This window comes from Bactrocera oleae, chromosome 2, assembly GCF_042242935.1.
Source record: "Bactrocera oleae isolate idBacOlea1 chromosome 2, idBacOlea1, whole genome shotgun sequence".
NCBI lineage: Eukaryota > Metazoa > Arthropoda > Insecta > Diptera > Tephritidae > Bactrocera > Bactrocera oleae.
Genome location: NC_091536.1, coordinates 49,694,526 through 49,755,473, shown reverse-complemented (window position 1 = coordinate 49,755,473; position 60,948 = coordinate 49,694,526). Strand labels below are relative to the sequence as shown.

The following is a 60,948-nucleotide window of genomic DNA, read 5'->3' as shown; positions in this document are numbered from 1 at the left end:
AGCTTTCGAAAATATAGGGTTTTATAAAGGTACATAGTTGTACATATATTCACCATAAGGTAGTCCTAACACTGTTTAACTTAAAAAATCGTTTTGCAGAAGGCCGCGCGAAAACAAATGAAATAATTGCGTGCATTTTAATCTTCATCAGTTAGGACATGAGACCCTTTCATATCGTAGAAGGAGAAGGTTTTCTAATACTGAAGAAATATACATACAGTGCCATTTAATAGTTTAGAAAAAAAACTGTGGGAAAAATATTGCACGTTGGCGGAAATGTTTCAACAGAGGATTCAAAAGGTATCTACACTGTGCTTACCTTTCGATATTTGGGCCGAAACAATGGCAGAACGGTCCTTTCTTGGTGTAACCGTTCATTTTTTAGAAAGAACTACATTCGTAAATTGTGCTATTGGCACCAGACAGTTATCTTAACGTCATACGGCCGATAATGTAGCAGAAACGTTGAAAACAATTCTTAAAGAGTAAAGCTTCCGAAAATTAGATGCATTGTAACAGATAGAGCTGGAAAACAATCAATGGGGCTATCGATATTTTTTTTCGTCTCACTATCGATAGTTTATTTTGACTATCGATGGTTTATGCCTTAACTAGGCTTATCAACAATTTTCATAAAACTGCAAAATTTCACTTTATATAGCTACATAACAATTTAGTTTGGTAGTTCCAGATGTGAAGTTTAATTTTGGATAACAAGTTAGGCTTAAAACCATCTTTTCATTCTTGGCTTGACTGGTTGCATATTCTTAAAATATTATACAAATTATTAAATTTAACTATTTTTTACACTTTAATTAAGTGTTGGATGCGTTAGAAAGAATGATAAAAATTTAAAGTTTTATTTTCGTCTTACTATCGGTAGTTTATTTTGACTATCGATGGTTTATGCCTTAACTAGACTTACCAAAAATTTTCATAAAATTATAAAATTTCAATTTATATAGCTACATAATGATATAGTCTGCCAATACCAAATGTGAATTCTAATTTTTGGCATGGTAGCCTTAACATCATCTTTTCATTCTAGGCTTGGATCTGCGCAAGTGGTTTCAAATTATTTTTTACACTTTATTGAGGTGTTGAAAGCGTTAGAAGGAATGTTGCGGAAATATTTACATTAGGTAGGAATTTATAATGTTCTGAAATGCCGGTTGCACATAACCTCACTTATTAATACGTGCAAATGGAATTCAGAATATTTAACGCCACAGTTTTCCAGTATTTTAATACGAATAAAAAACCGTGGACAAAAAATTATTGTAAAAAAACCTCCATTTTATTTCGTTTTAATGATTGAGGGGAATCAAATTATGAAACTGAAACATATTACATATTTAAGCATTCTGCTGTGATTGAATTTCACAATATATGTATGTACATATGTACATACTCATACATACACCCAGACACTAATGCATATAAACGAATATCATTTTAATTAATTTTTGTTTTTTGCGTTATTCTTCATGTTTTGTTTTATAAATAAATGCAAACATTATTTCATAAAAATAACATGAGATTTCATGGGGAAAAACTACCGATACTATCGATAGTATCTTTTGAAACTATCGAGTGGTCTGACTATCGATAGTTTTGTTTGACTGATTTAGGGGTGATTTTTAATAAATTCTGTAAAAATAATATTCTTGTAATCTTTTGTTATATTTTCTAGACATATATGCTACTTATCAAAAGTAGTATACCTTTTTTTAATAAGATTCGAAAATTTTTTTTTCTTATAAAATTGCCCTACTCGAATTCTGTTTAGTTTGGTCAGCATCAAAGATATTTTTTTTTTAATTTTTATAAGTATTTTGTTCAATATTTAAGGAATATATAGAAACATTTTTATAATATCTTTAATGAATCGGAGAACTGTATGATTTTAAAATAAACATCTAAAATCTTTTTTGGCCTTGCAAATACTGCATGTAAAAGGAATGGTCGATATAGCATACATTTATTTATAACTTACAAATAAAAATTACTTTTCCTGAAAAATTAATTATATTATTGATAAATAGATGTTGCAACACCGGGGTGTACCAAAGTTTTTTCGCGCAGAACTTCTTTATGCGTTGGCGGCATTCGGCCGCGCTTCAAAAAAATAACCCTGGTCGGTCCAACACATGAGTTTATCAAATGAAGAGAAATAAAAGATTTATTAGTGTCCATCAACAATTATGGTTACTGTATCTAGGGTATAATCTCTCTTTTTATTTTAGTTTTCTTCGTTTTCAAAATATATTAGTATGGCAACACTGGTTTTTTTACATTTGTAACCCTTTTGTTAGTGTTAAAATTAATAAAGTTGAAGAATGATTTAAATATTGAAATAAAGCTATTTTTGCAGCATATAATATAAACACATTTTTTAAAAACGAATTAGTGAAGTGTTAGTGGAGTGAAAAATATAAGTGTATAATTCACTTTATATCGAAAAAATACGTACGTAAATAGTTGAAATTTTCAACTTTAAACGTAAATATCTCGAAAACTTTAAGTTCCCTGCGGCTAAATCTATATATTATATATTCTTGATCTGGAGGATCTCCTCGACCTGCTCATACCCATTATATCCACGAAAGCCTGGGACGGTATACTAAAGCCGACCCTTTGTATTGTTTTTAATATATATTGTACTGGGTGGGCTTTAGTTTAGCATCCCACGATTTCAGGGTTAAGAGGGGTATGGTTGGATAGAGGAGATTCTCCAGATCACGAATATATATAAATATTGTCGCCGGAAACTTATAGTTTTCGAGATATTTGCATTTTAAGTTGAAAATTTCACAAATTTTATTTTAAAATTTCTCGATTTATGGTTAACTTTTTTTTCATATTATGCACTTTTTATACACTAACACTTCACTACAATGTTTCTACATATTTATTTGATGTTAATTATTTAAATATTTGCTTTAATTAAGCATTTTATTTTTACACAATTTTGGTTATATGCACAATAACAAATGGGTTCCATGTTGACAGTTAACAAGTGTTGCCATATCTATTATATATATATAGAGATATATTTATATTTTGAAAGCGAATAAAAATGAATAATAAAAGAGGATTATACCCCAAATACATGAACAATTTATAATTTTGTTAATTCTCTTCTATTGATAAATTATGGTGTTGGACCGACCAGGGTTATTTTTTTGAAGCGCGGCCGAAGGCCGCCAATGCGGAAAGAAGTTTCACGCGATTGAATTTTGAACACCCCGGTGTTGGACCGACCAGGGTAATTTTTTTGAAGCGCGGCCGAAGGCCGCCAATGCGGAAAGAAGTTTCACGCGATTGAATTTTGAACACCCCGGTGTTGGACCGACCAGGGTAATTTTTTTGAAGCGCGGCCGAAGGCCGCCAATGCGGAAAGAAGTTTCACGCGATTGAATTTTGAACACCCCGGTGTTGGACCGACCAGGGTTATTTTTTTGAAGCGCGGCCGAAGGCCGCCAGTGCAAACAGGAAATCTAAATACAAAAAATTAATGTTAAAGAGGGTATATCACTCTCTTTAAACTTCAATTTCTATAACGGAATTTTCTACAACTAAACAAGGTACCGTTTCTTTTTTTGTCCGTTTTGCCATTATTTTCATATTCAAATTTAATTGGTGAATATTGTGCATATAAATCATTCCGCAAGTGTTTATATTTTTTACAAAATTTTTTAAATTGTGATAATTTTTGAGAAAATGAGTGGAAATACATCAGGTATGTTATTAGAAATTTAAAATTATAACAAATATTACTTAAGACTTTTAAATAGATTGTAATGAACCGTCAACCAGCCGTGGTGCGGTAAAAAAACAAACGTTCTCAAAGTGTCCGAAATTAAGGAAATGTGGAATTTCCCTAAAATAATTCAAAATTTCGACACAACGGAGAAATGTATATCGTTTGCAGAGGAGGAGGGTTTAATTTTAAAAAGCAAACTATGTCGTACGCATAGGATACCTATGTTGGTATCCTTATCAGATAGGAGCACGGTTGGCATATTCCGATGCCGGAAAGGTGCCTGCCGTAAACGGACTGCGGTGTCGAGGTCGAGTGGGACATGGTTTGAAAACGCAAAAATACCACTGCCTCAGATTTTTTATATAATGTTTGCATTTGCATCGCACTGGTCCCATTCGCAAGTTCGAAAGAACAGTTTTATTAAGGAGCCAATTTTATCCAGCGCTACCATATGTGATTGGTACAATTACTGCCGCGAAGCTGTAGTTTTATACCAGGTTGATCACCAGGTAGCGGTAGGTAAAATTGGCGGCCCTGGTAAAATTGTTCAAATAGACGAGAGCAAATTCGGGAAACGAAAATATAACAAAGGTAATAATAAATACATTATTATTTATTATTAATTATTTAATTATTTAATTTTTTCTTTTTTAGGACGGAGAGTGGAAGGCCACTGGGGTTTAGGGATGGTAGAGGATGGGAGTGACGACCTTCGGCTTGAAGTGTGTCCCGATAATGTGAGGTCTGCTGAAGTGCTCATACCCTTAATTCAGAGACACGTTTTACAAGGTAGCATCATATGTACTGATTGTTGGAAGGCGTACGACTGCCTGTCCAGTCACGGGTATGAGCACCGACGCGTTAACCATAGCGATCCAGAAAATCCGTTTGTTGCCGAAGATGGAACACACACGCAGAGGATAGAATCCCAGTGGCGCGTCATCAAACGGTTTTTTTTAAAAGACAATTATAATAACAGTGAAGATTTCTCGAATTTGATTTATGAATACGTATGGCGTAAAAATGTTGCAAATCAGCATCACGATCCATTCGTAAAACTATTAGATGCAATAAAACATACCTTTAAGCCATAAAACCTTTTTCTTTTATTAAAATGGAAAATTTAGTTCATATTATTTTGTAGAGGGTAATTGGGTTTTCTATTTATTTTGATTGCTGTCATTCGTTTGAATATGGCAACACTTATTATCTGACAACATGGAACCCATTTGTTATAGTGCATATAACCAAAATTGTGTAAAAATAAAATGCCTAATTAAAGCAAATATTTAAATAATTAACATAAAATAAATATGTAGAAACATTGTAGTGAAGTGTCAGTGTATAAAAAGTGCATAATATAAAAGAAAAGTTAACCATAAATCGAGAAATTTTAAAATAAAATTTGTGAAAGTTTCAACTTAAAATGCAAATATCTCGAAAACTATAAGTTTCCGGCGGCAATAATTATATATATTCGTGATCTGGAGAATCTCCTCTATCCAACCATACCCCTCTTACCCTGAAATCGTGGGATGCTAAACTAAAGTTTTCCCATTGTACTTTTTTTATATTGTTTTGCATCATTCGTGGGCTTTTAGTTATATGTGTACTTGTATATGAACAGCACTGCACTTATTTTGCATTTATATATGTACATATGTAATTTTACTTTTTAACAGCACTTTGTTGGATTACACATGTACATACGTGTAAGTTAAAGTGTTTTTTGACTTCAAAAAAATAACCCTGGTCGGTCCTTTGTATTGTTTTATGTGTTTTTAATATTTATTGTACTTTTTTTATATTGTTTTACATCTATCGTGGGCTTTTAGTTATATGTGTACTTGTATATGAACTGCACTGCACTTATTTTGCATTTATATATGTACGTATATAATTTTACCTTTTAACAGCACTTTGTTGGTTTACACATGTACATACGTGCAAGTTAAAGGGTTTTTTTTTGTTTCCGTAACTGCAATACACTGTTACGTTACTGATCTTTTGTTCCTTGTTTTTGCTTTATTCAATTTACTTTTTATTTCGAACCCACATTTATATCCTACTTCTTTTTGGTAAAGACTTCCCTCCTTGCATTCGGCAGGTGAGCATGATACGACCTTTCAACGCATTTAGCTGCTGACCAAGCTCTATCCTCCAGCTCTTCTATCTGCTTCGTCGTTGCCCGCAATAATTCTAAAAATGTAACATGTAATTATATACAAGTAAAAGAAATTAACTGAAAATATTTAATTTGTAACGCTTTCGTACCTTTGTTTTCCATTTTGAATATACTGTGACGAACACGGATGATAGAACAAAATCGAATCAACGATAACCTGCCAGAAGCAACTAGTTAGCGAATTCGTAGTTGCCAGAATGTTCTAGAAGCAATGTTTTGTTACAGATTTACTATATAAGGGCTGCCGGATTGTGCAGCAAGGACAGTTCTAGTTAGAGTGTTGTCGTGATAAGAACAATTGAGACATAAGCAAGAAGTTGTAAGCTCGAATAACGAGCAATAAGTGTTAAGTCGTTGGAATTAGAAATAAAGATAAGTGTGTAGCCATTAAATTGGGACTTTTATTTAACAATCCAGTGATCGAACTCAAGAGTGAGTTACAGGTAGACGATTTATCGAGAAATCCGTTACAATATTTTTATTTCGAAATAAACATGTAATAAAGACATCAAAGCAATGACTGTGTCTTTATACACCGACATGTTTCCTTGCTGAAAATTTTCTACAAATGATGTTCGCAGGCCATGTGAATGGTTTAATTAAACAAACTACATTATGAAAAATTAATATAATTCCAATACGTCATAATTAAAATAAAAATAAAATGTTGTTCTTGAATCACAACAGTTACGAAATTTAGTTGAATTTGTTTTTATTTTTTTTACTTTCACCTGATTGAGTTTTTACAAAACATAAAAACCGACAATCGATTACTATCTATAATGATCTCTATAAGTAAATTGTCAGTATTGTAACGGATTTCTCGATAAATCGTCTACCTGTAACTCACTCTTGAGTTCAATCACTGGATTGTTAAATAAAAGTCCCAATTTAATGGCTACACACTTATCTTTATTTCTAATTCCAACAACTTAACACTTATTGCTCGTTATTCGAGCTTACAACTTCTTGCTTATCTCTCAATTGTTCTTATCACGACAACACTCTAACTAGAACTGTGTTTGCTGCACAATCCGGCAACCCTTATATAGTAAATCTGTAACAAAACATTGCTTCTAGAACAATCTGGCAACTACGAATTCGGTAACTAGTTGTTTCTGGCAGTTTATCGTTCATTCGATTTTGTTCTATCATCTATATTCGTCACAATATTTTTTAAAATATTTGCTTAGACATCTTGACATATGCGCACACTAGAAACATTTTTCACAAATTATGTTCGTGCAAACATTGCCATCCACTGTCGAACGTATTCGCACGAACACAGAAACGTTTCTATCTTTAGCGAACAAAACGCCGAACATGAAATGTGGACATGAACACCTCCGCCAACGACGAAAACTTTGTCGAACAAATTCGTCTAGCCTTCTTTTCCAAGTATATTTGTAATCGACACTTTTTACTGCGATTCAAGTAGGTATCGAAAAACAAGTACTTGCATCGGAATACCAGAACTTATTTCTGTGAGCAACACGAAATGAACGGCCCGCCCACCCTGCAATTGTCGTCGTTTCAAATTCTTAAAAAAAGCTGGTAGACGTTAAGAACATACTAATAAACTTTCTAAGTAAGTATTACAGTGTTGTTTTGTGATCTACTTATGTACACATAGCCAATAAAGTCTGCGTTCACCCGACATATTTTTTTAAGTGAAGTAAAAACACAATGTAAATAGGTAATGCATGTATTTCTTCTTTATATTCTTAAGTTCAAAATACAAAAACAACAATAAAAACAAAAATGTACATTACTATTTTCATTTTTGTGATAACAGGATTTTAGTGTAAGAACAAGTAAACAATTGCACCATTAAGTATATGTATATTTATTGTAAGCTTATGAAACGTTTACATGGTCACATTTTTTCCGCAAGCAAAGCAAATGAAATTTTGTTTTTTAATTGATTTTGTAAAGTAATTACAGACGCAAATTAAAGGGAATAGATTATGATATAGAAATAGAAGCGACGGTAATGCTATAACAGCAGCTTTCGAAAATATAGGGTTTTATAAAGGTACATAGTTGTACATATATTCACCATAAGGTAGTCCTAACACTGTTTAACTTAAAAAATCGTTTTGCAGAAGGCCGCGCGAAAACAAATGAAATAATTGCGTGCATTTTAATCTTCATCAGTTAGGACATGAGACCCTTTCATATCGTAGAAGGAGAAGGTTTTCTAATACTGAAGAAAGAGGTAGCCCCTCTATATACAGTGCTATTTAATAGTTTAGAAAAAAAACTGTGGGAAAAATATTGCACGTTGGCGGAAATGTTTCAACAGAGGATTCAAAAGGTATCTACACTGTGCTTACCTTTCGATATTTGGGCCGAAACAATGGCAGAACGGTCCTTTCTTGGTGTAACCGTTAATTTTTTAGAAAGAACTACATTCGTAAATTGTGCTATTGGCACCAGACAGTTATCTTAACGTCATACGGCCGATAATGTAGCAGAAACGTTGAAAACAATTCTTAAAGAGTAAAGCTTCCGAAAATTAGATGCATTGTAACAGATAGAGCTGGAAAACAATCAATGGGGCTATCGATATTTTTTTTCGTCTCACTATCGATAGTTTATTTTGACTATCGATGGTTTATGCCTTAACTAGGCTTATCAACAATTTTCATAAAACTGCAAAATTTCACTTTATATAGCTACATAACAATTTAGTTTGGTAGTTCCAGATGTGAAGTTTAATTTTGGATAACAAGTTAGGCTTAAAACCATCTTTTCATTCTTGGCTTGACTGGTTGCATATTCTTAAAATATTATACAAATTATTAAATTTAACTATTTTTTACACTTTAATTAAGTGTTGGATGCGTTAGAAAGAATGATAAGAATTTATAGTTTTATTTTCGTCTTACTATCGGTAGTTTATTTTGACTATCGATGGTTTATGCCTTAACTAGACTTACCAAAAATTTTCATAAAATTATAAAATTTCAATTTATATAGCTACATAATGATATAGTCTGCGAATACCAAATGTGAGTCTAATTTTTGGCATGGTAGCCTTAACATCATCTTTTCATTCTAGGCTTGGATCTGCGCACGTGGTTTCAAATTATTTTTTACACTTTATTGAGGTGTTGAAAGCGTTAGAAGGAATGTTGCGGAAATATTTACATTAGGTAGGAATTTATAATGTTCTGAAATGCCGGTTGCACATAACCTCACTTATTAATACGTGCAAATGGAATTCAGAATATTTAACGCCACAGTTTTCCAGTATTTTAATACGAATAAAAAACCGTGGACAAAAAATTATTGTAAAAAAACCTCCATTTTATTTCGTACTAATGTTCGAGGGGAATCAAATTATGAAACTGAAACATATTACATATTTAAGCATTCTGCTGTGATTGAATTTCACAATATATGTATGTACATATGTACATACTCATACATACACCCAGACACTAATGCATATAAACGAATATCATTTTAATTAATTTTTGTTTTTTGCGTTATTCTTCATGTTTTGTTTTATAAATAAATGCAAACATTATTTCATAAAAATAACATGAGATTTCATGGGGAAAAACTACCGATACTATCGATAGTATCTTTTGAAACTATCGAGTGGTCTGACTATCGATAGTTTTGTTTGACTGATTTAGGGGTGATTTTTAATAAATTCTGTAAAAATAATATTCTTGTAATCTTTTGTTATATTTTCTAGACATATATGCTACTTATCAAAAGTAGTATACCTTTTTTTAATAAGATTCGAAAATTTTTTTTTCTTATAAAATTGCCCTACTCGAATTCTGTTTAGTTTGGTCAGCATCAAAGATATTTTTTTTTTAATTTTTATAATTATTTTGTTCAATATTTAAGGAATATATAGAAACATTTTTATAATATCTTTAATGAATCGGATAACTGTATGATTTTAAAATAAACATCTAAAATCTTTTTTGGCCTTGCAAATACTGCATGTAAAAGGAATGGTCGATATAGCATACATTTATTTATAACTTACAAATAAAAATTACTTTTCCTGAAAAATTAATTATATTATATTTGATAAATAGATGTTGCAACACCGGGGTGTACCAAAGTTTTTTCGCGCAGAACTTCTTTATGCGTTGGCGGCATTCGGCCGCGCTTAAAAAAAATAACCCTGGTCGGTCCAACACATGAGTTTATCAAATGAAGAGAAATAAAAGATTTATTAGTGTCCATCAACAATTATGGTTACTGTATCTAGGGTATAATCTCTCTTTTTATTTTAGTTTTCTTCGTTTTCAAAATATATTAGTATGGCAACACTGGTTTTTTTACATTTGTAACCCTTTTGTTAGTGTTAAAATTAATAAAGTTGAAGAATGATTTAAATATTGAAATAAAGCTATTTTTGCAGCATATAATATAAACAAATTTTTTAAAAACGAATTAGTGGAGTGAAAAATATAAGTGTATAATTCACTTTATATCGAAAAAATACGTACGTAAATAGTTGAAATTTTCAACTTTAAACGTAAATATCTCGAAAACTTTAAGTTCCCTGCGGCTGAATCTATATATTATATATTCTTGATCTGGAGGATCTCCTCGACCTGCTCATACCCATTATATCCACGAAAGCCTGGGACGGTATACTAAAGCCGACCCTTTGTATTGTTTTTAATATATATTGTACTGGGTGGGCTTTAGTTTAGCATCCCACGATTTCAGGGTTAAGAGGGGTATGGTTGGATACTTATAGTTTTCGAGATATTTGCATTTTAAGTTGAAAATTTCACACATTTTATTTTAAAATTTCTCGATTTATGGTTAACTTTTCTTTCATATTATGCACTTTTTATACACTAACACTTCACTACAATGTTTCTACATATTTATTTTATGTTAATTATTTAAATATTGGCTTTAATTAAGCATTTTATTTTTACACAATTTTGGTTATATGCACAATAACAAATGGGTTCCATGTTGACAGTTAACAAGTGTTGCCATATCTATTATATATATATAGAGATATATTTATATTTTGAAAGCGAATAAAAATGAATAATAAAAGAGGATTATACCCCAAATACATGAACAATTTATAATTTTGTTAATTCTCTTCTATTGATAAATTATGGTGTTGGACCGACCAGGGTAATTTTTTTGAAGCGCGGCCGAAGGCCGCCAATGCGGAAAGAAGTTTCACGCGATTGAATTTTGAACACCCCGGTGTTGGACCGACCAGGGTAATTTTTTTGAAGCGCGGCCGAAGGCCGCCAATGCGGAAAGAAGTTTCACGCGATTGAATTTTGAACACCCCGGTGTTGGACCGACCAGGGTTATTTTTTTGAAGCGCGGCCGAAGGCCGCCAGTGCAAACAGGAAATCTAAATACAAAAAATTAATGTTAAAGAGGGTATATCACTCTCTTTAAACTTCAATTTCTATAACGGAATTTTCTACAACTAACAAGGTACCGTTTCTTTTTTTGTCCGTTTTGCCATTATTTTCATATTCAAATTTAATTGGTGAATATTGTGCATATAAATCATTCCGCAAGTGTTTATATTTTTTACATAATTTTTTAAATTGTGATAATTTTTGAGAAAATGAGTGGAAATACATCAGGTATGTTATTAGAAATTTAAAATTATAACAAATATTACTTAAGACTTTTAAATAGATTGTAATGAACCGTCAACCAGCCGTGGTGCGGTAAAAAAAACAAACGTTCTCAAAGTGTCCGAAATTAAGGAAATGTGGAATTTCCCTAAAATAATTCAAAATTTCGACACAACGGAGAAATGTATATCGTTTGCAGAGGAGGAGGGTTTAATTTTAAAAAGCAAACTATGTCGTACGCATAGGATACCTATGTTGGTATCCTTATCAGATAGGAGCACGGTTGGCATATTCCGATGCCGGAAAGGTGCCTGCCGTAAACGGACTGCGGTATCGAGGTCGAGTGGGACATGGTTTGAAAACGCAAAAATACCACTGCCTCAGATTTTTTATATAATGTTTGCATTTGCATTGCACTGGTCCCATTCGAAAGTTCGAAAGAACAGTTTTATTAAGGAGCCAATTTTATCCAGCGCTACCATATGTGATTGGTACAATTACTGCCGCGAAGCTGTAGTTTTATACCAGGTTGATCACCAGGTAGCGGTAGGTAAAATTGGCGGCCCTGGTAAAATTGTTCAAATAGACGAGAGCAAATTCGGGAAACGAAAATATAACAAAGGTAATAATAAATACATTATTATTTATTATTAATTATTTAATTATTTAATTTTTTCTTTTTTAGGACGGAGAGTGGAAGGCCACTGGGTTTTAGGGATGGTAGAGGATGGGAGTGACGACCTTCGGCTGGAAGTGTGTCTGCTGAAGTCTGCTGAAGTGCTCATACCCTTAATTCAGAGACACGTTTTACAAGGTAGCATCATATGTACTGATTGTTGGAAGGCGTACGACTGCCTGTCCAGTCACGGGTATGAGCACCGACGCGTTAACCATAGCGATCCAGAAAATCCGTTTGTTGCCGAAGATGGAACACACACGCAGAGGATAGAATCCCAGTGGCGCGTCATCAAACGGTTTTTTTTAAAAGACAATTATAATAACAGTGAAGATTTCTCGAATTTGATTTATGAATACGTATGGCGTAAAAATGTTGCAAATCAGCATCACGATCCATTCGTAAAACTATTAGATGCAATAAAACATACCTTTAAGCCATAAAACCTTTTTCTTTTATTAAAATGGAAAATTTAGTTCATATTATTTTGTAGAGGGTAATTGGGTTTTTTATTTATTTTGATTGCTGTCATTCGTTTGAATATGGCAACACTTATTATCTGACAACATGGAACCCATTTGTTATTGTGCATATAACCAAAATTGTGTAAAAATAAAATGCCTAATTAAAGCAAATATTTAAATAATTAACATAAAATAAATATGTAGAAACATTGTAGTGAAGTGTCAGTGTATAAAAAGTGCATAATATAAAAGAAAAGTTAACCATAAATCGAGAAATTTTAAAATAAAATTTGTGAAAGTTTCAACTTAAAATGCAAATATCTCGAAAACTATAAGTTTCCGGCGGCAGTAATTATATATATTCGTGATCTGGAGAACTCCTCTATCCAACCATACCCCTCTTACCCTGAAATCGTGGGATGCTAAACTAAAGTTTTCCCATTGTACTTTTTTTATATTGTTTTGCATCATTCGTGGGCTTTTAGTTATATGTGTACTTGTATATGAACAGCACTGCACTTATTTTGCATTTATATATGTACATATGTAATTTTACTTTTTAACAGCACTTTGTTGGATTACACATGTACATACGTGTAAGTTAAAGTGTTTTTTGACTTCAAAAAAATAACCCTGGTCGGTCCTTTGTATTGTTTTATGTGTTTTTAATATTTATTGTACTTTTTTTATATTGTTTTACATCTATCGTGGGCTTTTAGTTATATGTGTACTTGTATATGAACTGCACTGCACTTATTTTGCATTTATATATGTACGTATATAATTTTACCTTTTAACAGCACTTTGTTGGTTTACACATGTACATACGTGCAAGTTAAAGGGTTTTTTTTTGTTTCCGTAACTGCAATACACTGTTACGTTACTGTTCTTTTGTTCTTTGTTTTTGCTTTATTCAATTTACTTTTTATTTCGAACCCACATTTATATCCTACTTCTTTTTGGTAAAGACTTCCCTCCTTGCATTCGGCAGGTGAGCATGATACGACCTTTCAACGCATTTAGCTGCTGACCAAGCTCTATCCTCCAGCTCTTCTATCTGCTTCGTCGTTGCCCGCAATAATTCTAAAAATGTAACATGTAATTATATACAAGTAAAAGAAATTAACTGAAAATATTTAATTTGTAACGCTTTCGTACCTTTGTTTTCCATTTTGAATATACTGTGACGAACACGGATGATAGAACAAAATCGAATCAACGATAACCTGCCAGAAGCAACTAGTTAGCGAATTCGTAGTTGCCAGAATGTTCTAGAAGCAATGTTTTGTTACAGATTTACTATATAAGGGCTGCCGGATTGTGCAGCAAGGACAGTTCTAGTTAGAGTGTTGTCGTGATAAGAACAATTGAGACATAAGCAAAAAGTTGTAAGCTCGAATAACGAGCAATAAGTGTTAAGTCGTTGGAATTAGAAATAAAGATAAGTGTGTAGCCATTAAATTGGGACTTTTATTTAACAATCCAGTGATCGAACTCAAGAGTGAGTTACAGGTAGACGATTTATCGAGAAATCCGTTACAATATTTTTATTTCGAAATAAACATGTAATAAAGACATCAAAGCAATGACTGTGTCTTTATACACCGACATGTTTCCTTGCTGAAAATTTTCTACAAATGATGTTCGCAGGCCATGTGAATGGTTTAATTAAACAAACTACATTATGAAAAATTAATATAATTCCAATACGTCATAATTAAAATAAAAATAAAATGTTGTTCTTGAATCACAATAGTTACGAAATTTAGTTGAATTTGTTTTTATTTTTTTTACTTTCACCTGATTGAGTTTTTACAAAACATAAAAACCGACAATCGATTACTATCTATAATGATCTCTATAAGTAAATTGTCAGTATTGTAACGGATTTCTCGATAAATCGTCTACCTGTAACTCACTCTTGAGTTCAATCACTGGATTGTTAAATAAAAGTCCCAATTTAATGGCTACACACTTATCTTTATTTCTAATTCCAACAACTTAACACTTATTGCTCGTTATTCGAGCTTACAACTTCTTGCTTATGTCTCAATTGTTCTTATCACGACAACACTCTAACTAGAACTGTGTTTGCTGCACAATCCGGCAGCCCTTATATAGTAAATCTGTAACAAAACATTGCTTCTAGAACAATCTGGCAACTACGAATTCGGTAACTAGTTGTTTCTGGCAGTTTATCGTTCATTCGATTTTGTTCTATCATCTATATTCGTCACAATATTTTTTAAAATATTTGCTTAGACATCTTGACATATGCGCACACTAGAAACATTTTTCACAAATTATGTTCGTGCAAACATTGCCATCCACTGTCGAACGTATTCGCACGAACACAGAAACGTTTCTATCTTTAGCGAACAAAACGCCGAACATGAAATGTGGACATGAACACCTCCGCCAACGACGAAAACTTTGTCGAACAAATTCGTCTAGCCTTCTTTTCCAAGTATATTTGTAATCGACACTTTTTACTGCGATTCAAGTAGGTATCGAAAAACAAGTACTTGCATCGGAATACCAGAACTTATTTCTGTGAGCAACACGGAATGAACGGCCCGCCCACCCTGCAATTGTCGTCGTTTCAAATTCTTAAAAAAAGCTGGTAGACGTTAAGAACATACTAATAAACTTTCTAAGTAAGTATTACAGTGTTGTTTTCTGATCTACTTATGTACACATAGCCAATAAAGTCTGCGTTCACCCGACATATTTTTTTAAGTGAAGTAAAAACACAATGTAAATAGGTAATGCATGTATTTCTTCTTTATATTCTTAAGTTCTAAATACAAAAACAACAATAAAAACAAAAATGTACATTACTATTTTCATTTTTGTGATAACAGGATTTTAGTGTAAGAACAAGTAAACAATTGCACCATTAAGTATATGTATATTTATTGTAAGCTTATGAAACGTTTACATGGTCACATTTTTTCCGCAAGCAAAGCAAATGAAATTTTGTTTTTTGATTGATTTTGTAAAGTAATTACAGACGCAAATTAAAGGGAATAGATTATGATATAGAAATAGAAGCGACGGTAATGCTATAACAGCAGCTTTCGAAAATATAGGGTTTTATAAAGGTACATAGTTGTACATATATTCACCATAAGGTAGTCCTAACACTGTTTAACTTAAAAAATCGTTTTGCAGAAGGCCGCGCGAAAACAAATGAAATAATTGCGTGCATTTTAATCTTCATCAGTTAGGACATGAGACCCTTTCATATCGTAGAAGGAGAAGGTTTTCTAATACTGAAGAAAGAGGTAGCCCCTCTATATACAGTGCCATTTAATAGTTTAGAAAAAAAACTGTGGGAAAAATATTGCACGTTGGCGGAAATGTTTCAACAGAGGATTCAAAAGGTATCTACACTGTGCTTACCTTTCGATATTTGGGCCGAAACAATGGCAGAACGGTCCTTTCTTGGTGTAACCGTTCATTTTTTAGAAAGAACTACATTCGTAAATTGTGCTATTGGCACCAGACAGTTATCTTAACGTCATACGGCCGATAATGTAGCAGAAACGTTGAAAACAATTCTTAAAGAGTAAAGCTTCCGAAAATTAGATGCATTGTAACAGATAGAGCTGGAAAACAATCAATGGGGCTATCGATATTTTTTTTCGTCTCACTATCGATAGTTTATTTTGACTATCGATGGTTTATGCCTTAACTAGGCTTATCAACAATTTTCATAAAACTGCAAAATTTCACTTTATATAGCTACATAACAATTTAGTTTGGTAGTTCCAGATGTGAAGTTTAATTTTGGATAACAAGTTAGGCTTAAAACCATCTTTTCATTCTTGGCTTGACTGGTTGCATATTCTTAAAATATTATACAAATTATTAAATTTAACTATTTTTTACACTTTAATTAAGTGTTGGATGCGTTAGAAAGAATGATAAGAATTTATAGTTTTATTTTCGTCTTACTATCGGTAGTTTATTTTGACTATCGATGGTTTATGCCTTAACTAGACTTACCAAAAATTTTCATAAAATTATAAAATTTCAATTTATATAGCTACATAATGATATAGTCTGCGAATACCAAATGTCAGTCTAATTTTTGGCATGGTAGCCTTAACATCATCTTTTCATTCTAGGCTTGGATCTGCGCACGTGGTTTCAAATTATTTTTTACACTTTATTGAGGTGTTGAAAGCGTTAGAAGGAATGTTGCGGAAATATTTACATTAGGTAGGAATTTATAATGTTCTGAAATGCCGGTTGCACATAACCTCACTTATTAATACGTGCAAATGGAATTCAGAATATTTAACGCCACAGTTTTCCAGTATTTTAATACGAATAAAAAACCGTGGACAAAAAATTATTGTAAAAAAACCTCCATTTTATTTCGTACTAATGATTGAGGGGAATCAAATTATGAAACTGAAACATATTACATATTTAAGCATTCTGCTGTGATTGAATTTCACAATATATGTATGTACATATGTACATACTCATACATACACCCAGACACTAATGCATATAAACGAATATCATTTTAATTAATTTTTGTTTTTTGCGTTATTCTTCATGTTTTGTTTTATAAATAAATGCAAACATTATTTCATAAAAATAACATGAGATTTCATGGGGAAAAACTACCGATACTATCGATAGTATCTTTTGAAACTATCGAGTGGTCTGACTATCGATAGTTTTGTTTGACTGATTTAGGGGTGATTTTTAATAAATTCTGTAAAAATAATATTCTTGTAATCTTTTGTTATATTTTCTAGACATATATGCTACTTATCAAAAGTAGTATACCTTTTTTTAATAAGATTCGAAAATTTTTTTTTCTTATAAAATTGCCCTACTCGAATTCTGTTTAGTTTGGTCAGCATCAAAGATATTTTTTTTTTAATTTTTATAAGTATTTTGTTCAATATTTAAGGAATATATAGAAACATTTTTATAATATCTTTAATGAATCGGAGAACTGTATGATTTTAAAATAAACATCTAAAATCTTTTTTGGCCTTGCAAATACTGCATGTAAAAGGAATGGTCGATATAGCATACATTTATTTATAACTTACAAATAAAAATTACTTTTCCTGAAAAATTAATTATATTATATTTGATAAATAGATGTTGCAACACCGGGGTGTACCAAAGTTTTTTCGCGCAGAACTTCTTTATGCGTTGGCGGCATTCGGCCGCGCTTCAAAAAAATAACCCTGGTCGGTCCAACACATGAGTTTATCAAATGAAGAGAAATAAAAGATTTATTAGTGTCCATCAACAATTATGGTTACTGTATCTAGGGTATAATCTCTCTTTTTATTTTAGTTTTCTTCGTTTTCAAAATATATTAGTATGGCAACACTGGTTTTTTTACATTTGTAACCCTTTTGTTAGTGTTAAAATTAATAAAGTTGAAGAATGATTTAAATATTGAAATAAAGCTATTTTTGCAGCATATAATATAAACAAATTTTTTAAAAACGAATTAGTGAAGTGTTAGTGGAGTGAAAAATATAAGTGTATAATTCACTTTATATCGAAAAAATACGTACGTAAATAGTTGAAATTTTCAACTTTAAACGTAAATATCTCGAAAACTTTAAGTTCCCTGCGGCTAAATCTATATATTATATATTCTTGATCTGGAGGATCTCCTCGACCTGCTCATACCCATTATATCCACGAAAGCCTGGGACGGTATACTAAAGCCGACCCTTTGTATTGTTTTTAATATATATTGTACTGGGTGGGCTTTAGTTTAGCATCCCACGATTTCAGGGTTAAGAGGGGTATGGTTGGATACTTATAGTTTTCGAGATATTTGCATTTTAAGTTGAAAATTTCACAAATTTTATTTTAAAATTTCTCGATTTATGGTTAACTTTTCTTTCATATTATGCACTTTTTATACACTAACACTTCACTACAATGTTTCTACATATTTATTTGATGTTAATTATTTAAATATTTGCTTTAATTAAGCATTTTATTTTTACACAATTTTGGTTATATGCACAATAACAAATGGGTTCCATGTTGACAGTTAACAAGTGTTGCCATATCTATTATATATATATAGAGATATATTTATATTTTGAAAGCGAATAAAAATGAATAATAAAAGAGGATTATACCCCAAATACATGAACAATTTATAATTTTGTTAATTCTCGGAAAGAAGTTTCACGCGATTGAATTTTGAACACCCCGGTGTTGGACCGACCAGGGTAATTTTTTTGAAGCGCGGCCGAAGGCCGCCAATACACAAAGAAGTTTCACGCGATTGAATTTTGAACACCCCGGTGTTGGACCGACCAGGGTAATTTTTTTGAAGCGCGGCCGAAGGCCGCCAATGCGGAAAGAAGTTTCACGCGATTGAATTTTGAACACCCCGGTGTTGGACCGACCAGGGTTATTTTTTTGAAGCGCGGCCGAAGGCCGCCAGTGCAAACAGGAAATCTAAATACAAAAAATTAATGTTAAAGATGGTATATCACTCTCTTTAAACTTCAATTTCTATAACGGAATTTTCTACAACTAAACAAGGTACCGTTTCTTTTTTTGTCCGTTTTGCCATTATTTTCATATTCAAATTTAATTGGTGAATATTGTGCATATAAATCATTCCGCAAGTGTTTATATTTTTTACATAATTTTTTAAATTGTGATAATTTTTGAGAAAATGAGTGGAAATACATCAGGTATGTTATTAGAAATTTAAAATTATAACAAATATTACTTAAGACTTTTAAATAGATTGTAATGAACCGTCAACCAGCCGTGGTGCGGTAAAAAAAACAAACGTTCTCAAAGTGTCCGAAATTAAGGGAATGTGGAATTTCCCTAAAATAATTCAAAATTTCGACACAACGGAGAAATGTATATCGTTTGCAGAGGAGGAGGGTTTAATTTTAAAAAGCAAACTATGTCGTACGCATAGGATACCTATGTTGGTATCCTTATCAGATAGGAGCACGGTTGGCATATTCCGATGCCGGAAAGGTGCCTGCCGTAAACGGACTGCGGTATCGAGGTCGAGTGGGACATGGTTTGAAAACGCAAAAATACCACTGCCTCAGATTTTTTATATAATGTTTGCATTTGCATTGCACTGGTCCCATTCGAAAGTTCGAAAGAACAGTTTTATTAAGGAGCCAATTTTATCCAGCGCTACCATATGTGATTGGTACAATTACTGCCGCGAAGCTGTAGTTTTATACCAGGTTGATCACCAGGTAGCGGTAGGTAAAATTGGCGGCCCTGGTAAAATTGTTCAAATAGACGAGAGCAAATTCGGGAAACGAAAATATAACAAAGGTAATAATAAATACATTATTATTTATTATTAATTATTTAATTATTTAATTTTTTCTTTTTTAGGACGGAGAGTGAAAGGCCACTGGGTTTTAGGGATGGTAGAGGATGGGAGTGACGACCTTCGGCTGGAAGTGTGTCCCGATAATGTGAGGTCTGCTGAAGTGCTCATACCCTTAATTCAGAGACACGTTTTACAAGGTAGCATCATATGTACTGATTGTTGGAAGGCGTACGACTGCCTGTCCAGTCACGGGTATGAGCACCGACGCGTTAACCATAGCGATCCAGAAAATCCGTTTGTTGCCGAAGATGGAACACACACGCAGAGGATAGAATCCCAGTGGCGCGTCATCAAACGGTTTTTTTTAAAAGACAATTATAATAACAGTGAAGATTTCTCGAATTTGATTTATGAATACGTATGGCGTAAAAATGTTGCAAATCAGCATCACGATCCATTCGTAAAACTATTAGATGCAATAAAACATACCTTTAAGCCATAAAACCTTTTTCTTTTATTAAAATGGAAAATTTAGTTCATATTATTTTGTAGAGGGTAATTGGGTTTTTTATTTATTTTGATTGCTGTCATTCGTTTGAATATGGCAACACTTATTATCTGACAACATGGAACCCATTTGTTATTGTGCATATAACCAAAATTGTGTAAAAATAAAATGCCTAATTAAAGCAAATATTTAAATAATTAACATAAAATAAATATGTAGAAACATTGTAGTGAAGTGTCAGTGTATAAAAAGTGCATAATATAAAAGAAAAGTTAACCATAAATCGAGAAATTTTAAAATAATTTGTGAAAGTTTCAACTTAAAATGCAAATATCTCGAAAACTATAAGTTTCCGGCGGCAATAATTATATATATTCGTGATCTGGAGAATCTCCTCTATCCAACCATACCCCTCTTACCCTGAAATCGTGGGATGCTAAACTAAAGTTTTCCCATTGTACTTTTTTTATATTGTTTTGCATCATTCGTGGGCTTTTAGTTATATGTGTACTTGTATATGAACAGCACTGCACTTATTTTGCATTTATATATGTACATATGTAATTTTACTTTTTAACAGCACTTTGTTGGATTACACATGTACATACGTGTAAGTTAAAGTGTTTTTTGACTTCAAAAAAATAACCCTGGTCGGTCCTTTGTATTGTTTTATGTGTTTTTAATATTTATTGTACTTTTTTTATATTGTTTTACATCTATCGTGGGCTTTTAGTTATATGTGTACTTGTATATGAACTGCACTGCACTTATTTTGCATTTATATATGTACGTATATAATTTTACCTTTTAACAGCACTTTGTTGGTTTACACATGTACATACGTGCAAGTTAAAGGGTTTTTTTTTGTTTCCGTAACTGCAATACACTGTTACGTTACTGTTCTTTTGTTCTTTGTTTTTGCTTTATTCAATTTACTTTTTATTTCGAACCCACATTTATATCCTACTTCTTTTTGGTAAAGACTTCCCTCCTTGCATTCGGCAGGTGAGCATGATACGACCTTTCAACGCATTTAGCTGCTGACCAAGCTCTATCCTCCAGCTCTTCTATCTGCTTCGTCGTTGCCCGCGATAATTCTAAAAATGTAACATGTAATTATATACAAGTAAAAGAAATTAACTGAAAATATTTAATTTGTAACGCTTTCGTACCTTTGTTTTCCATTTTGAATATACTGTGACGAACACGGATGATAGAACAAAATCGAATCAACGATAACCTGCCAGAAGCAACTAGTTAGCGAATTCGTAGTTGCCAGAATGTTCTAGAAGCAATGTTTTGTTACAGATTTACTATATAAGGGCTGCCGGATTGTGCAGCAAGGACAGTTCTAGTTAGAGTGTTGTCGTGATAAGAACAATTGAGACATAAGCAAGAAGTTGTAAGCTCGAATAACGAGCAATAAGTGTTAAGTTGTTGGAATTAGAAATAAAGATAAGTGTGTAGCCATTAAATTGGGACTTTTATTTAACAATCCAGTGATCGAACTCAAGAGTGAGTTACAGGTAGACGATTTATCGAGAAATCCGTTACAATATTTTTATTTCGAAATAAACATGTAATAAAGACATCAAAGCAATGACTGTGTCTTTATACACCGACATGTTTCCTTGCTGAAAATTTTCTACAAATGATGTTCGCAGGCCATGTGAATGGTTTAATTAAACAAACTACATTATGAAAAATTAATATAATTCCAATACGTCATAATTAAAATAAAAATAAAATGTTGTTCTTGAATCACAATAGTTACGAAATTTAGTTGAATTTGTTTTTATTTTTTTTACTTTCACCTGATTGAGTTTTTACAAAACATAAAAACCGACAATCGATTACTATCTATTATGATCTCTATAAGTAAATTGTCAGTATTGTAACGGATTTCTCGATAAATCGTCTACCTGTAACTCACTCTTGAGTTCAATCACTGGATTGTTAAATAAAAGTCCCAATTTAATGGCTACACACTTATCTTTATTTCTAATTCCAACAACTTAACACTTATTGCTCGTTATTCGAGCTTACAACTTCTTGCTTATGTCTCAATTGTTCTTATCACGACAACACTCTAACTAGAACTGTGTTTGCTGCACAATCCGTCAGCCCTTATATAGTAAATCTGTAACAAAACATTGCTTCTAGAACAATCTGGCAACTACGAATTCGGTAACTAGTTGTTTCTGGCAGTTTATCGTTCATTCGATTTTGTTCTATCATCTATATTCGTCACAATATTTTTTAAAATATTTGCTTAGACATCTTGACATATGCGCACACTAGAAACATTTTTCACAAATTATGTTCGTGCAAACATTGCCATCCACTGTCGAACGTATTCGCACGAACACAGAAACGTTTCTATCTTTAGCGAACAAAACGCCGAACATGAAATGTGGACATGAACACCTCCGCCAACGACGAAAACTTTGTCGAACAAATTCGTCTAGCCTTCTTTTCCAAGTATATTTGTAATCGACACTTTTTACTGCGATTCAAGTAGGTATCGAAAAACAAGTACTTGCATCGGAATACCAGAACTTATTTCTGTGAGCAACACGGAATGAACGGCTTGCCCACCCTGCAATTGTCGTCGTTTCAAATTCTTAAAAAAGCTGGTAGACGTTAAGAACATACTAATAAACTTTCTAAGTAAGTATTACAGTGTTGTTTTCTGATCTACTTATGTACACATAGCCAATAAAGTCTGCGTTCACCCGACATATTTTTTTAAGTGAAGTAAAAACACAATGTAAATAGGTAATGCATGTATTTCTTCTTTATATTCTTAAGTTCAAAATACAAAAACAAAAACAAAAACAAAAATGTACATTACTATTTTCATTTTTGTGATAACAGGATTTTAGTGTAAGAACAAGTAAACAATTGCACCATTAAGTATATGTATATTTATTGTAAGCTTATGAAACGTTTACATGGTCACATTTTTTCCGCAAGCAAAGCAAATGAAATTTTGTTTTTTGATTGATTTTGTAAAGTAATTACAGACGCAAATTAAAGGGAATAGATTATGATATAGAAATAGAAGCGACGGTAATGCTATAACAGCAGCTTTCGAAAATATAGGGTTTTATAAAGGTACATAGTTGTACATATATTCACCATAAGGTAGTCCTAACACTGTTTAACTTAAAAAATCGTTTTGCAGAAGGCCGCGCGAAAACAAATGAAATAATTGCGTGCATTTTAATCTTCATCAGTTAGGACATGAGACCCTTTCATATGGTAGAAGGAGAAGGTTTTCTAATACTGAAGAAAGAGGTAGCCCCTCTATATACAGTGCCATTTAATAGTTTAGAAAAAAAACTGTGGGAAAAATATTGCACGTTGGCGGAAATGTTTCAACAGAGGATTCAAAAGGTATCTACACTGTGCTTACCTTTCGATATTTGGGCCGAAACAATGGCAGAACGGTCCTTTCTTGGTGTAACCGTTCATTTTTTAGAAAGAACTACATTCGTAAATTGTGCTATTGGCACCAGACAGTTATCTTAACGTCATACGGCCGATAATGTAGCAGAAACGTTGAAAACAATTCTTAAAAAGTAAAGCTTCCGAAAATTAGATGCATTGTAACAGATAGAGCTGGAAAACAATCAATGGGGCTATCGATATTTTTTTTCGTCTCACTATCGATAGTTTATTTTGACTATCGATGGTTTATGCCTTAACTAGGCTTATCAACAATTTTCATAAAACTGCAAAATTTCACTTTATATAGCTACATAACAATTTAGTTTGGTAGGTTCCAGATGTGAAGTTTAATTTTGGATAACAAGTTAGGCTTAAAACCATCTTTTCATTCTTGGCTTGACTGGTTGCATATTCTTAAAATATTATACAAATTATTAAATTTAACTATTTTTTACACTTTAATTAAGTGTTGGATGCGTTAGAAAGAATGATAAGAATTTATAGTTTTATTTTCGTCTTACTATCGGTAGTTTATTTTGACTATCGATGGTTTATGCCTTAACTAGACTTACCAAAAATTTTCATAAAATTATAAAATTTCAATTTATATAGCTACATAATGATATAGTCTGCGAATACCAAATGTGAGTCTAATTTTTGGCATGGTAGCCTTAACATCATCTTTTCATTGTAGGCTTGGATCTGCGCACGTGGTTTCAAATTATTTTTTACACTTTATTGAGGTGTTGAAAGCGTTAGAAGGAATGTTGCGGAAATATTTACATTAGGTAGGAATTTATAATGTTCTGAAATGCCGGTTGCACATAACCTCACTTATTAATACGTGCAAATGGAATTCAGAATATTTAACGCCACAGTTTTCCAGTATTTTAATACGAATAAAAAACCGTGGACAAAAAATTATTGTAAAAAAACCTCCATTTTATTTCGTACTAATGTTCGAGGGGAATCAAATTATGAAACTGAAACATATTACATATTTAAGCATTCTGCTGTGATTGAATTTCACAATATATGTATGTACATATGTACATACTCATACATACACCCAGACACTAATGCATATAAACGAATATCATTTTAATTAATTTTTGTTTTTTGCGTTATTCTTCATGTTTTGTTTTATAAATAAATGCAAACATTATTTCATAAAAATAACATGAGATTTCATGGGGAAAAACTACCGATACTATCGATAGTATCTTTTGAAACTATCGAGTGGTCTGACTATCGATAGTTTTGTTTGACTGATTTAGGGGTGATTTTTAATAAATTCTGTAAAAATAATATTCTTGTAATCTTTTGTTATATTTTCTAGACATATATGCTACTTATCAAAAGTAGTATACCTTTTTTTAATAAGATTCGAAAATTTTTTTTTCTTATAAAATTGCCCTACTCGAATTCTGTTTAGTTTGGTCAGCATCAAAGATATTTTTTTTTTAATTTTTATAAGTATTTTGTTCAATATTTAAGGAATATATAGAAACATTTTTATAATATCTTTAATGAATCGGAGAACTGTATGATTTTAAAATAAACATCTAAAATCTTTTTTGGCCTTGCAAATACTGCATGTAAAAGGAATGGTCGATATAGCATACATTTATTTATAACTTACAAATAAAAATTACTTTTCCTGAAAAATTAATTATATTATATTTGATAAATAGATGTTGCAACACCGGGGTGTACCAAAGTTTTTTCGCGCAGAACTTCTTTATGCGTTGGCGGCATTCGGCCGCGCTTCAAAAAAATAACCCTGGTCGGTCCAACACATGAGTTTATCAAATGAAGAGAAATAAAAGATTTATTAGTGTCCATCAACAATTATGGTTACTGTATCTAGGGTATAATCTCTCTTTTTATTTTAGTTTTCTTCGTTTTCAAAATATATTAGTATGGCAACACTGGTTTTTTTACATTTGTAACCCTTTTGTTAGTGTTAAAATTAATAAAGTTGAAGAATGATTTAAATATTGAAATAAAGCTATTTTTGCAGCATATAATATAAACAAATTTTTTAAAAACGAATTAGTGAAGTGTTAGTGGAGTGAAAAATATAAGTGTATAATTCACTTTATATCGAAAAAATACGTACGTAAATAGTTGAAATTTTCAACTTTAAACGTAAATATCTCGAAAACTTTAAGTTCCCTGCGGCTAAATCTATATATTATATATTCTTGATCTGGAGGATCTCCTCGACCTGCTCATACCCATTATATCCACGAAAGCCTGGGACGGTATACTAAAGCCGACCCTTTGTATTGTTTTTAATATATATTGTACTGGGTGGGCTTTAGTTTAGCATCCCACGATTTCAGGGTTAAGAGGGGTATGGTTGGATACTTATAGTTTTCGAGATATTTGCATTTTAAGTTGAAAATTTCACAAATTTTATTTTAAAATTTCTCGATTTATGGTTAACTTTTCTTTCATATTATGCACTTTTTATACACTAACACTTCACTACAATGTTTCTACATATTTATTTGATGTTAATTATTTAAATATTTGCTTTAATTAAGCATTTTATTTTTACACAATTTTGGTTATATGCACAATAACAAATGGGTTCCATGTTGACAGTTAACAAGTGTTGCCATATCTATTATATATATATAGAGATATATTTATATTTTGAAAGCGAATAAAAATGAATAATAAAAGAGGATTATACCCCAAATACATGAACAATTTATAATTTTGTTAATTCTCGGAAAGAAGTTTCACGCGATTGAATTTTGAACACCCCGGTGTTGGACCGACCAGGGTAATTTTTTTGAAGCGCGGCCGAAGGCCGCCAATACACAAAGAAGTTTCACGCGATTGAATTTTGAACACCCCGGTGTTGGACCGACCAGGGTAATTTTTTTGAAGCGCGGCCGAAGGCCGCCAATGCGGAAAGAAGTTTCACGCGATTGAATTTTGAACACCCCGGTGTTGGACCGACCAGGGTTATTTTTTTGAAGCGCGGCCGAAGGCCGCCAGTGCAAACAGGAAATCTAAATACAAAAAATTAATGTTAAAGATGGTATATCACTCTCTTTAAACTTCAATTTCTATAACGGAATTTTCTACAACTAAACAAGGTACCGTTTCTTTTTTTGTCCGTTTTGCCATTATTTTCATATTCAAATTTAATTGGTGAATATTGTGCATATAAATCATTCCGCAAGTGTTTATATTTTTTACATAATTTTTTAAATTGTGATAATTTTTGAGAAAATGAGTGGAAATACATCAGGTATGTTATTAGAAATTTAAAATTATAACAAATATTACTTAAGACTTTTAAATAGATTGTAATGAACCGTCAACCAGCCGTGGTGCGGTAAAAAAAACAAACGTTCTCAAAGTGTCCGAAATTAAGGAAATGTGGAATTTCCCTAAAATAATTCAAAATTTCGACACAACGGAGAAATGTATATCGTTTGCAGAGGAGGAGGGTTTAATTTTAAAAAGCAAACTATGTCGTACGCATAGGATACCTATGTTGGTATCCTTATCAGATAGGAGCACGGTTGGCATATTCCGATGCCGGAAAGGTGCCTGCCGTAAACGGACTGCGGTATCGAGGTCGAGTGGGACATGGTTTGAAAACGCAAAAATACCACTGCCTCAGATTTTTTATATAATGTTTGCATTTGCATTGCACTGGTCCCATTCGAAAGTTCGAAAGAACAGTTTTATTAAGGAGCCAATTTTATCCAGCGCTACCATATGTGATTGGTACAATTACTGCCGCGAAGCTGTAGTTTTATACCAGGTTGATCACCAGGTAGCGGTAGGTAAAATTGGCGGCCCTGGTAAAATTGTTCAAATAGACGAGAGCAAATTCGGGAAACGAAAATATAACAAAGGTAATAATAAATACATTATTATTTATTATTAATTATTTAATTTTTTCTTTTTTAGGACGGAGAGTGAAAGGCCACTGGGTTTTAGGGATGGTAGAGGATGGGAGTGACGACCTTCGGCTGGAAGTGTGTCCCGATAATGTGAGGTCTGCTGAAGTGCTCATACCCTTAATTCAGAGACACGTTTTACAAGGTAGCATCATATGTACTGATTGTTGGAAGGCGTACGACTGCCTGTCCAGTCACGGGTATGAGCACCGACGCGTTAACCATAGCGATCCAGAAAATCCGTTTGTTGCCGAAGATGGAACACACACGCAGAGGATAGAATCCCAGTGGCGCGTCATCAAACGGTTTTTTTTAAAAGACAATTATAATAACAGTGAAGATTTCTCGAATTTGATTTATGAATACGTATGGCGTAAAAATGTTGCAAATCAGCATCACGATCCATTCGTAAAACTATTAGATGCAATAAAACATACCTTTAAGCCATAAAACCTTTTTCTTTTATTAAAATGGAAAATTTAGTTCATATTATTTTGTAGAGGGTAATTGGGTTTTTTATTTATTTTGATTGCTGTCATTCGTTTGAATATGGCAACACTTATTATCTGACAACATGGAACCCATTTGTTATTGTGCATATAACCAAAATTGTGTAAAAATAAAATGCCTAATTAAAGCAAATATTTAAATAATTAACATAAAATAAATATGTAGAAACATTGTAGTGAAGTGTCAGTGTATAAAAAGTGCATAATATAAAAGAAAAGTTAACCATAAATCGAGAAATTTTAAAATAATTTGTGAAAGTTTCAACTTAAAATGCAAATATCTCGAAAACTATAAGTTTCCGGCGGCAATAATTATATATATTCGTGATCTGGAGAATCTCCTCTATCCAACCATACCCCTCTTACCCTGAAATCGTGGGATGCTAAACTAAAGTTTTCCCATTGTACTTTTTTTATATTGTTTTGCATCATTCGTGGGCTTTTAGTTATATGTGTACTTGTATATGAACAGCACTGCACTTATTTTGCATTTATATATGTACATATGTAATTTTACTTTTTAACAGCACTTTGTTGGATTACACATGTACATACGTGTAAGTTAAAGTGTTTTTTGACTTCAAAAAAATAACCCTGGTCGGTCCTTTGTATTGTTTTATGTGTTTTTAATATTTATTGTACTTTTTTTATATTGTTTTACATCTATCGTGGGCTTTTAGTTATATGTGTACTTGTATATGAACTGCACTGCACTTATTTTGCATTTATATATGTACGTATATAATTTTACCTTTTAACAGCACTTTGTTGGTTTACACATGTACATACGTGCAAGTTAAAGGGTTTTTTTTTGTTTCCGTAACTGCAATACACTGTTACGTTACTGTTCTTTTGTTCTTTGTTTTTGCTTTATTCAATTTACTTTTTATTTCGAACCCACATTTATATCCTACTTCTTTTTGGTAAAGACTTCCCTCCTTGCATTCGGCAGGTGAGCATGATACGACCTTTCAACGCATTTAGCTGCTGACCAAGCTCTATCCTCCAGCTCTTCTATCTGCTTCGTCGTTGCCCGCGATAATTCTAAAAATGTAACATGTAATTATATACAAGTAAAAGAAATTAACTGAAAATATTTAATTTGTAACGCTTTCGTACCTTTGTTTTCCATTTTGAATATACTGTGACGAACACGGATGATAGAACAAAATCGAATCAACGATAACCTGCCAGAAGCAACTAGTTAGCGAATTCGTAGTTGCCAGAATGTTCTAGAAGCAATGTTTTGTTACAGATTTACTATATAAGGGCTGCCGGATTGTGCAGCAAGGACAGTTCTAGTTAGAGTGTTGTCGTGATAAGAACAATTGAGACATAAGCAAGAAGTTGTAAGCTCGAATAACGAGCAATAAGTGTTAAGTTGTTGGAATTAGAAATAAAGATAAGTGTGTAGCCATTAAATTGGGACTTTTATTTAACAATCCAGTGATCGAACTCAAGAGTGAGTTACAGGTAGACGATTTATCGAGAAATCCGTTACAATATTTTTATTTCGAAATAAACATGTAATAAAGACATCAAAGCAATGACTGTGTCTTTATACACCGACATGTTTCCTTGCTGAAAATTTTCTACAAATGATGTTCGCAGGCCATGTGAATGGTTTAATTAAACAAACTACATTATGAAAAATTAATATAATTCCAATACGTCATAATTAAAATAAAAATAAAATGTTGTTCTTGAATCACAATAGTTACGAAATTTAGTTGAATTTGTTTTTATTTTTTTTACTTTCACCTGATTGAGTTTTTACAAAACATAAAAACCGACAATCGATTACTATCTATTATGATCTCTATAAGTAAATTGTCAGTATTGTAACGGATTTCTCGATAAATCGTCTACCTGTAACTCACTCTTGAGTTCAATCACTGGATTGTTAAATAAAAGTCCCAATTTAATGGCTACACACTTATCTTTATTTCTAATTCCAACAACTTAACACTTATTGCTCGTTATTCGAGCTTACAACTTCTTGCTTATGTCTCAATTGTTCTTATCACGACAACACTCTAACTAGAACTGTGTTTGCTGCACAATCCGGCAGCCCTTATATAGTAAATCTGTAACAAAACATTGCTTCTAGAACAATCTGGCAACTACGAATTCGGTAACTAGTTGTTTCTGGCAGTTTATCGTTCATTCGATTTTGTTCTATCATCTATATTCGTCACAATATTTTTTAAAATATTTGCTTAGACATCTTGACATATGCGCACACTAGAAACATTTTTCACAAATTATGTTCGTGCAAACATTGCCATCCACTGTCGAACGTATTCGCACGAACACAGAAACGTTTCTATCTTTAGCGAACAAAACGCCGAACATGAAATGTGGACATGAACACCTCCGCCAACGACGAAAACTTTGTCGAACAAATTCGTCTAGCCTTCTTTTCCAAGTATATTTGTAATCGACACTTTTTACTGCGATTCAAGTAGGTATCGAAAAACAAGTACTTGCATCGGAATACCAGAACTTATTTCTGTGAGCAACACGGAATGAACGGCTTGCCCACCCTGCAATTGTCGTCGTTTCAAATTCTTAAAAAAGCTGGTAGACGTTAAGAACATACTAATAAACTTTCTAAGTAAGTATTACAGTGTTGTTTTCTGATCTACTTATGTACACATAGCCAATAAAGTCTGCGTTCACCCGACATATTTTTTTAAGTGAAGTAAAAACACAATGTAAATAGGTAATGCATGTATTTCTTCTTTATATTCTTAAGTTCAAAATACAAAAACAAAAACAAAAACAAAAATGTACATTACTATTTTCATTTTTGTGATAACAGGATTTTAGTGTAAGAACAAGTAAACAATTGCACCATTAAGTATATGTATATTTATTGTAAGCTTATGAAACGTTTACATGGTCACATTTTTTCCGCAAGCAAAGCAAATGAAATTTTGTTTTTTGATTGATTTTGTAAAGTAATTACAGACGCAAATTAAAGGGAATAGATTATGATATAGAAATAGAAGCGACGGTAATGCTATAACAGCAGCTTTCGAAAATATAGGGTTTTATAAAGGTACATAGTTGTACATATATTCACCATAAGGTAGTCCTAATACTGTTTAACTTAAAAAATCGTTTTGCAGAAGGCCGCGCGAAAACAAATGAAATAATTGCGTGCATTTTAATCTTCATCAGTTAGGACATGAGACCCTTTCATATGGTAGAAGGAGAAGGTTTTCTAATACTGAAGAAAGAGGTAGCCCCTCTATATACAGTGCCATTTAATAGTTTAGAAAAAAAACTGTGGGAAAAATATTGCACGTTGGCGGAAATGTTTCAACAGAGGATTCAAAAGGTATCTACACTGTGCTTACCTTTCGATATTTGGGCCGAAACAATGGCAGAACGGTCCTTTCTTGGTGTAACCGTTCATTTTTTAGAAAGAACTACATTCGTAAATTGTGCTATTGGCACCAGACAGTTATCTTAACGTCATACGGCCGATAATGTAGCAGAAACGTTGAAAACAATTCTTAAAAAGTAAAGCTTCCGAAAATTAGATGCATTGTAACAGATAGAGCTGGAAAACAATCAATGGGGCTATCGATATTTTTTTTCGTCTCACTATCGATAGTTTATTTTGACTATCGATGGTTTATGCCTTAACTAGGCTTATCAACAATTTTCATAAAACTGCAAAATTTCACTTTATATAGCTACATAACAATTTAGTTTGGTAGGTTCCAGATGTGAAGTTTAATTTTGGATAACAAGTTAGGCTTAAAACCATCTTTTCATTCTTGGCTTGACTGGTTGCATATTCTTGAAATATTATACAAATTATTAAATTTAACTATTTTTTACACTTTAATTAAGTGTTGGATGCGTTAGAAAGAATGATAAGAATTTATAGTTTTATTTTCGTCTTACTATCGGTAGTTTATTTTGACTATCGATGGTTTATGCCTTAACTAGACTTACCAAAAATTTTCATAAAATTATAAAATTTCAATTTATATAGCTACATAATGATATAGTCTGCGAATACCAAATGTGAGTCTAATTTTTGGCATGGTAGCCTTAACATCATCTTTTCATTCTAGGCTTGGATCTGCGCACGTGGTTTCAAATTATTTTTTACACTTTATTGAGGTGTTGAAAGCGTTAGAAGGAATGTTGCGGAAATATTTACATTAGGTAGGAATTTATAATGTTCTGAAATGCCGGTTGCACATAACCTCACTTATTAATACGTGCAAATGGAATTCAGAATATTTAACGCCACAGTTTTCCAGTATTTTAATACGAATAAAAAACCGTGGACAAAAAATTATTGTAAAAAAACCTCAAATCAAATTATGAAACTGAAACATATTACATATTTAAGCATTCTGCTGTGATTGAATTTCACAATATATGTATGTACATATGTACATACTCATACATACACCCAGACACTAATGCATATAAACGAATATCATTTTAATTAATTTTTGTTTTTTGCGTTATTCTTCATGTTTTGTTTTATAAATAAATGCAAACATTATTTCATAAAAATAACATGAGATTTCATGGGGAAAAACTACCGATACTATCGATAGTATCTTTTGAAACTATCGAGTGGTCTGACTATCGATAGTTTTGTTTGACTGATTTAGGGGTGATTTTTAATAAATTCTGTAAAAATAATATTCTTGTAATCTTTTGTTATATTTTCTAGACATATATGCTACTTATCAAAAGTAGTATACCTTTTTTTAATAAGATTCGAAAATTTTTTTTTCTTATAAAATTGCCCTACTCGAATTCTGTTTAGTTTGGTCAGCATCAAAGATATTTTTTTTTTAATTTTTATAAGTATTTTGTTCAATATTTAAGGAATATATAGAAACATTTTTATAATATCTTTAATGAATCGGAGAACTGTATGATTTTAAAATAAACATCTAAAATCTTTTTTGGCCTTGCAAATACTGCATGTAAAAGGAATGGTCGATATAGCATACATTTATTTATAACTTACAAATAAAAATTACTTTTCCTGAAAAATTAATTATATTATATTTGATAAATAGATGTTGCAACACCGGGGTGTACCAAAGTTTTTTCGCGCAGAACTTCTTTATGCGTTGGCGGCATTCGGCCGCGCTTCAAAAAAATAACCCTGGTCGGTCCAACACATGAGTTTATCAAATGAAGAGAAATAAAAGATTTATTAGTGTCCATCAACAATTATGGTTACTGTATCTAGGGTATAATCTCTCTTTTTATTTTAGTTTTCTTCGTTTTCAAAATATATTAGTATGGCAACACTGGTTTTTTTACATTTGTAACCCTTTTGTTAGTGTTAAAATTAATAAAGTTGAAGAATGATTTAAATATTGAAATAAAGCTATTTTTGCAGCATATAATATAAACAAATTTTTTAAAAACGAATTAGTGAAGTGTTAGTGGAGTGAAAAATATAAGTGTATAATTCACTTTATATCGAAAAAATACGTACGTAAATAGTTGAAATTTTCAACTTTAAACGTAAATATCTCGAAAACTTTAAGTTCCCTGCGGCTAAATCTATATATTATATATTCTTGATCTGGAGGATCTCCTCGACCTGCTCATACCCATTATATCCACGAAAGCCTGGGACGGTATACTAAAGCCGACCCTTTGTATTGTTTTTAATATATATTGTACTGGGTGGGCTTTAGTTTAGCATCCCACGATTTCAGGGTTAAGAGGGGTATGGTTGGATACTTATAGTTTTCGAGATATTTGCATTTTAAGTTGAAAATTTCACAAATTTTATTTTAAAATTTCTCGATTTATGGTTAACTTTTCTTTCATATTATGCACTTTTTATACACTAACACTTCACTACAATGTTTCTACATATTTATTTGATGTTAATTATTTAAATATTTGCTTTAATTAAGCATTTTATTTTTACACAATTTTGGTTATATGCACAATAACAAATGGGTTCCATGTTGACAGTTAACAAGTGTTGCCATATCTATTATATATATATAGAGATATATTTATATTTTGAAAGCGAATAAAAATGAATAATAAAAGAGGATTATACCCCAAATACATGAACAATTTATAATTTTGTTAATTCTCGGAAAGAAGTTTCACGCGATTGAATTTTGAACACCCCGGTGTTGGACCGACCAGGGTAATTTTTTTGAAGCGCGGCCGAAGGCCGCCAATACACAAAGAAGTTTCACGCGATTGAATTTTGAACACCCCGGTGTTGGACCGACCAGGGTAATTTTTTTGAAGCGCGGCCGAAGGCCGCCAATGCGGAAAGAAGTTTCACGCGATTGAATTTTGAACACCCCGGTGTTGGACCGACCAGGGTTATTTTTTTGAAGCGCGGCCGAAGGCCGCCAGTGCAAACAGGAAATCTAAATACAAAAAATTAATGTTAAAGATGGTATATCACTCTCTTTAAACTTCAATTTCTATAACGGAATTTTCTACAACTAAACAAGGTACCGTTTCTTTTTTTGTCCGTTTTGCCATTATTTTCATATTCAAATTTAATTGGTGAATATTGTGCATATAAATCATTCCGCAAGTGTTTATATTTTTTACATAATTTTTTAAATTGTGATAATTTTTGAGAAAATGAGTGGAAATACATCAGGTATGTTATTAGAAATTTAAAATTATAACAAATATTACTTAAGACTTTTAAATAGATTGTAATGAACCGTCAACCAGCCGTGGTGCGGTAAAAAAAACAAACGTTCTCAAAGTGTCCGAAATTAAGGAAATGTGGAATTTCCCTAAAATAATTCAAAATTTCGACACAACGGAGAAATGTATATCGTTTGCAGAGGAGGAGGGTTTAATTTTAAAAAGCAAACTATGTCGTACGCATAGGATACCTATGTTGGTATCCTTATCAGATAGGAGCACGGTTGGCATATTCCGATGCCGGAAAGGTGCCTGCCGTAAACGGACTGCGGTATCGAGGTCGAGTGGGACATGGTTTGAAAACGCAAAAATACCACTGCCTCAGATTTTTTATATAATGTTTGCATTTGCATTGCACTGGTCCCATTCGAAAGTTCGAAAGAACAGTTTTATTAAGGAGCCAATTTTATCCAGCGCTACCATATGTGATTGGTACAATTACTGCCGCGAAGCTGTAGTTTTATACCAGGTTGATCACCAGGTAGCGGTAGGTAAAATTGGCGGCCCTGGTAAAATTGTTCAAATAGACGAGAGCAAATTCGGGAAACGAAAATATAACAAAGGTAATAATAAATACATTATTATTTATTATTAATTATTTAATTTTTTCTTTTTTAGGACGGAGAGTGAAAGGCCACTGGGTTTTAGGGATGGTAGAGGATGGGAGTGACGACCTTCGGCTGGAAGTGTGTCCCGATAATGTGAGGTCTGCTGAAGTGCTCATACCCTTAATTCAGAGACACGTTTTACAAGGTAGCATCATATGTACTGATTGTTGGAAGGCGTACGACTGCCTGTCCAGTCACGGGTATGAGCACCGACGCGTTAACCATAGCGATCCAGAAAATCCGTTTGTTGCCGAAGATGGAACACACACGCAGAGGATAGAATCCCAGTGGCGCGTCATCAAACGGTTTTTTTTAAAAGACAATTATAATAACAGTGAAGATTTCTCGAATTTGATTTATGAATACGTATGGCGTAAAAATGTTGCAAATCAGCATCACGATCCATTCGTAAAACTATTAGATGCAATAAAACATACCTTTAAGCCATAAAACCTTTTTCTTTTATTAAAATGGAAAATTTAGTTCATATTATTTTGTAGAGGGTAATTGGGTTTTTTATTTATTTTGATTGCTGTCATTCGTTTGAATATGGCAACACTTATTATCTGACAACATGGAACCCATTTGTTATTGTGCATATAACCAAAATTGTGTAAAAATAAAATGCCTAATTAAAGCAAATATTTAAATAATTAACATAAAATAAATATGTAGAAACATTGTAGTGAAGTGTCAGTGTATAAAAAGTGCATAATATAAAAGAAAAGTTAACCATAAATCGAGAAATTTTAAAATAATTTGTGAAAGTTTCAACTTAAAATGCAAATATCTCGAAAACTATAAGTTTCCGGCGGCAATAATTATATATATTCGTGATCTGGAGAATCTCCTCTATCCAACCATACCCCTCTTACCCTGAAATCGTGGGATGCTAAACTAAAGTTTTCCCATTGTACTTTTTTTATATTGTTTTGCATCATTCGTGGGCTTTTAGTTATATGTGTACTTGTATATGAACAGCACTGCACTTATTTTGCATTTATATATGTACATATGTAATTTTACTTTTTAACAGCACTTTGTTGGATTACACATGTACATACGTGTAAGTTAAAGTGTTTTTTGACTTCAAAAAAATAACCCTGGTCGGTCCTTTGTATTGTTTTATGTGTTTTTAATATTTATTGTACTTTTTTTATATTGTTTTACATCTATCGTGGGCTTTTAGTTATATGTGTACTTGTATATGAACTGCACTGCACTTATTTTGCATTTATATATGTACGTATATAATTTTACCTTTTAACAGCACTTTGTTGGTTTACACATGTACATACGTGCAAGTTAAAGGGTTTTTTTTTGTTTCCGTAACTGCAATACACTGTTACGTTACTGTTCTTTTGTTCTTTGTTTTTGCTTTATTCAATTTACTTTTTATTTCGAACCCACATTTATATCCTACTTCTTTTTGGTAAAGACTTCCCTCCTTGCATTCGGCAGGTGAGCATGATACGACCTTTCAACGCATTTAGCTGCTGACCAAGCTCTATCCTCCAGCTCTTCTATCTGCTTCGTCGTTGCCCGCGATAATTCTAAAAATGTAACATGTAATTATATACAAGTAAAAGAAATTAACTGAAAATATTTAATTTGTAACGCTTTCGTACCTTTGTTTTCCATTTTGAATATACTGTGACGAACACGGATGATAGAACAAAATCGAATCAACGATAACCTGCCAGAAGCAACTAGTTAGCGAATTCGTAGTTGCCAGAATGTTCTAGAAGCAATGTTTTGTTACAGATTTACTATATAAGGGCTGCCGGATTGTGCAGCAAGGACAGTTCTAGTTAGAGTGTTGTCGTGATAAGAACAATTGAGACATAAGCAAGAAGTTGTAAGCTCGAATAACGAGCAATAAGTGTTAAGTTGTTGGAATTAGAAATAAAGATAAGTGTGTAGCCATTAAATTGGGACTTTTATTTAACAATCCAGTGATCGAACTCAAGAGTGAGTTACAGGTAGACGATTTATCGAGAAATCCGTTACAATATTTTTATTTCGAAATAAACATGTAATAAAGACATCAAAGCAATGACTGTGTCTTTATACACCGACATGTTTCCTTGCTGAAAATTTTCTACAAATGATGTTCGCAGGCCATGTGAATGGTTTAATTAAACAAACTACATTATGAAAAATTAATATAATTCCAATACGTCATAATTAAAATAAAAATAAAATGTTGTTCTTGAATCACAATAGTTACGAAATTTAGTTGAATTTGTTTTTATTTTTTTTACTTTCACCTGATTGAGTTTTTACAAAACATAAAAACCGACAATCGATTACTATCTATTATGATCTCTATAAGTAAATTGTCAGTATTGTAACGGATTTCTCGATAAATCGTCTACCTGTAACTCACTCTTGAGTTCAATCACTGGATTGTTAAATAAAAGTCCCAATTTAATGGCTACACACTTATCTTTATTTCTAATTCCAACAACTTAACACTTATTGCTCGTTATTCGAGCTTACAACTTCTTGCTTATGTCTCAATTGTTCTTATCACGACAACACTCTAACTAGAACTGTGTTTGCTGCACAATCCGGCAGCCCTTATATAGTAAATCTGTAACAAAACATTGCTTCTAGAACAATCTGGCAACTACGAATTCGGTAACTAGTTGTTTCTGGCAGTTTATCGTTCATTCGATTTTGTTCTATCATCTATATTCGTCACAATATTTTTTAAAATATTTGCTTAGACATCTTGACATATGCGCACACTAGAAACATTTTTCACAAATTATGTTCGTGCAAACATTGCCATCCACTGTCGAACGTATTCGCACGAACACAGAAACGTTTCTATCTTTAGCGAACAAAACGCCGAACATGAAATGTGGACATGAACACCTCCGCCAACGACGAAAACTTTGTCGAACAAATTCGTCTAGCCTTCTTTTCCAAGTATATTTGTAATCGACACTTTTTACTGCGATTCAAGTAGGTATCGAAAAACAAGTACTTGCATCGGAATACCAGAACTTATTTCTGTGAGCAACACGGAATGAACGGCTTGCCCACCCTGCAATTGTCGTCGTTTCAAATTCTTAAAAAAGCTGGTAGACGTTAAGAACATACTAATAAACTTTCTAAGTAAGTATTACAGTGTTGTTTTCTGATCTACTTATGTACACATAGCCAATAAAGTCTGCGTTCACCCGACATATTTTTTTAAGTGAAGTAAAAACACAATGTAAATAGGTAATGCATGTATTTCTTCTTTATATTCTTAAGTTCAAAATACAAAAACAAAAACAAAAACAAAAATGTACATTACTATTTTCATTTTTGTGATAACAGGATTTTAGTGTAAGAACAAGTAAACAATTGCACCATTAAGTATATGTATATTTATTGTAAGCTTATGAAACGTTTACATGGTCACATTTTTTCCGCAAGCAAAGCAAATGAAATTTTGTTTTTTGATTGATTTTGTAAAGTAATTACAGACGCAAATTAAAGGGAATAGATTATGATATAGAAATAGAAGCGACGGTAATGCTATAACAGCAGCTTTCGAAAATATAGGGTTTTATAAAGGTACATAGTTGTACATATATTCACCATAAGGTAGTCCTAATACTGTTTAACTTAAAAAATCGTTTTGCAGAAGGCCGCGCGAAAACAAATGAAATAATTGCGTGCATTTTAATCTTCATCAGTTAGGACATGAGACCCTTTCATATGGTAGAAGGAGAAGGTTTTCTAATACTGAAGAAAGAGGTAGCCCCTCTATATACAGTGCCATTTAATAGTTTAGAAAAAAAACTGTGGGAAAAATATTGCACGTTGGCGGAAATGTTTCAACAGAGGATTCAAAAGGTATCTACACTGTGCTTACCTTTCGATATTTGGGCCGAAACAATGGCAGAACGGTCCTTTCTTGGTGTAACCGTTCATTTTTTAGAAAGAACTACATTCGTAAATTGTGCTATTGGCACCAGACAGTTATCTTAACGTCATACGGCCGATAATGTAGCAGAAACGTTGAAAACAATTCTTAAAAAGTAAAGCTTCCGAAAATTAGATGCATTGTAACAGATAGAGCTGGAAAACAATCAATGGGGCTATCGATATTTTTTTTCGTCTCACTATCGATAGTTTATTTTGACTATCGATGGTTTATGCCTTAACTAGGCTTATCAACAATTTTCATAAAACTGCAAAATTTCACTTTATATAGCTACATAACAATTTAGTTTGGTAGGTTCCAGATGTGAAGTTTAATTTTGGATAACAAGTTAGGCTTAAAACCATCTTTTCATTCTTGGCTTGACTGGTTGCATATTCTTGAAATATTATACAAATTATTAAATTTAACTATTTTTTACACTTTAATTAAGTGTTGGATGCGTTAGAAAGAATGATAAGAATTTATAGTTTTATTTTCGTCTTACTATCGGTAGTTTATTTTGACTATCGATGGTTTATGCCTTAACTAGACTTACCAAAAATTTTCATAAAATTATAAAATTTCAATTTATATAGCTACATAATGATATAGTCTGCGAATACCAAATGTGAGTCTAATTTTTGGCATGGTAGCCTTAACATCATCTTTTCATTCTAGGCTTGGATCTGCGCACGTGGTTTCAAATTATTTTTTACACTTTATTGAGGTGTTGAAAGCGTTAGAAGGAATGTTGCGGAAATATTTACATTAGGTAGGAATTTATAATGTTCTGAAATGCCGGTTGCACATAACCTCACTTATTAATACGTGCAAATGGAATTCAGAATATTTAACGCCACAGTTTTCCAGTATTTTAATACGAATAAAAAACCGTGGACAAAAAATTATTGTAAAAAAACCTCAAATCAAATTATGAAACTGAAACATATTACATATTTAAGCATTCTGCTGTGATTGAATTTCACAATATATGTATGTACATATGTACATACTCATACATACACCCAGACACTAATGCATATAAACGAATATCATTTTAATTAATTTTTGTTTTTTGCGTTATTCTTCATGTTTTGTTTTATAAATAAATGCAAACATTATTTCATAAAAATAACATGAGATTTCATGGGGAAAAACTACCGATACTATCGATAGTATCTTTTGAAACTATCGAGTGGTCTGACTATCGATAGTTTTGTTTGACTGATTTAGGGGTGATTTTTAATAAATTCTGTAAAAATAATATTCTTGTAATCTTTTGTTATATTTTCTAGACATATATGCTACTTATCAAAAGTAGTATACCTTTTTTTAATAAGATTCGAAAATTTTTTTTTCTTATAAAATTGCCCTACTCGAATTCTGTTTAGTTTGGTCAGCATCAAAGATATTTTTTTTTTAATTTTTATAAGTATTTTGTTCAATATTTAAGGAATATATAGAAACATTTTTATAATATCTTTAATGAATCGGAGAACTGTATGATTTTAAAATAAACATCTAAAATCTTTTTTGGCCTTGCAAATACTGCATGTAAAAGGAATGGTCGATATAGCATACATTTATTTATAACTTACAAATAAAAATTACTTTTCCTGAAAAATTAATTATATTATATTTGATAAATAGATGTTGCAACACCGGGGTGTACCAAAGTTTTTTCGCGCAGAACTTCTTTATGCGTTGGCGGCATTCGGCCGCGCTTCAAAAAAATAACCCTGGTCGGTCCAACACATGAGTTTATCAAATGAAGAGAAATAAAAGATTTATTAGTGTCCATCAACAATTATGGTTACTGTATCTAGGGTATAATCTCTCTTTTTATTTTAGTTTTCTTCGTTTTCAAAATATATTAGTATGGCAACACTGGTTTTTTTACATTTGTAACCCTTTTGTTAGTGTTAAAATTAATAAAGTTGAAGAATGATTTAAATATTGAAATAAAGCTATTTTTGCAGCATATAATATAAACAAATTTTTTAAAAACGAATTAGTGAAGTGTTAGTGGAGTGAAAAATATAAGTGTATAATTCACTTTATATCGAAAAAATACGTACGTAAATAGTTGAAATTTTCAACTTTAAACGTAAATATCTCGAAAACTTTAAGTTCCCTGCGGCTAAATCTATATATTATATATTCTTGATCTGGAGGATCTCCTCGACCTGCTCATACCCATTATATCCACGAAAGCCTGGGACGGTATACTAAAGCCGACCCTTTGTATTGTTTTTAATATATATTGTACTGGGTGGGCTTTAGTTTAGCATCCCACGATTTCAGGGTTAAGAGGGGTATGGTTGGATAGAGGAGATTCTCCAAATCACGAATATATATAATTATTGCCGCCGGAAACTTATAGTTTTCGAGATATTTGCATTTTAAGTTGAAAATTTCACAAATTTTATTTTAAAATTTCTCGATTTATGGTTAACTTTTCTTTCATATTATGCACTTTTTATACACTAACACTTCACTACAATGTTTCTACATATTTATTTTATGTTAATTATTTAAATATTTGCTTTAATTAAGCATTTTATTTTTACACAATTTTGGTTATATGCACAATAACAAATGGGTTCCATGTTGACAGTTAACAAGTGTTGCCATATCTATTATATATATATAGAGATATATTTATATTTTGAAAGCGAATAAAAATGAATAATAAAAGAGGATTATACCCCAAATACATGAACAATTTATAATTTTGTTAATTCTCTTCTATTGATAAATTATGGTGTTGGACCGACCAGGGTTATTTTTTTGAAGCGCGGCCGAAGGCCGCCAATGCGGAAAGAAGTTTCACGCGATTGAATTTTGAACACCCCGGTGTTGGACCGACCAGGGTAATTTTTTTGAAGCGCGGCCGAAGGCCGCCAATGCGGAAAGAAGTTTCACGCGATTGAATTTTGAACACCCCGGTGTTGGACCGACCAGGGTAATTTTTTTGAAGCGCGGCCGAAGGCCGCCAATGCGGAAAGAAGTTTCACGCGATTGAATTTTGAACACCCCGGTGTTGGACCGACCAGGGTTATTTTTTTGAAGCGCGGCCGAAGGCCGCCAGTGCGGAAAGAAGTTTCACGCGATTGAATTTTGAACACCCCGGTGTTGGACCGACCAGGGTTATTTTTTTGAAGCGCGGCCGAAGGCCGCCAGTGCAAACAGGAAATCTAAATACAAAAAATTAATGTTAAAGAGGGTATATCACTCTCTTTAAACTTCAATTTCTATAACGGAATTTTCTACAACTAAACAAGGTACCGTTTCTTTTTTTGTCCGTTTTGCCATTATTTTCATATTCAAATTTAATTGGTGAATATTGTGCATATAAATCATTCCGCAAGTGTTTATATTTTTTACATAATTTTTTAAATTGTGATAATTTTTGAGAAAATGAGTGGAAATACATCAGGTATGTTATTAGAAATTTAAAATTATAACAAATATTACTTAAGACTTTTAAATAGATTGTAATGAACCGTCAACCAGCCGTGGTGCGGTAAAAAAAACAAACGTTCTCAAAGTGTCCGAAATTAAGGAAATGTGGAATTTCCCTAAAATAATTCAAAATTTCGACACAACGGAGAAATGTATATCGTTTGCAGAGGAGGAGGGTTTAATTTTAAAAAGCAAACTATGTCGTACGCATAGGATACCTATGTTGGTATCCTTATCAGATAGGAGCACGGTTGGCATATTCCGATGCCGGAAAGGTGCCTGCCGTAAACGGACTGCGGTATCGAGGTCGAGTGGGACATGGTTTGAAAACGCAAAAATACCACTGCCTCAGATTTTTTATATAATGTTTGCATTTGCATCGCACTGGTCCCATTCGAAAGTTCGAAAGAACAGTTTTATTAAGGAGCCAATTTTATCCAGCGCTACCATATGTGATTGGTACAATTACTGCCGCGAAGCTGTAGTTTTATACCAGGTTGATCACCAGGTAGCGGTAGGTAAAATTGGCGGCCCTGGTAAAATTGTTCAAATAGACGAGAGCAAATTCGGGAAACGAAAATATAACAAAGGTAATAATAAATACATTATTATTTATTATTAATTATTTAATTATTTAATTTTTTCTTTTTTAGGACGGAGAGTGGAAGGCCACTGGGTTTTAGGGATGGTAGAGGATGGGAGTGACGACCTTCGGCTGGAAGTGTGTCCCGATAATGTGAGGTCTGCTGAAGTGCTCATACCCTTAATTCAGAGACACGTTTTACAAGGTAGCATCATATGTACTGATTGTTGGAAGGCGTACGACTGCCTGTCCAGTCACGGGTATGAGCACCGACGCGTTAACCATAGCGATCCAGAAAATCCGTTTGTTGCCGAAGATGGAACACACACGCAGAGGATAGAATCCCAGTGGCGCGTCATCAAACGGTTTTTTTTAAAAGACAATTATAATAACAGTGAAGATTTCTCGAATTTGATTTATGAATACGTATGGCGTAAAAATGTTGCAAATCAGCATCACGATCCATTCGTAAAACTATTAGATGCAATAAAACATACCTTTAAGCCATAAAACCTTTTTCTTTTATTAAAATGGAAAATTTAGTTCATATTATTTTGTAGAGGGTAATTGGGTTTTTTATTTATTTTGATTGCTGTCATTCGTTTGCATATGGCAACACTTATTATCTGACAACATGGAACCCATTTGTTATTGTGCATATAACCAAAATTGTATAAAAATAAAATGCCTAATTAAAGCAAATATTTAAATAATTAACATAAAATAAATATGTAGAAACATTGTAGTGTTTGTTGGATTACACATGTACATACGTGTAAGTTAAAGTGTTTTTTGACTTCAAAAAAATAACCCTGGTCGGTCCTTTGTATTGTTTTATGTGTTTTTAATATTTATTGTACTTTTTTTATATTGTTTTACATCTATCGTGGGCTTTTAGTTATATGTGTACTTGTATATGAACTGCACTGCTTTTATTTTGCATTTATATATGTACGTATATAATTTTACCTTTTAACAGCACTTTGTTGGTTTACACATGTACATACGTGTAAGTTAAAGGGTTTTTTTTTGTTTCCGTAACTGCAACACACTGTTACGTTACTGTACTTTTGTTCCTTGTTTTTGCTTTATTCAATTTACTTTTTATTTCGAACCCACATTTATATCCTACTTCTTTTTGGTAAAGACTTCCCTCCTTGCATTCGGCAGGTGAGCATGATACGACCTTCCAACGCATTTAGCTGCTGACCAAGCTCTATCCTCCAGCTCTTCTATCTGCTTCGTCGTTGCCCGCAATAATTCTAAAAATGTAACATGTAATTATATACAAGTAAAAGAAATTAACTGAAAATATTTAATTTGTAACGCTTTCGTACCTTTGTTTTCCATTTTGAATATACTGTGACGAACACGGATGATAGAACAAAATCGAATCAACGATAACCTGCCAGAAGCAACTAGTTAGCGAATTCGTAGTTGCCAGAATGTTCTAGAAGCAATGTTTTGTTACAGATTTACTATATAAGGGCTGCCGGATTGTGCAGCAAGGACAGTTCTAGTTAGAGTGTTGTCGTGATAAGAACAATTGAGACATAAGCAAGAAGTTGTAAGCTCGAATAACGAGCAATAAGTGTTAAGTCGTTGGAATTAGAAATAAAGATAAGTGTGTAGCCATTAAAGGATTAGGATTTCTCGATAAATCGTCTACCTGTAACTCACTCCTGAGTTCAATCACTGGATTGTTAAATAAAAGTCCCAATTTAATGGCTACACACTTATCTTTATTTCTAATTCCAACAACTTAACACTTATTGCTCGTTATTCGAGCTTACAACTTCTTGCTTATGTCTCAATTGTTCTTATCACGACAACACTCTAACTAGAACTGTGTTTGCTGCACAATCCGGCAGCCCTTATATAGTAAATCTGTAACAAAACATTGCTTCTAGAACAATCTGGCAACTACGAATTCGGTAACTAGTTGTTTCTGGCAGTTTATCGTTCATTCGATTTTGTTCTATCATCTATATTCGTCACAATATTTTTTAAAATATTTGCTTAGACATCTTGACATATGCGCACACTAGAAACATTTTTCACAAATTATGTTCGTGCAAACATTGCCATCCACTGTCGAACGTATTCGCACGAACACAGAAACATTTCTATCTTTAGCGAACAAAACGCCGAACATGAAATGTGGACATGAACACCTCCGCCAACGACGAAAACTTTGTCGAACAAATTCGTCTAGCCTTCTTTTCCAAGTATATTTGTAATCGACACTTTTTACTGCGATTCAAGTAGGTATCGAAAAACAAGTACTTGCATCGGAATACCAGAACTTATTTCTGTGAGCAACACGGAATGAACGGCTTGCCCACCCTGCAATTGTCGTCGTTTCAAATTCTTAAAAAAAGCTGGTAGACGTTAAGAACATACTAATAAACTTTCTAAGTAAGTATTACAGTGTTGTTTTCTGATCTACTTATGTACACATAGCCAATAAAGTCTGCGTTCACCCGACATATTTTTTTAAGTGAAGTAAAAACACAATGTAAATAGGTAATGCATGTATTTCTTCTTTATATTCTTAAGTTCAAAATACAAAAACAACAATAAAAACAAAAATGTACATTACTATTTTCATTTTTGTGATAACAGGATTTTAGTGTAAGAACAAGTAAACAATTGCACCATTAAGTATATGTATATTTATTGTAAGCTTATGAAACGTTTACATGGTCACATTTTTTCCGCAAGCAAAGCAAATGAAATTTTGTTTTTTAATTGATTTTGTAAAGTAATTACAGACGCAAATTAAAGGGAATAGATTATGATATAGAAATAGAAGCGACGGTAATGCTATAACAGCAGCTTTCGAAAATATAGGGTTTTATAAAGGTACATAGTTGTACATATATTCACCATAAGGTAGTCCTAACACTGTTTAACTTAAAAAATCGTTTTGCAGAAGGCCGCGCGAAAACAAATGAAATAATTGCGTGCATTTTAATCTTCATCAGTTAGGACATGAGACCCTTTCATATCGTAGAAGGAGAAGGTTTTCTAATACTGAAGAAAGAGGTAGCCCCTCTATATACAGTGCCATTTAATAGTTTAGAAAAAAACTGTGGGAAAAATATTGCACGTTGGCGGAAATGTTTCAACAGAGGATTCAAAAGGTATCTACACTGTGCTTACCTTTCGATATTTGGGCCGAAACAATGGCAGAACGGTCCTTTCTTGGTGTAACCGTTCATTTTTTAGAAAGAACTACATTCGTAAATTGTGCTATTGGCACCAGACAGTTATCTTAACGTCATACGGCCGATAATGTAGCAGAAACGTTGAAAACAATTCTTAAAAAGTAAAGCTTCCGAAAATTAGATGCATTGTAACAGATAGAGCTGGAAAACAATCAATGGGGCTATCGATATTTTTTTTCGTCTCACTATCGATAGTTTATTTTGACTATCGATGGTTTATGCCTTAACTAGGCTTATCAACAATTTTCATAAAACTGCAAAATTTCACTTTATATAGCTACATAACAATTTAGTTTGGTAGGTTCCAGATGTGAAGTTTAATTTTGGATAACAAGTTAGGCTTAAAACCATCTTTTCATTCTTGGCTTGACTGGTTGCATATTCTTGAAATATTATACAAATTATTAAATTTAACTATTTTTTACACTTTAATTAAGTGTTGGATGCGTTAGAAAGAATGATAAGAATTTATAGTTTTATTTTCGTCTTACTATCGGTAGTTTATTTTGACTATCGATGGTTTATGCCTTAACTAGACTTACCAAAAATTTTCATAAAATTATAAAATTTCAATTTATATAGCTACATAATGATATAGTCTGCTAATACCAAATGTGAGTCTAATTTTTGGCATGGTAGCCTTAACATCATCTTTTCATTCTAGGCTTGGATCTGCGCACGTGGTTTCAAATTATTTTTTACACTTTATTGAGGTGTTGAAAGCGTTAGAAGGAATGTTGCGGAAATATTTACATTAGGTAGGAATTTATAATGTTCTGAAATGCCGGTTGCACATAACCTCACTTATTAATACGTGCAAATGGAATTCAGAATATTTAACGCCACAGTTTTCCAGTATTTTAATACGAATAAAAAACCGTGGACAAAAAATTATTGTAAAAAAACCTCCATTTTATTTCGTACTAATGATTGAGGGGAATCAAATTATGAAACTGAAACATATTACATATTTAAGCATTCTGCTGTGATTGAATTTCACAATATATGTATGTACATATGTACATACTCATACATACACCCAGAGACTAATGCATATAAACGAATATCATTTTAATTAATTTTTGTTTTTTGCGTTATTCTTCATGTTTTGTTTTATAAATAAATGCAAACATTATTTCATAAAAATAACATGAGATTTCATGGGGAAAAACTACCGATACTATCGATAGTATCTTTTGAAACTATCGAGTGGTCTGACTATCGATAGTTTTGTTTGACTGATTTAGGGGTGATTTTTAATAAATTCTGTAAAAATAATATTCTTGTAATCTTTTGTTATATTTTCTAGACATATATGCTACTTATCAAAAGTAGTATACCTTTTTTTAATAAGATTCGAAAATTTTTTTTTCTTATAAAATTGCCCTACTCGAATTCTGTTTAGTTTGGTCAGCATCAAAGATATTTTTTTTTTAATTTTTATAAGTATTTTGTTCAATATTTAAGGAATATATAGAAACATTTTTATAATATCTTTAATGAATCGGAGAACTGTATGATTTTAAAATAAACATCTAAAATCTTTTTTGGCCTTGCAAATACTGCATGTAAAAGGAATGGTCGATATAGCATACATTTATTTATAACTTACAAATAAAAATTACTTTTCCTGAAAAATTAATTATATTATATTTGATAAATAGATGTTGCAACACCGGGGTGTACCAAAGTTTTTTCGCGCAGAACTTCTTTATGCGTTGGCGGCATTCGGCCGCGCTTCAAAAAAATAACCCTGGTCGGTCCAACACATGAGTTTATCAAATGAAGAGAAATAAAAGATTTATTAGTGTCCATCAACAATTATGGTTACTGTATCTAGGGTATAATCTCTCTTTTTATTTTAGTTTTCTTCGTTTTCAAAATATATTAGTATGGCAACACTGGTTTTTTTACATTTGTAACCCTTTTGTTAGTGTTAAAATTAATAAAGTTGAAGAATGATTTAAATATTGAAATAAAGCTATTTTTGCAGCATATAATATAAACAAATTTTTTAAAAACGAATTAGTGAAGTGTTAGTGGAGTGAAAAATATAAGTGTATAATTCACTTTATATCGAAAAAATACGTACGTAAATAGTTGAAATTTTCAACTTTAAACGTAAATATCTCGAAAACTTTAAGTTCCCTGCGGCTAAATCTATATATTATATATTCTTGATCTGGAGGATCTCCTCGACCTGCTCATACCCATTATATCCACGAAAGCCTGGGACGGTATACTAAAGCCGACCCTTTGTATTGTTTTTAATATATATTGTACTGGGTGGGCTTTAGTTTAGCATCCCACGATTTCAGGGTTAAGAGGGGTATGGTTGGATAGAGGAGATTCTCCAAATCACGAATATATATAATTATTGCCGCCGGAAACTTATAGTTTTCGAGATATTTGCATTTTAAGTTGAAAATTTCACAAATTTTATTTTAAAATTTCTCGATTTATGGTTAACTTTTCTTTCATATTATGCACTTTTTATACACTAACACTTCACTACAATGTTTCTACATATTTATTTTATGTTAATTATTTAAATATTTGCTTTAATTAAGCATTTTATTTTTACACAATTTTGGTTATATGCACAATAACAAATGGGTTCCATGTTGACAGTTAACAAGTGTTGCCATATCTATTATATATATATAGAGATATATTTATATTTTGAAAGCGAATAAAAATGAATAATAAAAGAGGATTATACCCCAAATACATGAACAATTTATAATTTTGTTAATTCTCTTCTATTGATAAATTATGGTGTTGGACCGACCAGGGTTATTTTTTTGAAGCGCGGCCGAAGGCCGCCAATGCGGAAAGAAGTTTCACGCGATTGAATTTTGAACACCCCGGTGTTGGACCGACCAGGGTAATTTTTTTGAAGCGCGGCCGAAGGCCGCCAATGCGGAAAGAAGTTTCACGCGATTGAATTTTGAACACCCCGGTGTTGGACCGACCAGGGTAATTTTTTTGAAGCGCGGCCGAAGGCCGCCAATGCGGAAAGAAGTTTCACGCGATTGAATTTTGAACACCCCGGTGTTGGACCGACCAGGGTTATTTTTTTGAAGCGCGGCCGAAGGCCGCCAGTGCGGAAAGAAGTTTCACGCGATTGAATTTTGAACACCCCGGTGTTGGACCGACCAGGGTTATTTTTTTGAAGCGCGGCCGAAGGCCGCCAGTGCAAACAGGAAATCTAAATGCAAAAAATTAATGTTAAAGAGGGTATATCACTCTCTTTAAACTTCAATTTCTATAACGGAATTTTCTACAACTAAACAAGGTACCGTTTCTTTTTTTGTCCGTTTTGCCATTATTTTCATATTCAAATTTAATTGGTGAATATTGTGCATATAAATCATTCCGCAAGTGTTTATATTTTTTACATAATTTTTTAAATTGTGATAATTTTTGAGAAAATGAGTGGAAATACATCAGGTATGTTATTAGAAATTTAAAATTATAACAAATATTACTTAAGACTTTTAAATAGATTGTAATGAACCGTCAACCAGCCGTGGTGCGGTAAAAAAAACAAACGTTCTCAAAGTGTCCGAAATTAAGGAAATGTGGAATTTCCCTAAAATAATTCAAAATTTCGACACAACGGAGAAATGTATATCGTTTGCAGAGGAGGAGGGTTTAATTTTAAAAAGCAAACTATGTCGTACGCATAGGATACCTATGTTGGTATCCTTATCAGATAGGAGCACGGTTGGCATATTCCGATGCCGGAAAGGTGCCTGCCGTAAACGGACTGCGGTGTCGAGGTCGAGTGGGACATGGTTTGAAAACGCAAAAATACCACTGCCTCAGATTTTTTATATAATGTTTGCATTTGCATCGCACTGGTCCCATTCGAAAGTTCGAAAGAACAGTTTTATTAAGGAGCCAATTTTATCCAGCGCTACCATATGTGATTGGTACAATTACTGCCGCGAAGCTGTAGTTTTATACCAGGTTGATCACCAGGTAGCGGTAGGTAAAATTGGCGGCCCTGGTAAAATTGTTCAAATAGACGAGAGCAAATTCGGGAAACGAAAATATAACAAAGGTAATAATAAATACATTATTATTTATTATTAATTATTTAATTATTTAATTTTTTCTTTTTTAGGACGGAGAGTGGAAGGCCACTGGGTTTTAGGGATGGTAGAGGATGGGAGTGACGACCTTCGGCTGGAAGTGTGTCCCGATAATGTGAGGTCTGCTGAAGTGCTCATACCCTTAATTCAGAGACACGTTTTACAAGGTAGCATCATATGTACTGATTGTTGGAAGGCGTACGACTGCCTGTCCAGTCACGGATATGAGCACCGACGCGTTAACCATAGCGATCCAGAAAATCCGTTTGTTGTCGAAGATGGAACACACACGCAGAGGATAGAATCCCAGTGGCGCGTCATCAAACGGTTTTTTTTAAAAGACAATTATAATAACAGTGAAGATTTCTCGAATTTGATTTATGAATACGTATGGCGTAAAAATGTTGCAAATCAGCATCACGATCCATTCGTAAAACTATTAGATGCAATAAAACATACCTTTAAGCCATAAAACCTTTTTCTTTTATTAAAATGGAAAATTTAGTTCATATTATTTTGTAGAGGGTAATTGGGTTTTTTATTTATTTTGATTGCTGTCATTCGTTTGCATATGGCAACACTTATTATCTGACAACATGGAACCCATTTGTTATTGTGCATATAACCAAAATTGTATAAAAATAAAATGCCTAATTAAAGCAAATATTTAAATAATTAACATAAAATAAATATGTAGAAACATTGTAGTGTTTGTTGGATTACACATGTACATACGTGTAAGTTAAAGTGTTTTTTGACTTCAAAAAAATAACCCTGGTCGGTCCTTTGTATTGTTTTATGTGTTTTTAATATTTATTGTACTTTTTTTATATTGTTTTACATCTATCGTGGGCTTTTAGTTATATGTGTACTTGTATATGAACTGCACTGCTTTTATTTTGCATTTATATATGTACGTATATAATTTTACCTTTTAACAGCACTTTGTTGGTTTACACATGTACATACGTGTAAGTTAAAGGGTTTTTTTTTGTTTCCGTAACTGCAACACACTGTTACGTTACTGTACTTTTGTTCCTTGTTTTTGCTTTATTCAATTTACTTTTTATTTCGAACCCACATTTATATCCTACTTCTTTTTGGTAAAGACTTCCCTCCTTGCATTCGGCAGGTGAGCATGATACGACCTTCCAACGCATTTAGCTGCTGACCAAGCTCTATCCTCCAGCTCTTCTATCTGCTTCGTCGTTGCCCGCAATAATTCTAAAAATGTAACATGTAATTATATACAAGTAAAAGAAATTAACTGAAAATATTTAATTTGTAACGCTTTCGTACCTTTGTTTTCCATTTTGAATATACTGTGACGAACACGGATGATAGAACAAAATCGAATCAACGATAACCTGCCAGAAGCAACTAGTTAGCGAATTCGTAGTTGCCAGAATGTTCTAGAAGCAATGTTTTGTTACAGATTTACTATATAAGGGCTGCCGGATTGTGCAGCAAGGACAGTTCTAGTTAGAGTGTTGTCGTGATAAGAACAATTGAGACATAAGCAAGAAGTTGTAAGCTCGAATAACGAGCAATAAGTGTTAAGTCGTTGGAATTAGAAATAAAGATAAGTGTGTAGCCATTAAAGGATTAGGATTTCTCGATAAATCGTCTACCTGTAACTCACTCCTGAGTTCAATCACTGGATTGTTAAATAAAAGTCCCAATTTAATGGCTACACACTTATCTTTATTTCTAATTCCAACAACTTAACACTTATTGCTCGTTATTCGAGCTTACAACTTTTTGCTTATGTCTCAATTGTTCTTATCACGACAACACTCTAACTAGAACTGTGTTTGCTGCACAATCCGGCAGCCCTTATATAGTAAATCTGTAACAAAACATTGCTTCTAGAACAATCTGGCAACTACGAATTCGGTAACTAGTTGTTTCTGGCAGTTTATCGTTCATTCGATTTTGTTCTATCATCTATATTCGTCACAATATTTTTTAAAATATTTGCTTAGACATCTTGACATATGCGCACACTAGAAACATTTTTCACAAATTATGTTCGTGCAAACATTGCCATCCACTGTCGAACGTATTCGCACGAACACAGAAACATTTCTATCTTTAGCGAACAAAACGCCGAACATGAAATGTGGACATGAACACCTCCGCCAACGACGAAAACTTTGTCGAACAAATTCGTCTAGCCTTCTTTTCCAAGTATATTTGTAATCGACACTTTTTACTGCGATTCAAGTAGGTATCGAAAAACAAGTACTTGCATCGGAATACCAGAACTTATTTCTGTGAGCAACACGGAATGAACGGCTTGCCCACCCTGCAATTGTCGTCATTTCAAATTCTTAAAAAAGCTGGTAGACGTTAAGAACATACTAATAAACTTTCTAAGTAAGTATTACAGTGTTGTTTTCTGATCTACTTATGTACACATAGCCAATAAAGTCTGCGTTCACCCGACATATTTTTTTAAGTGAAGTAAAAACACAATGTAAATAGGTAATGCATGTATTTCTTCTTTATATTCTTAAGTTCAAAATACAAAAACAAAAATGTACATTACTATTTTCATTTTTGTGATAACAGGATTTTAGTGTAAGAACAAGTAAACAATTGCACCATTAAGTATATGTATATTTATTGTAAGCTTATGAAACGTTTACATGGTCACATTTTTTCCGCAAGCAAAGCAAATGAAATTTTGTTTTTTGATTGATTTTGTAAAGTAATTACAGACGCAAATTAAAGGGAATAGATTATGATATAGAAATAAAAGCGACGGTAATGCTATAACAGCAGCTTTCGAAAATATAGGGTTTTATAAAGGTACATAGTTGTACCAGAGAACTTAGAACAATGAAAAGGTGCAAATTGAATTTTGTATGATGCTCGATTGGTTTGCTGAAAAATTGAGATCAAGGAGTTCACCACTTTCTGTATAGTTTTGCTGTTATTTAACAGAAATGAGAATTTTAACAACGTTCTCTGACAAATTACGTATCTCCCAATATAAAGAGAAAAATGAAATGAAATGAATGAGAAATCAAGAAATACAAATGCCACTTCACATATGCATGATTATTTTTTGCCATATAAACGATTTTTATGATGAAAAATTATTATTTTTTTGCACAAATGCTACATTGATAAAATGTGAAAGATTATGCAAAAAATGATATTTTACTAATTTCATAATTTTCTAATTTCAATTTTTACAGAATTAATAATTTATGTATGTACATCAATATGTTATATTATATAATATAATAATATATTATCAATTATCAATAAATACATGTGAGCGCACTGCTCTATATGTAAGTATGTATGTACAAATATGCATATGACATTGCAAAATAAGTAATACATACGCAAATCCACATATATACATATATATGCGTACAAATGTAAGTATGTGAGCCAATAGAAAAAATACAAACATTGTTGTACAAAAACAACAATTGTCTCAAATAGCATCAGCACCAGAAATCAATATGGCAGCCAAATTGACAAATCCTAAATTTGTAGTAAATCACACACCAACAACATTTTCATTCATGAACGCTGGCGCACAAGCAATAAGCTAAGTCGTTTCATTCATAAAAGCAAACGCCTTACACATCTCCCCGAGCATGCGTTTGCCTACAAGCGTCTTTTCGCGACGATGGCAAAAGCTAAAAATCATAAATTGAACAAATTTCTGATATTCCGTCTAGAAAACACATGTAAATATGTCACCCGCAAAAACTACAAACATTGTTTTACAAAAACAACAATCGTCACAAGTCAATATGTCAGCCAAATAGGCGAAGCCCAAATTTATAGTAAATTACACAACAACAACATTTTCATTCATGAACGCAGGCGTACTTTTAACAAGCAACCTCGCTTCATTCATAAAAACAGATACCCTCACATCCCCCCGAGCATGCTTTTGCCTACAAGCGTCTTTTCACGACGATGGCAAAAGCTAAAAATCATAAATTGAACAAATTTCTGATATTTCCTCTAGAAGGGAAAAGTGACAACCCCTCAAATATGAGTATTAAAATATTTTAGAATAAAAGTGACAACATAGTATATTTGTCGATTAACAATTCAAGAAACTTTTTAAAGAAAATATTCAATATTCCTCTGATTTATGTATACAGTAAACCCCGGTTAAGTATCACTCCTCCAATCCCTCTTATCTGCCGGTGTCTTGCTGCATCTTAATTTTTTTTTTTTTTTTAATTTTTTAAAGAAAACGGTAATTTTTTTTAAATAAATAGAAATAATTTTTTTTGGTACCACTCGCTTAAGTACCACAATCGCTTATGTACTACAAAGCACAAAAAATCTGCATCTTTGGTTTTGGCACTTAACCGGGATTGACTGTATTTGTCGAAGAATGTACGTAAGTACGTTCGAATTTTTTGTACACACATCTGCCCGTATATATGCACATGACTTGTTGACTTTGTTTCCATTTACGCATGCCACGTTGTATATGAATAGGGGTTGATTTTGCACTTGCCCATATGCCATGTATGTTTATAAGAGTGTGTATGGCACATCTCGGATTTTCTACCAACAACACAATGTTGTGACGCTTTGTCGTCGCGTCAGTCCTTCGACAGATTGACTCTTTGACATAAAAGCAAAAAACGTGTCAACGGAGATTTCACATGTAGTAATGAGTGTACATATCTACATACAAATACATACAAATGTGTAAACGACATAATATATGTATGTCCTGTTGCACATTTGCTTCTACGCCAGTCAAATTTCTATAGGAAAATCAACTGAAATTAGTATTGAAATAAAATAGACTTTTGAGCAACAATATATTTTTTAAAATTTTATTAAAAATAATATAGAAAGAATACATGTTTATATAAACATAAATTTAATTAATTTAAATTTATAAAAAATCTGGAATGAAAAATAAAAAGAAAATTTTGTATATTAGAAAAATATATAAATTTATTAATAGTATATAATTTTAATAAAACACGACTTTCAGAATTTGCCTACCAACAAAAATAATAATAAATAATAGTTCAATAAAAGGGAATATATTTCAAATTTCAAATGGCATATCAATATTCCCAGTTTTGCATATATCATATTATATTCTCTTCAATATTCGTCGGTTGGTTATGTTAAGAGAGCGTATGTTTACAGATTCACCGCTGTTATAAAAGCGAGAAATGTTATTTGTTTCTCGTGCATGTGTGGTGAACTCCTTGATAAATTCCTACAAAATGTTCGATGTCGAATCTGCACCTTCTCATTCTTTTAAGTTCTCTGGTTGCACATATATTCACCATAAGGTAGTCCTAACACTGTTTAACTTAAAAAATCGTTTTGCAGAAGGCCGCGCGAAAACATAGGACATGAGACCCTTTCATATCGTAGAAGGAGAAGGTTTTCTAATACTGATGAAAGAGGTAGCCCCTCTATATACAGTGCCATTTAATAGTTTAGAAAAAAAACTGTGGGAAAAATATTGCACGTTGGCGGAAATGTTTCAACAGAGGATTCAAAAGGTATCTACACTGTGCTTACCTTTCGATATTTGGGCCGAAACAATGGCAGAACGGTCCTTTCTTGGTGTAACCGTTCATTTTTTAGAAAGAACTACATTCGTAAATTGTGCTATTGGCACCAGACAGTTATCTCAACGTCATACGGCCGATAATGTAGCAGAAACGTTGAAAACAATTCTTAAAGAGTAAAGCTTCCGAAAATTAGATGCATTGTAACAGATATAGCTGGAAAACAATCAATGGGACTATCGATATTTTTTTTCGTCTCACTATCGATAGTTTATTTTGACTATCGATGGTTTATGCCTTAACTAGACTTACCAACAATTTTCATAAAATTATAAAATTTCAATTTATATAGCTACATAATGATATAGTCTGCCAATACCAAATGTGAAGTCTAATTATTGGCATGGTAGCCTTAACATCATCGTTTCATTCTAGGCTTGGATCTGCGCAAGTGGTTTCAAATTATTTTTTACACTTAATTGAGGTGTTGAAAGCGTTAGAAGGAATGTTGCGGAAATATTTAAATTAGGTAGCAATTTATAATGGTCTAAAATGCCGGTTGCACATAACCTCACTTATTAATACGTGCAAATGGAATTCAGAATATTTAACGCCACAGTTTTCCAGTATTTTAATACGAATAAAAAACCGTGGAAAAATAATTATTGTAAAAAAACCTCCATTTTATTTCGTACTAATGATTATGGGGAATCAAATTATGAAACTGAAACATATTACATATTTAAACATTCTGCTGTGATTGAATTTCACAATATATGTATATATTCGAGTGGTCTGACTATCGATAGTTTTGTTTGACTGATTTAGGGGTGATTTTTAATAAATTCTGTAAAAATAATATTCTTGTAATCTTTAGTTTTATTTTCTAGACATATATGCTACTAATCAAAAGTAGTATACCTTTTTTTAATAAGATTCGAAACATTTTTTTTCTTATAAAATTGCCCTACTCGAATTCTGTTTAGTTTTCAAATTATTTTGTTCAATATTTAAGGAATATATAGAAACATTTTTATAATATCTTGAATGAATCGGATAACTGTATGATTTTAAAATAACCATCTAAAATCTTGTTTGGCCTTGCAAATACTGCATGTAAAAGGAATGGTCGATATAGCATACATTTATTTATAACTTACAAATAAAAATTACTTTTCCTGAAAAATTAATTATATTATATTTGATAAATAAATGTTGCAACACCGGGGTGTACCAAAGTTTTTTCGCGCAGAACTTCTTTATGCGTTGGCGGCATTCGGCCGCGCTTCAAAAAAATAACCCTGGTCGGTCCAACACATGAGTTTATCAAATGAAGAGAAATAAAAGATTTATTAGTGTCCATCAACAATTATGGTTACTGTATCTAGGGTATAATCTCTCTTTTTATTTTAGTTTTCTTCGTTTTCAAAATATATTAGTATGGCAACACTGGTTTTTTGACATTTGTAACCCCTTTGTTATTGTTAAAATTAATAAAGTTGAAGAATGATTTAAATATTGAAATAAAGCTATTTTTGCAGCATATAATATAAACAAATTTTTTAAAAACGAATTAGTGAAGTGTTAGTGGAGTAAAAAATATAATTGTATAATTCACTTTATATCGAAAAAATACGTACGTAAATAGTTGAAATTTTCAACTTTAAACGTAAATATCTCGAAAACTTTAAGTTCCCTGCGGCTAAATCTATATATTATATATTCTTGATCTGGAGGATCTCCTCGACCTGCTCATACCCATTATATCCACGAAAGCCTGGGACAGTATACTAAAGCCGACCCTTTGTATTGTTTTTAATATATATTGTACTTTTTTTATATTGTTTTGCATCATTCGTGGGCTTTTAGTTATATGTGTACTTGTATATGAACAGCACTGCACTTATTTGCATTTATATATGTACATATGTAATTTTACTTTTTAACAGCAGTTTGTTGGTTTACACATGTACATACGTGTAAGTTAAAGTGTTTTTTTTTGTTCCTTGTTTTTGCTTTATTCAATTTACTTTTTATTTCGAACCCACATTTATATCCTACTTCTTTTTGGTAAAGACTTCCCTCCTTGCATTTGGCAGGTGAGCATGATACGACCTTTCAACGCATTTAGCTGCTGACCAAGCTCTATCCTCCAGCTCTTCTATTTGCTTCGTCGTTGGCCGCAATAATTCTAAAAATGTAACATGTAATTATATACAAGTAAAAGAAATTAACTGAAAATATTTAATTTGTACCGCTTTCGTACCTTTGTTTGCCATTTTGAATATACTGTGACGAACACGGATGATAGAACAAAATCGAATCAACGATAACCTGCCAGAAGCAACTAGTTAGCGAATTCGTAGTTGCCAGAATGTTCTAGAAGCAATGTTTTGTTACAGATTTACTATACAAGGGCTGCCGGATTGTGCAGCAAGGACAGTTCTAGTTAGAGTGCTGTCGTGATAAGAACAATCGAGAAATAAGCAAGAAGTTATAAGCTCGAATAACGAGCAATAAGTGTTAAGTTGTTGGAATTAGAAATAAAGATAAGTGTGTAGCCATTAAATTGGGACTTTTATTTAACAATCCAGTGATTGAACTCAAGAGTGAGTTACAGGTAGACGATTTATCGAGAAATCCGTTAAAATACTGACAATTTACTTATAGAGATCAATATAGATAGTAATCGATTGTCGGTTTTTATGTTTTGTAAAAACTCAATCAGGTGAAAGTAAAAAAAATAAAAACAAATTCAACTAAATTTCGTAACTATTGCGATTCAAGAACAACATTTTATTTTTATTTTAATTATGACGTATTGGAATTATATTTATTTTTCATAATGTAGTTTGTTTAATTAAACCATTCACATGGCTTGAGAACATCATTTGTAGAAAATTTTCAGCAAGGAAACATGTCGGTGTATAAAGACACAGTCATTGCTTTGATGTCTTTATTACATGTTTATTTCGAAATAAAAATATTTTCTAAAATATTTGCTTAGACATCTTGACATATGCGCACACTAGAAACATTTTTCACAAATTATGTTCGTGCAAACATTGCCATCCACTGTCGAACGTATTCGCACGAACACAGAAACATTTCTATCTTTAGCGAACAAAACGCCGAACATGAAATGTGGACATGAACACCTCCGCCAACGACGAAAACTTTGTCGAACAAATTCGTCTAGCCTGCTTTTCCAAGTATTTTTCTAATCGACACTTTTTACTGCGATTCAAGTAGGTATCGAAAAACAAGTACTTGCATCGGAATACCAGAACTTATTTCTGTGAGCAACACGGAATGAACGGCCCACACTGCAATTGTCGTCGTTTCAAATTCTTAAAAAAAGCTGGTAGACGTTAAAAACATACTCCACACGTTTAATAATACAGAGCTCTAAGTATAACAAGTTATTGCGCAATTGTGTTGGTTTTATTTATACATACTTGTAATATGTTTGTTATGGCCCCGACTTCGGAAGTGTTTCTCCAAGAAAGACAAGACATTGGTGTCATGCAAACGTTGCCACAACAATGTGCCATATTGTGGCAACACATCGAACTTACATCTTAAATCTCATAACATTATTTTAGAAAAGTGTAATAAACTTTCTAAGTAAGTATAACAGTGTTGTTTTGTGATCTACTTATATACACATAGCCAATAAAGTCTGCGTTCACCCGACATATTTTTTTAAGTGAAGTAAAAACACAATGTAAATAGGTAATGCATGTATTTCTTCTTTATATTCATAAGTTCAAAATACAAAAACAAAAATGTACATTACTATTTTCATTTTTGTGATAACGGGATTTTAGTGTAAGAACAAGTAAACAATTGCACCATTAAGTATATGTATATTTATTGTAAGCTTATGAAACGTTTACATGGTCACATTTTTTCCGCAAGCAAAGCAAATGAAATTTTGTTTTTTGATTGATTTTGTAAAGTAATTACAGACGCAAATTAAAGGAAATAGATTATGATATAGAAATAGAAGCGACGGTAATGCTATAACAGCAGCTTTCGAAAATATAGGGTTTTATAAAGGTACATAGTTGTACATATATTCACCATAAGGTAGTCCTAACACTGTTTAACTTAAAAAATCGTTTTGCAGAAGGCCGCGCGAAAACAAATGAAATAATTGCGTGCATTTTAATCTTCATCAGTTAGGACATGAGACCCTTTCATATTGTAGAAGGAGAAGGTTTTCTAATACTGATGAAAGAGGTAGCCCCTCTATATACAGTGCCATTTAATAGTTTAGAAAAAAAAACTGTGGGAAAAATATTGCACGTTGGCGGAAATGTTTCAACAGAGGATTCAAAAGGTATCTACACTGTGCTTACCTTTCGATATTTGGGCCGAAACA

General features: G+C 32.3%; 7 protein-coding genes and 2 long non-coding RNA genes across 9 annotated transcripts; 7 read left to right on the top strand and 2 right to left on the bottom strand.

The window, feature by feature from the left end:
- The first annotated feature begins 3,738 nt into the window (after positions 1–3,738).
- Positions 3,739–4,888, top strand: LOC138859007 (uncharacterized). Its single transcript, XM_070113123.1, has 2 exons — positions 3,739–4,357; positions 4,421–4,888. Exons 1-2 carry the CDS (start codon positions 3,871–3,873, stop codon positions 4,858–4,860), a joined length of 927 nt encoding a protein of 308 aa, XP_069969224.1. The 5' UTR covers positions 3,739–3,870; the 3' UTR covers positions 4,861–4,888.
- Positions 4,889–11,104: 6,216 nt separating this feature from the next.
- LOC138859006 (uncharacterized) lies at positions 11,105–12,701 on the top strand. The gene is made up of 2 exons (XM_070113122.1): positions 11,105–12,176; positions 12,240–12,701. Exons 1-2 carry the CDS (start codon positions 11,690–11,692, stop codon positions 12,671–12,673), a joined length of 921 nt encoding a protein of 306 aa, XP_069969223.1. The 5' UTR covers positions 11,105–11,689; the 3' UTR covers positions 12,674–12,701.
- A 5,262-nt stretch (positions 12,702–17,963) lies between these two features.
- LOC138859005 (uncharacterized) lies at positions 17,964–22,198 on the bottom strand. Its single transcript, XR_011398040.1, has 2 exons — positions 21,702–22,198; positions 17,964–21,626 (listed from the first exon to the last, which is right to left on the bottom strand). It is a non-coding gene; the product is annotated as an uncharacterized lncRNA (long non-coding RNA).
- LOC138859004 (uncharacterized) lies at positions 19,534–20,551 on the top strand. Its single transcript, XM_070113121.1, has 2 exons — positions 19,534–20,020; positions 20,084–20,551. Exons 1-2 carry the CDS (start codon positions 19,534–19,536, stop codon positions 20,521–20,523), a joined length of 927 nt encoding a protein of 308 aa, XP_069969222.1. The 3' UTR covers positions 20,524–20,551.
- Positions 22,199–27,034: 4,836 nt separating the features above from the next.
- On the top strand, positions 27,035–28,366 carry LOC138859003 (uncharacterized). The gene is made up of 2 exons (XM_070113120.1): positions 27,035–27,869; positions 27,925–28,366. The coding sequence occupies exons 1-2, from the start codon at positions 27,383–27,385 to the stop codon at positions 28,362–28,364; spliced, it is 927 nt and encodes a 308-aa protein (XP_069969221.1). The 5' UTR covers positions 27,035–27,382; the 3' UTR covers positions 28,365–28,366.
- A 6,481-nt stretch (positions 28,367–34,847) lies between these two features.
- Positions 34,848–36,179, top strand: LOC138859002 (uncharacterized). The gene is made up of 2 exons (XM_070113119.1): positions 34,848–35,682; positions 35,738–36,179. Exons 1-2 carry the CDS (start codon positions 35,196–35,198, stop codon positions 36,175–36,177), a joined length of 927 nt encoding a protein of 308 aa, XP_069969220.1. The 5' UTR covers positions 34,848–35,195; the 3' UTR covers positions 36,178–36,179.
- A 6,435-nt stretch (positions 36,180–42,614) lies between these two features.
- Positions 42,615–44,238, top strand: LOC138859001 (uncharacterized). The gene is made up of 2 exons (XM_070113117.1): positions 42,615–43,707; positions 43,771–44,238. Exons 1-2 carry the CDS (start codon positions 43,221–43,223, stop codon positions 44,208–44,210), a joined length of 927 nt encoding a protein of 308 aa, XP_069969218.1. The 5' UTR covers positions 42,615–43,220; the 3' UTR covers positions 44,211–44,238.
- A 5,932-nt stretch (positions 44,239–50,170) lies between these two features.
- On the top strand, positions 50,171–51,530 carry LOC138859000 (uncharacterized). Its single transcript, XM_070113116.1, has 2 exons — positions 50,171–50,999; positions 51,063–51,530. The coding sequence occupies exons 1-2, from the start codon at positions 50,513–50,515 to the stop codon at positions 51,500–51,502; spliced, it is 927 nt and encodes a 308-aa protein (XP_069969217.1). The 5' UTR covers positions 50,171–50,512; the 3' UTR covers positions 51,503–51,530.
- A 6,379-nt stretch (positions 51,531–57,909) lies between these two features.
- Positions 57,910–59,279, bottom strand: LOC138858999 (uncharacterized). The gene is made up of 2 exons (XR_011398039.1): positions 58,828–59,279; positions 57,910–58,752 (listed from the first exon to the last, which is right to left on the bottom strand). It is a non-coding gene; the product is annotated as an uncharacterized lncRNA (long non-coding RNA).
- Between the last annotated feature and the right edge of the window lie 1,669 nt (positions 59,280–60,948).

Bases quoted from the DNA above. Each gene is read 5' to 3' on its own strand.
- LOC138859007 (XM_070113123.1), top strand. From the start codon at position 3,871: ATGTGGAATTTCCCTAAAATAATTCAAAATTTCGACACAACGGAGAAA. The intron at 4,358-4,420 runs GTAATAATAAAT...TTTCTTTTTTAG, and splicing joins GAAACGAAAATATAACAAAG to GACGGAGAGTGGAAGGCCAC.
- LOC138859006 (XM_070113122.1), top strand. From the start codon at position 11,690: ATGTGGAATTTCCCTAAAATAATTCAAAATTTCGACACAACGGAGAAA. The intron at 12,177-12,239 runs GTAATAATAAAT...TTTCTTTTTTAG, and splicing joins GAAACGAAAATATAACAAAG to GACGGAGAGTGGAAGGCCAC.
- LOC138859004 (XM_070113121.1), top strand. From the start codon at position 19,534: ATGTGGAATTTCCCTAAAATAATTCAAAATTTCGACACAACGGAGAAA. The intron at 20,021-20,083 runs GTAATAATAAAT...TTTCTTTTTTAG, and splicing joins GAAACGAAAATATAACAAAG to GACGGAGAGTGAAAGGCCAC.
- LOC138859003 (XM_070113120.1), top strand. From the start codon at position 27,383: ATGTGGAATTTCCCTAAAATAATTCAAAATTTCGACACAACGGAGAAA. The intron at 27,870-27,924 runs GTAATAATAAAT...TTTCTTTTTTAG, and splicing joins GAAACGAAAATATAACAAAG to GACGGAGAGTGAAAGGCCAC.
- LOC138859002 (XM_070113119.1), top strand. From the start codon at position 35,196: ATGTGGAATTTCCCTAAAATAATTCAAAATTTCGACACAACGGAGAAA. The intron at 35,683-35,737 runs GTAATAATAAAT...TTTCTTTTTTAG, and splicing joins GAAACGAAAATATAACAAAG to GACGGAGAGTGAAAGGCCAC.
- LOC138859001 (XM_070113117.1), top strand. From the start codon at position 43,221: ATGTGGAATTTCCCTAAAATAATTCAAAATTTCGACACAACGGAGAAA. The intron at 43,708-43,770 runs GTAATAATAAAT...TTTCTTTTTTAG, and splicing joins GAAACGAAAATATAACAAAG to GACGGAGAGTGGAAGGCCAC.
- LOC138859000 (XM_070113116.1), top strand. From the start codon at position 50,513: ATGTGGAATTTCCCTAAAATAATTCAAAATTTCGACACAACGGAGAAA. The intron at 51,000-51,062 runs GTAATAATAAAT...TTTCTTTTTTAG, and splicing joins GAAACGAAAATATAACAAAG to GACGGAGAGTGGAAGGCCAC.